The 51,272-nt window shown below is 33.8% G+C and overlaps 2 protein-coding genes across 2 annotated transcripts; both read left to right on the top strand.

Annotated features, from left to right (window-relative positions):
- The first annotated feature begins 13,878 nt into the window (after positions 1–13,878).
- On the top strand, positions 13,879–47,164 carry LOC132753651 (uncharacterized). Its single transcript, XM_060744145.1, has 5 exons — positions 13,879–14,141; positions 27,834–28,583; positions 44,201–44,225; positions 46,701–47,000; positions 47,157–47,164. Exons 2-5 carry the CDS (start codon positions 28,143–28,145, stop codon positions 47,162–47,164), a joined length of 774 nt encoding a protein of 257 aa, XP_060600128.1. The 5' UTR covers positions 13,879–14,141; positions 27,834–28,142.
- LOC132753652 (uncharacterized) lies at positions 14,746–15,993 on the top strand. Its single transcript, XM_060744146.1, has one exon. The coding sequence runs from the start codon at positions 14,746–14,748 to the stop codon at positions 15,991–15,993; it is 1,248 nt and encodes a 415-aa protein (XP_060600129.1).
- Positions 47,165–51,272: the final 4,108 nt, after the last annotated feature.

Below are 51,272 nucleotides of genomic sequence, written 5' to 3'. Positions count from 1 at the left end.
CGTAATAAATGACAGACTTGTCTTTAAAAGTGAAAGCACCATTTTTATCGTTTTTATCGTGAAGGATTAGCGATGTCCCATGGTCGTCGGATGGTTCGATCTGGTGCGCTGGTGCTAGTGTTACCCACTGACTTCCGGTGGAGTTATGACGGACGTTCTTATCTTGGGAACGTGAGACTGACGGAAATCTGGAGGACGCGTGCGCCTGGATTCGTCGTGACACAGAGCTTGATTGACGTGTGGAAGTCGATGTTGCATGACTTGTTGCACCTTCCGTCCCATCGTCAGTAGAATGAGAGCTACAGCTACTTCTACGGGACTGACCATCTAGAGAAATTGGAAGGGTCCGCTTCACGAGAAAAGCTTGTGTTCATATTAGCAGACGACGATATGTTTTGACTAGTGTGTATTTCTCGACTACGTTGCATAATACTATTCCATCGCGGGGATGCATCTTGAATGACCAACCCATTCATAACAATTTAAGCTTCACACGCTTGTTTGGATTTTCTGATTCTAAACGTTTATATTGTGGCCAAAAGATTTTTTGTTGTATTGACAATTTCCTGAGGACTATCCTCGTTAATGCTTAAACGTGTGTGTGTTTTGTTTTTTTTTGGTTTATATGCGTTCCTTGAGATCAATTGCGTGTCCTTATATGCTCTAAAGGCCACTATGAGCGGTCTATTAAGTCCAGGTTTAAATCTTCCTAGTCTATGTGCGCGCTCAATACATACTTGGCTTTCAATTTGTAGATCATTTCACACAAAAGAATTGACTTTTCTAATTCAGTCTTTGTCTCTAGATTCAAGAAAACCGACAAAGATAATGTTGTTTCTCCGACTACGAGATTCAATGTCTATAGATTTATATTCAAGGAGAGCAAATCTATCCTCGTGATTGTCAAGTGAAGATCTCATGCCTGGAATGTTGCCTTGAATTTGTAAACATTTGTCAAGTTTGGCCTCAAATTTGCGCATAGATTCACCTTAACTCCCAAATGAAAGCTTGAATTATCTTGTGGCTTTTGTATATGACTATGGTATTTATTTAACAACAGTTCATTAAAGCTGAAAGAACACGCAATTGGGATATACATTTGATGACCCTTCGTAAGATGTTTTTTTTTTTGCCGCATCCGGTCATAATTTATATTTGAAGAGTGTATATATTTATTTACAATCAATGCTTCGTTTGAGGGATAACAGTCCGGATGAATATAAAACATTTATGTCAAGATTGCATACCATTCGAAGATCCGATCGCTATTGGGCATGGTTTTCGACAGATTTGGTGATCGAACAAGTATTGATTAGGTCACTTAAATCAACAGGTGAACTAACTAGAGGACGGGGAACGACAGAAAATCAAAGGTCAATGTGGTTATTTTCAATGCCGATTGAGTACAAATGAACAATGCCATGCAGGAATTTACTGAAACATCTTTTCAAACATATGACCAGCACAAAGAAACAGGCAATTCAAGATCGTTTTGAGATTCTAAAGATATGAATGCATTGTTGACTTTTCTGAGAGAAAGAATACCTTTCAACAAAGCAGACATAAATTTAAGAAATATTGAAACAGGTGTAGAAGCAGATCCATCCGTAAATGTTGACAATGCTGAAGAACTTGGCGAATCGATAGTGAAAATATGCATGGGCAAACGGCAGCAAGATTAAGTTTCAAGAGATCAGTGCAAGTTGTAACACTGAGTGAGACAAATGACGTAAAGATACAGTGAGAGGCAGTTCATATTGACACACAATTACTATTCTAACGTCTCAGTGCTGTTGCGGACAGATACATTGAAAATGTTTCTGAAGTTTTTCAGTATGAACAAGCAAGTGTACCGTCATCACTCTTTGACAAAACAGGATTGCCAACAAAGCCGCACAAGGCTACATTGTCCGATGCACTTGGTGACTGTTCTTGTTTATCTACAAAAAAAAACAACATGGTAAATGTACACAATTTGTTATTGATGGTGGATCACTTTTAAAACGCAGTACTTGGTATAACGGGAAAACTTATGGTGACATTTGCAATGCTATTCTGATTACTTGTGCAGGAATGTTATTTCTGAAGATGACGCAGCAACATCAAATGTCACTATAGAATTTGATGGCTACTCACAAAGACCAAGCACGATAGACGTGACGCACTACAGAAGATTAAAAGTACAAGAAGAAAAAAAGAAGTACAATGTATTAAGCAGTTACATTTATTTCAATAAATAACATTTACACTTTTTCACAAAAAAAAATAGATATCTGTTTTTCATTATAAATTTGAAGTTGTGAAAATTGGAATTGTAAAATATGGTGTAAAATATTAGAACAATTATGAATTTAATGTTGATAAGTGCATAAATAAACAAAATTAAAAATATATTTAATATGACTCTATTGTTAAATTATCTAGAATACTTAACCCTTTACCAAACATCGCACTTTCGACCCCCCCCCCTCTTTAAGGCCTCAAATAGTGAAAAAATGTCTTCTTTTGGGTCCAAACACATGTTTTCGTTTGAGAAATGTTACTAAAAAAGTGAGAGCACTTTTTCGGCACCGCCCCCATCCAAAAGATACATTAGGGGGTTGCCAGAAGGGGGATGTGCCCCCTTCTGTTTGGGGGGTTTGAAGTGGGGCGGTAGTCCTCCTCATCGCCAAGAAAATTTTGGACTTGTGAGAGACTAAAAATGACCCCACGTCGATCATAAGGTAACGTGTAACCAACGCTGAAAAGCCTTTGACTCTATCTCAATTCCTTGAGAAGTTGCAGAACTTTGAAATAAATTTTGATGGAAAAATTAAAGTAAAAATAGTGATTTTTGACAATGTTGAGATGTCCCCTCGTTGCCATGGTAACAGGAAATTTAAGACTGAGCATGTTGTTACAAAGGCAATGGTCCAGTCAACATTTGTGCCAAGTTTGATTAGTATTGAAGCATTTTTCATAGTTTCATAGCAGTCTGAACTTGTAACAGGAGGCTTTTCAATGAAAACGGCCATTTTTCACAATATGCTCATGAGGGAAAGGGTTAAACTGACAAACATATTAACACAAAAGGTTGCAATTCCATTTCTGAGATGACAATGTTCAGTCTTTTTTGTCATGCATTGTAACATATGCAATATGATTATTGTTATGAGTTTATAATAAATAGTTTTGAATTTATTTTTCCTTTTTGTACTACTTGTAATGAAATTTATTGCAATGTTATTTACCCTTTGGGCTTTCTTATCATCAGGGCACTATATTAAAACACCACTACAAAGCAAGAATTACTTTTGACACTTCAATGTTCTGTAAATAATATCGTATTAAACACTTTGTATAGTTATATCAAAAAAGACTTTTGTTTGGAACCATATTTAAGAAATATTTATTGCAAAGGTATACGTATGAATATTTGTAGAATTAGAATATCTGCTCATAACTTGAGGATTGAAACCGAAAGATACTGATGTAATAGAATACAAAGAAATGAAAGATTATGTCAACTATGTAATTTACCAGAAATTGAAGATGAATATCATTTAATTTTAGTTTGTCCATGTTATCAAGATATTCGAAGAAGATTTTTCAAGCGTTATTACTATATTAAATCTTCTATGTATAAATTAGTAAGTTTACTACAATCAGAAAATAAAGCTATACTTATAAATTTAGGAAAAATATAGATGTAGCCAATAAAGAGAGACAAGAATTGTTATTACTAGTTGTTAATTCATAACACATTTTGTAACTATTTATTTATTCATTAAAGTCTCATTTATATACATGGTACAATATAATACAACAATAAATATATCTTAAGAACATGTATATAACCATTCTATACAGAAGTACAGGAGACTACAAATGTATAAAGCACATAAATATATATAGCATTTTATAATAATGACATGATAAAACTATGCTCTATGTTAGAATAATTAAGAATGAAACAGTACGACTTTTTAGTTAAAAGAGTAGCACTTATGCCATTAAAAAAATATAATAAAAAAGTGAACTGATAAGCATCTACTATTATTTACAAAGATAAGATTTACGTCTATTAAGAAAATCGAAACAGGTTTAGGCACATATTCTAATTAAGGAGGAGGTATTTGTAAAAAGAAACACAAGTTTATCATTATCTGACTTATTTGTTTTTCTCTATTTTCTTTAGGGATTCTATTTTCTCTATTTTATTATAAAATTCTGGATCGACGGCTTCCGCCTTATGAAATAAGTTTCGTCTGTAATCATCATAAAGTGAGCACTGTAAGATAACATGAGATTCTGAATCAACGTTATTAACACAAAATGGACAAGTACGGTTTTATTCACTTAAGTTTTCATATCTTCAGTTTCTAGTCTAATGGGAGCAACCTCACAGCGAAATTTACAGAATGCAGATCGATCAGTGTAAAGGTGGCTTAATCATGGTGCAATAATTCTCAACACTATAATCTTTCTTAAAAGTACAATATGATCTTAGTCTATTTCTTCCTCTACCTGAACTACCTACAGATCTATTGATAAGCTGTTTCCAGTCACATACATATTTATCCATCAAAAAAGATATAGCACTATCAACAATAGCATGTTTTGATACATAGTTAGAAATGTCATAAAAATGGCCGAGTCTACATTCAAACAATTTCGACTTAACACGAAAATACCAAGTTTTACAATTATTGTTTGCTTTACCATGAGCCCAAAGAGCAATTCTCTTATTCAGCCTGGACGAGTTTGTATTACTTAAACGAGCCCAAAACGTAAATATAGATTTCCATTGGCGAACAACGGGTGGTTGCCAGGCCACTCATCTGCAAGTGCCGCGTTAGGTGTATATTTACCAACACCCAAAAAGAACCTCAAGGCTTAATTATTAACACACGAGGAAGACCGGTCACCCCAAACCGCTGCACCGTTGTTTATCACAGGCCACACAATGGAATCATAAAGTTTGGTGTAGACAGCGTATGGAACGCCTCCTATACTTTTGCATTTCGCTATAACAAGACCTAGGGCTCTTCCTGCACTTTGCGCTACATGTTTAGCAGTTATATTAAAGTCCAAGTGTTCAGTTAAAATTAGACCTAAATATTTATATCTATCCACAATTTCAAATATTTTGTTGCCACAAGTAAAAATTGTATTACATCTAGTAATTGCGACATGTCTAAAATGTACAACTTTGCTTTTTTCACAATAAATAGTCATATCATTTACAGAACACCAGTCATTAAGAGCATTTAACAGACACTGTAAATCATTAGAGTTCTCAGCAAGCAACACAATGTCGTCAGCATATAATAAAATACAATTTTTTTCACCTTTAATATGTAATCAAATCATTGATGTATAAGTTAAAAAGCAGAGGCGAAAGAATACAACCTTGACGGAGACCGGCTCGAACCTCGAACCAGTCAGTGTTCAGTGAGTTTACTCGTATACTATACTGATGACAAAACAAATGAATATAGAGAGCTTATAGCTCGGTGCATTTTACCAGAAATGCGGTGCATTTTACCAGAAATGCCCGACTCTTGAAGACGCATCCAGAGCATGTCTCTATTGATAAAATCGTAAGCTTTTTGAAATCTATAATATATTGTTAATTGGTTATATTGTTTTTTGGTGTTTTTCTTTCTTTCTTGAACTTTTTGTTTCTATGAATGATAATGTTGTTTGTGATGTTGTTTTTACCCTTTATTTGCAGCTGGCTGTTCTCCGCTTGAAACAAATTTTCTAGAATGTAATTAGTTAAAACTTTTTATGTTCTTCTTATTATTATTTCTTCTTTGTTTTTGTCATGTGACCACAGAATTATTATATTTGTAATTATTGTAAGTAACGAGATACTGTAAATGTAAAAGTTACCGGAATGAACTGCTTCTTCTTCTTCTAAATGTTTCCTGCTGCTCATGTATGATATTCTATTAAAAACAAACAAACAAACAACAAACAAACAAACAAACAAAAACAAACAAACAAAACAAAAAAACAGATCTGCATAATAGTGAAAAGTTGCCAAAGTTTTTATATTCATGTAATTGAATATTTTCTTTAAAATTTATTATTTTCTGAATGTGTTGAAACTGACGAGGCAAATTTGTAAAATCTACCATAGAAAAATAGACATTTCTCAGTTCAGAAATTAAAAGATGCTACAAATTTTAATACGAAATGACAAGTAATGTAGATAAATATTGATATGAAGTCTTTCTAGATTAGTTAAAACTGATATGGATTTTAAACCAGTTTTAATAATAAGATTAGAAAAATCCGCTTCAGAGACAATATATATAATAACTAATATGCCATTATGTTTTTTTTTTCATATTTGATTATACAAAAAATATGGTCATTTATCTATGTCTAACATGTATTTTGAAAAAAAAAAAAAAAAACACGGTATTTAAAAAAATATTGCATACTTATAATCTGCATTTTTGTTATTTACCCTGAGGCCCTCTTATCAGCAGGAGAAGGTTTAATCTCAGATAAATACCGATCTGTGCCAATACACAGCATGACTTGCGTTCATTGAACGCCGCCTTTCCTTGTTGATCTTGTTTATCATATTTTGAGACTTTCCTCTTCTTTAAAAGTATACTGTTTATGCATTATATTTTTTAAATATTGAAATCGTGAATAAAATTATCAACTTTATTTATATCATGGAAAACTTTAATTATTTATATCTTTAAAAAAATATGCAAGCATTTCACGGTTGAACACTTAGATCTATAGATCTATGTATTGTTTTAGAATCAATATATTAAAATTCTCTTTTAATATTGAAATTGAGGAATTGCCTCTAAGTTATATAGTATAATGCAGTATATAAGGGAAAGAAAAGGGAGGGAAACATCCTGGGTCGATTTGATCTGAGACCGAAACGTTCTGTTTCCCTTTCAATATGGGTTTGCCTAAAATACGAAAGTGAGATTTTTGACGAAAGTAAGCGAAAGTGAGCGAAAGTGACTTTTGAAATATTAATTGTAACGTTTTAATAGACTTAAACAATAAAATTGCAGTTTGTAGACGTATATTAATTAGAAATTACTTATATTTATATATAAAAAATAATCATAATGATGAATTATTCGGTTTTTATTTGCATAATTTATATACACAAATTCTTATATTTTCCCTTCGCTTACATTGAAAAATACGAAAGTGGAACTTATAAAATATAAAATATTACCGTTTAAAATTGAAATTATTTTTATACTATTATTGCACAAAGTGGACGTATAATATCCGACAATGATAATATTTCACTTTTAAAGATAATCATTATGATGATTAAATCGCCATTTATACTATACACAAACAAGTTTATACAGAGATCTTCCTTTCGCTCGCATTGAAAAATACGAAAGTGGCTTACAAAAATATCAAAGTTTAAATTGAATGTATTACTAAATTGCAATTAATTTGTAGACGTAACAATATCAGAAGTCAATTATATTTATTTTTAAACATAATCATTATGATGATTTAACCGCCCTTTATTTGCATTACACAAGTTAAAAAGATTTCCTTTCCCTCACATTGAAAAATACGAAAGTGGACTTCAAAAATGTCAAAATATAGCGCTGAAAGACGCATGTTTTCAGAAATGATTAAAAATATATATAAAAAAAATAAGCATTATGATGATTTTAATATCCAATGTATTTTCATAATTGCTGTATACCTGTTCTGATTATCTTACTTTTGCCCACATGAACAATACGGAAAAGTGACTTAATCGGACAAAAAGTCCCAATGGTCAATATTCACGATATTAAAGGTTTTTACAATAAAAAAAATAAATGAGTCATTTTTCATTATTATTCATGTTTTCATGGTGATTGACCTATAACTGGATGGTGAAAAGACTAGCACAAAATATAAAAAAAAAATCCTAACTATTAAAAAAAGATTTGAACTTTACCGATATATATAGTAACTATATTTTTTTGTTATTTATAGAAAATTCCGTAGATTAACTTATTTCCTTTTTTCATAGTGAAATATTTATTTTAACAAATGATGGGAAATTCTAAATTATTTTTCAAATTAACCATGTACATTGCTCATCTACACCTGGATGAGCATAATAACTGCCAACTTTAATCCGTGCAAGATATCTATGGGGGCAGAAGAAAGGTTTAATTCAATTGTCCACTCAATAAACAACCGGGCAAGTGTCATCAGTTACATACCACTATGATTTGGATTATAATAATACTTTAGTGGGATTAAAGCGTCAATGCGGTCACCGTCGTGTGTACTATCAATTAAAAGTGGATGCGAAAATGATATGACAACACGTGTGTTGCATGTAAACATATTCATACTTTATTTTGTCTCATTCGTATAGATGCATTTTTAAACATATATACAACTATTCACATAAAACCTACATAAGACCATTCCATTTAAGAATTTCAAGAGACATTACAATAATGAGAAACACATTCAAGACCTATTACTGTTAGATTAGAATCAAACAGTATAATTACAATATAATATATCAACAGAATATTAAATGTTAGTAACACTATCGTTAATCAAAAATTAAAAACTGCCCCGAAAAAAGACGATGTAAGAAATAGAGAACTGTAAATCGTGGCCCCTAACGCATAAATTTGTATAATTCATGTTTTTGCCAAATATAGTTTTACATAATAAATTTCATTTTTCATCTTAACATATTAAGTTTTATAAAAATGATAGTTACTATAGCTTATAACATACGTCTACAAACTGCAATATTTATCATGAAATTCTATTTTCAACGCTATATATTTGATATTTCCTGTAAGTCACTTTCGTCAGGCTCACAGTAAGCGAAAGGAAGATCAATGTCTGAGCTTGTGTATTAATATTATGGCTAATAAATGAAGATCAAATCATATTGATTAAAAGATACTAGTGTTTGATAATATTCGTCTACAAACGCATTATTAATATTAAATGCAATTTAAACGCTATATTTGATATTTTTAAAATCACTTTCACTTCCTCTCCCTAACATTGAAAATACGAAAGTGAGCGAAAGTAAGATCTCTGAAATTGCTATATAGAAATAAGAAAATGCATGAATATTAAAACCTCATAATGATTTTTAAGTAATTTTTATTCATTTCTGAAACTATGCGTCTACATAACTGTTATATTAATATAAATTCAAAATAAACGGTATATTTGAATGTTTTTATAAAGTCACTTTCGTATTTTTCAATGTGAGCGAAAGGAGAATTATGTAGTTGTGTATGAGAAATTATGCAAATAAATAGCGATTAAATCATCATATACAATTATTCAATAACCATTTCAATTTATGTTACAATAAAAATCTTAATTCAGGGAGATTGATTTCACAGCTACACTAGCGGTTCCATAAGATTACCTTAAACACTGGTGTGTAAACTATATTCCCTGTGATAAATCTGTCAAAGTCACAATTGTTTCGCTATGGACAGGATTGCTTTAAAATTGCGTTGTTTTTCAAAGTCTAAATAAAATAAACTTAGGCGCCATGGTGTGCTTGTTTCTGGATTAGAAATATTAATCGCTTTATCAAAGTTGAACGTATAAAATTAATAAATTGATACCGAAATCCGTTCACTTCAAAAATTAAAAGTTTAAACAAACAAAGTCCTCCGGCTTACTAATCCTTAACATTCTAACAGAAATTTATTCTGATCTTATATATAACTTTTAACATGTACATGTATATTCATGATGTATAATGATTATTTTTGAAAATAAATATTATCAATTTCTGATAATATACGTCTACTTAGAGCAATTTTAGTAAAAAAACAACTTAACCAGTATATTTAATATTTGATATGTCACTTTAGTATTTTTCAATGTGAGCGAAAGAAAGATATCTGAACTTGTGTATAAAAATAATGCAAATAAATAGCGATTAAATCATCATAATGATTATTTTAAAAAATAGGTATCATCAAGTTCTGATAATATACATCTACAAATTGTAATTTTAGTAAAAATTTCAATTAAAACGGGTATAGATGGATACCGAAAATAAGCTATTTTCGCGAAAATAAGATAGCGGCTACGAAAATAAGATTTATTTTTTTAAATAGTGCATTTATCTGTTTGAATAATTATGTAAGTAATATACTCATGCATTCATTGAATGATTTTACAGCAAATTAAAATTTCAGAACAAAAAAAAATATTTTAATAAGTGAAGTTTGAGCCGAAAATACTCTCACGAAAATAGCTCAAATTGCCGTGTAAAGCGAAAATAAGATCGGGTCTACGAAAATAAGATTTATATTTGATATAATGTATTTAAAACGTTTTTTGTTATTAATAATTGATTTGTATGAATGAAATAATAAATTTCAGAACAAAAAAATTGAAATGTGAAGTTTGAGCCCAAAATACCATCGTATGAAAATAGTTCAATTTGCCGTGTAAAGCGAAAATAAGATCGGGTCTACGAAAATAAGATTTATATCTGATATAATGTATTAAAACGTAATTTTTGGTGTTATCAAATGATTTGTATGAATTAAATAATAAAGATTGAAATGTTTTGTAATGAAATATTATATAGACGTCTGTGCGGCAAATACAGTAATATAAATCCATGGGTAAAAATTCCAAATTTATTATAAAAAGAACGCATGAACATATAACCAAAATTGCGTCTACGAAAATATAGGCTATATAAGATTTACATGGTTCATAACTTATATTAAAAATAGTTTTAACTTTATTTTTTAATGATTTTGCAAATGAATTTTAAGAATTAAATGTTCTCTTATAAGATAATAAATGTTAATTTTGTGGTGGAAAAAGTATCAAAATAAAAGAAAGAACAAGTGCAAAAATAACCTGAAACAACGACAACGAAAATAAGATCTAAATCTATATAAGAACATGTACCGTACGAAAATAAAATCTAAACAGTACTCTACGAAAATAAGATCTGTAAGAAAATAAAAGCTGTATGAAAATAATGTTAATACGAAAATAAGGTTACAAAAATAAGATCTGTTTATACGAAAATAATATTTATATGATAATAATATCTGGATCAGAATGATATGAAAAACGACTCTATATGAAAATGACTGTCTTTATAAAATAAAATCTTTAACGAAAATAAGATCTGTGTAAAAATATATCTGTATGATAACAAAATCTGTAAAAAATAAGATATCTATATTTTTGGTATGATTGGTGACTGTGATTTTTGCATTTTTTGTAGAAATATAATCGGTGATGAGTTTCATTATCTTTTCGAATGTAATAGATTTTCTAATGAAAGAAGACAATTTATAAAACCATATTTTTATAGACGTCCTAATATGTATAAATTAGAACAACTTTTTACAATGAAAGATTCGCCTGCATTTTATAAACTATGCAAATTCTTAATGATTATTATAAGAAATGTAAGAATGTAATCAAATATTTATGTTTTCATTTTAAAGTCAGTTGTTATTTTCTAATGTTCTGAGATATAGTTTTGTTTTAATGATATTCACTTACCACTTTCTTACTATACAGCAAAGGTCCTTTATACCTCACATATACTTTTTTTTTTTTTCATTTCTCATAAGACTAAGTTTTTGCTGTACTTTTATAGTATTAAACGATTAATCACTGGTTTATTTCATAAATCATCTTTCATTTCAAAATTTGCTTTTTAGAAATAAATACAGTAGTATAGTAAATAAGCATTTTGTATGGAAGTTAAAATATTACTTTATTTATTTTACAACTTTTATGACAAAATTATATCACATTTATAGCTACATTGTCCTAGTAATAAATATCTTACATTCTGTTCAAGCAGTATTTGAATGTTGTAAAATTCAGGTTTGCATTTTCTTAATAATTAAAAAAAAAAAAAAAAAAAAAGAAAAAAAAATTGTTTCCTAAGCAAAATATGCATATACAAATGTAATTTAATAATATGTAATAGATATGTTGATATTGTTTTGTAATTTTATTCTGATCTCAATTTGTATAAATGCCTCGTTAAATATTTTGACATTATCCTCATATTCGGATCACGCACCGTTAACATTTAGCATAATGACTAAACAAATTCAGTCGCAGAACAACGACGCGCAGGAATACGAAAATAAATCGACTAAAATTATATGGGATAGCGAAAAATCCGAAATGTTCCGCACACACACTAAAGCATTAAAGTTATATATATGATCTTCTACTAAATGTAGATATTATTTTTATATTACACGTATTTTAAATTATCTTTTATTTTGGTATAGTTCATTTCCATATTGATTTTTTATTTTCATATAGCTAGACATCTTATTGTTTACAGATTTTGATGTTTTTTTTCGTATCATTCTGAGACAGATATTATGTTCATACAAATACATTTGTATTATTTTCGTATTTCATATTCACAGACCTTATAAAAAATATTTGTAAAAATCTTACTTGAAAAAAATATTTTTATACAGATTTTATGTTTGCAGAGATCTTATTTTCGTGCATATATATCAATCAATTCATACAGTATTTTTTTTACAGATCTTTATTTTCGTATAAATCACATTTTCAATAGGATCTAATTTTCGTACATATAGTATTTTCATGCATTTTTTAACATAGCTCATTTTCGTATATAATCTTATTTTGGCAAAAATCTTATTTTCAATTAGATCTTGTTTTCGTACATATATCAATTCATGCAGGTTTTAATTGTTTACAGATCTTATTTTCGTATAGATCATCATGATTTTCAATTGGATCTTATTTTCGTGCAAGTATAAGTATTTTCATTCGTATATTATTTTCATACAGGTATTATTTACGTATAACCTTATTTTCGTATGTACATAATTTTCATACTTACAGATCTTTTTTTCGTAGAGTACACTTTAGATTTTATTTTCGTACATATTCTATATACAGTAGATCTTATTCTTGTAGTATAGTTGTTTCTGTTTTTTTTCGCACTAGTTAATTCTTGCTTTTATTTTGATGCTTTTTCACTCCACTACCTTTTCTTGTTTTATAAGAGAAGATTTACTTTTGCAATTAATACAATTTTATAAGTTATGATCTTATTTTCGTAGTCGCCATCTTGGGTTATTTTCGCATGCCTTCTTTCTATACTATTTGGGATATTTACCATATTTACCGAACAAACGTTTAATATTTCATTACAAAACATTTCATTCTTTATAATTTCATTCATACAAATCATTTAATAACAACAAAAATGCATTTTAATGCAATATATTAAAAAATAAATCTTATTTTCGTAGACCCGATCTTATTTTCGCTCACACGGCGATTTGAGCTATATTCGTAGGTATGTATTTTCGGCTCAAACTGCACTTTTTAAGATATTTTTTTGGTTCTGAAATTTTAATTTGCTGTAAAATCATCCAAAGAATGCATAAATATATAACTTACATAATTTTTAAAACAGATAAATGCACTATTTCAAAAATAAATCTTATTTTCGTAGCGCGATCTTATTTTCGCGAAAATAGCTTATTTTCGGTATCCATCTATACCGGTGTATAGAAATTATGCAAATTAGTAGCGATTAAATCATCATTATGATTATTTCTGTTAATAAATATAATTATTTTCTAATGATATACGTCTACAAACTGCAAGTTTGTTTTAAAAGTCTATCAAAATGTTATAATTACTATTTTAAAAGTCACTTTCGCTCACTTTCGTCAAAAATCTCACTTTCGTATTTTAGGCATACCGTTTCAATATGAATGCTGGCAATAGCTACATGATTGATAACACATTTGGTTTTCTCCTTTTTGTTGGATATATAAAGGTAAGATATATTGTGAATTATTACTGTTAGAATTTTTTGTTGTCATTAATATATTGTCTGCGTCAATGCACTTAACAGCTTAACATCAGCTAAATTGGTTAGTTGGTGACTCGATGGTACATGTACAGTAGAGTCCAGAGGTCACATCTTTCAAATTGAAAAACAGAAAAAGTTTGCTGCAACAAGACTTTGCGTCTGCAGCCATTACCCCATAGATGTATAGATGACTGGAACAAATTGCCAGAGGACATTGTTATTAGTGAAACTGTGGAACCTTGCTTTTAAAACCAAATTAGATAAATACAGGGGTTAACAAAAGGTTCGAGTTAAGCAAAGTTTACTCTACAGTAGGTTATAGGGTAAAGGATCGCAAATACGGACAGATGACAATTTCGGACACCAAACTGTATAAATCTAATATCTTATAACTAAATACGCCATATGATTAAATTAAATAACCTACTTTTACTTTGAATACGAATATCCTTATCTACAATGTGAATTATTATGTATTCTTAAATCCTAATCAAGCAGGCCCGCTGGGTTCTTTCCCTTTTCGTTACCGAGTCGGAAAGTTTAAAACCGCGAAAATTCAAACAAGAATCACGGTGAGTATATTTCTCAACGATTATCCATAAAACAATTATTCACTGTCTTATTTGTGCTTGACATATGTCATACTTTGTCTTTAGATGTAGAAATTGTCGAAGATATGTGCAAATATACTTTAAAATCCCTAAAAATAAGAAAAATAAAGTGTCCGAATTTCCCCGATCACTACTTATAAGCAGCATTTAATTTCGAACCAGAACATTTTTAATTTCGGACATGTTCTGAACATTTGAAATATGTCCTCGTATATTAAGGTTGGTTGCTATTAAACCACATTTGTTAAGCATAACTTTCGGTTTCAGATCTTTGAGATGGCTAGAAAATCTAAAAACATCTATAAAAAATACGACAATTTGATTAAAGCAGCAATAGATGTCATAAAATCTGGTCAAATGTCATTGCGTAAAGCGTCACAACATTATGGGATACCAAAATCAACATTAAGTGACAGATTAACAGGGAAGGTTGCCTCTGATGCTAAATCTGGTCGTCCTCCTACAGTGCCATTAGATGTGGAAGCAGACATAGTTGGACGTGTGACAACGGCAGCTGGGTGTGGTTTTGGCATAACAAGGCGAGATTTCTTGATAAAAACAGGCCGATTATGCCAAAAAATGGGTCTCAAAACTCCATTCAAAAATGGAATACCAGGCAAAGGTTATTTCCAAGGTCTTAAGAGAAGACATCCATCTATTGTAATCCGTAAGCCAGAGAAGTTGGGTACATCTCGAGCCAGGTGCCTTAATCCAACTATTGTTAACCGATATATAGATGATCTTGGTAAACTCCTTATCAGTCTTGGAATTGCGAATAAGCCATCTCAAATATGGAACATGGACGAGACAGGCAAACAATTTGAGCACAACCCAGTCCGTGTAGTTGCAAGAAAGGGAGTGAAAAATTTGCCGGGTCGTACTAGTAATCAAAGGACCAACACCACCATCCTGGCATGCGTAAGTGCAAGTGGTCAAGCTATGCCTCCTCTTATGATCGTGAAAGGTAAGACCCAACGGTCACTATATTCGTGGAACACGGCTGCAGCGCCCCAAGGGACTAAATGGTCCTTCCAAGAGAATGCTTGGATGACAGAAACTATATGTAAGGACTGGTTTGAAGAAATATTTCTTCCCTTCTGCGGCAGTGCTAGACCCCAATTATTGATTTGTGATGGTCATCGTTCACATGAAGCACATGCACTCCTGGAAATTGCCAAAGATAACAATATTGAAATTCTGGCTCTCCCTCCCCATACTACTCACAAACTTCAGCCACTTGACAAGAGTGTGTTTGGCCCTTTTAGTGCATATTACAACGAAGGTTGTACTGAATTTCTCTCAGCTAGTCCTCATCACACTATAAATAAATGGTCATTCCCTGAGATCATTGCACGGGCTTGGGAACGTGCCATGACTGAAAAAAATATAACTAGCGATTTTCATCATGTGGTATATACCCCTTCAATCCACGTGCTTTACGTACAGAGGATTTGTTACCATCGACTATGTTTGACAAGCCATTGCATGCCATCACCTCATCAGTTACACCCACCTCTACAATGACTTCGACTGCGCTTGAAGAGAATTATGTTGGCGTATCAGAAGTTAATACTACACTGAACCTAGCTTCATCAAGTACGTCTATCCCTTATGAACCCTTGCCTGACCAACAGATTGAAATGCCTACCCCCTGTGCAACACAGATTGTACCATCCATATCATCTACGAGCAATATATCTATCCTTACTCCAAAATTTTACTCGGACGACCCTAATGAAGCAGTAGAACTTCATGAAGCCACTGATCAAGAAATTTCGTACATTCTTCCTCTATTTCCCGAGATAATAATTGAAGATATAAAACTCTCTGGTGGGGATTTTTGTAGTGTAAATTATTTGCCCAATGAAAATCAATCCCAGAATGATGAGTTGAATGCACTTGCTCCTTTGCCACAGTGCAATTGGAATGTTGACATTGATTCCATATTTAATGTCCCACAAAATGTTAATGTAAATGAAAGAAAGAGGAAAAGTACCGTTAGTACTTCGCACAGGCTACTCACGTCCAATGAAGTATTGGCTGAAAAGAGGCAGAAGCAGCTTGATAAAGAAAACATCTTGCAATTAAAAGAGCAACGTCGCCATGCGAGAGAGGTAAAAAAGGCCGTGAAATTTATTCAGGATTTAAAAAAAGATCAATGTTAATTTAAAGGTGGGTTTATTTTATTACAGAAACAGTTTTTGCACATTATTCTTCGACATTTTCTAACATTCTAAGATTGAAAATTACATAACAATATACAATAAAAACAACGCTACGATCAGGAAAAAAACGTAAACTAATCTATTCCAAATAATTCTGTTTAATATTCAGTTATATTATTCTTTTTTTAAAAGCTCTTACTTATACATTTTAAATTATATTCTGAATTTTTGTGAGTGTTTATTTAAAGAAAACATGAACACGCCATCTGCTGCTTACCTGATATTCTTCGATCGACATTTTCAAACATTTTAAGATTAGAAAATACATATCAATATACATTACAAACAAAGCAACGATCAGGAGACAAACTGTAAAATAATCTATTCAAAATGATTATATTTAAAGTTCTCACTTACGCATTGAAATTATATTATGTTTTTTGTCTATTTACAGTAAATATGAACACGTCAACCGCTGCTCACCTGAGAGATAGAGAACTTTTTGGAAGTTTGTCATTGTATATGAAAATGAAAGCAATACTTAACACTATGGTCAATTGTGAATACCTTTACGACCATCCGCTGATTGACGATATATTTGTTTATCTTAGAGACTTCGTCTGCTCCAATATTTGTAAATTAAGAATGTTATATGAACGTTACAAGATTTTACGTGACATTTGTGAAGAGGACCAAAGCATTGTTTGGGTGGCACACTCATATGCCCTAGAAGTTAATGATTGTTACTTGTTAAATTTAACAGAAACTGTTAAAAAAGAATCACTTTAATGTTGTGCCTTAAGTGAAATGAACTGATACATATGTCAAAAAAGAAATAAAATATGTTTAAGTCTCTTCTGGCGACGATAATGTTACTTTTTTAAAAAATGAAAATGTGTCCGAAATTCCCCGCTTCTGTCCGTATTTCCCCGATTTTACTCGATTAACAATTTGTGAATTTTCTAAATAAATCAAACATGTAATTTGCAGCTGGGAGCCAGTATATAGTCCTTACATAGCATAGTTCCCGGCTAAATAGGCTACAGACGGTTAAATACATATTCGCAGCTAGACGAATGAAATTGGTCGCAGAATGCAAAAAGTGTCCGAAATATGACGACATTACCCTAATACAAAAGTGAGATTTTTGACGAAAGTGAGCAAAAGTGAGCGAAAGTGACTTAAAATTTGAATTGTACGGTTTTAATAGAATTTTACAGTGAATTTTCTGTTTGTAGAAAGGGATACGTAACGATACCAAAATGAACTTGATTTATTATGAAATGTTGTAACTTGTATGATATGACATGTTGTGTATTACTGTACTGGTTGGGGAGATAACTTCGGCTGGTTGATAAACTCGGCTTTTTATAATGAAATCGAGTTATTGGAATTTTTAATCTAATCAAGCTCACCATCTCATACTATCGCTGGAATTCGACAATATCTGGAATTTTTGTAAGGTATTTAAAAAATAACACAGACTTTTACCTGTTTGTTTACAAAACATGCCTATAAATAGTACGGGAATCCCATTGTTGTGCGCATGTGCAGCAGATGCTCATTTTGAGGCCCGTACATGGATACTTTTATATATTGACCGACTACCGGTAAAGCAGACGTTTACGTATACAATTTGTAGATGAAATCTAGATTCACTTTTGTCTTGCTAACTCAGAAAAAAAGGCTAATTACACAATTGTAATCTTTAAGTGGAATGGATTGAAAGACTGATGTTATATGCTCCTTTTATATGTTAATGTGTAGGTTGAATACCACTAGATTAATTTCTTCTTCACTCTGTTAAGTTAAGCAAAAATAAATTTGAATCACTAATTCTTTAACTTCATATTTCGTTATACGTTCATAAATAATAATGCATGTGTTTTTACGTAAAAATGATGTATATGTTACATAGTACGTTGCATATAAATATCGTGTTTTCATAGATATTCATTATACTAACGTAATGCTCAACAATTTTGGTAACACATATTTTTTATTTGACATAAATGAACAGCAAAGAAATAATAAAATGTCTAAACATGTTATTTTACATTTTAACTTACTCATTTAAGAAGAAAAAAAAGCCGGAATTATCTTCTGGCGCGCGTTAAAAATATCCTTTTTACGTACCTCTTCCAGGGCCTCTCAAAATTACCCGTTATGTTTCTAAATATAACTTTTATGGTGATACCGGAAAATCGACGAGTTGAAGTTTGTTATGGTGCAAGATTCATCAGAAAACGTAAACAAATAAATGAATTTTTCCCCCAAAACACTGATTTTTGGCCGAGTTTATCTCCCAAACCAGTAAGGTGTGAAGTAATTAAGACAGGAGGTACAGTTGACATACAATGTATATTATAATGAACCATAGGTTTATTTCATAATAAACATTTAAATAAATTACTAAAATATAAAAAATTTATGATAAAGAGTCCCCATAACATATGTTAGCGATTTGTTAATATATAGTTTAACTGGACACAAACTTTCCAGTTACCAATTTTACTGCCTGATACATTACACAAGTTTATGGAAATTTTTAGAACAGTCGAATTATTTATCTGTATTTAAATTTAAATCAAATACGATTTGATTAGAAAATTGTTATGCACGAAAATCACGTGCAGATATATAACATACTTTAAAAAGAAAAAAGACAGGCCATGAGGAGAGCGCCTCCCCGTGGTGTGGCCTGGATGCACTGAACAGATATCACACGCGATATCTATTCAGTTGCAACTGAGCGCTCTCATCAATTCAGTCGGGTTTTCTTTAATTTCAAAAACATAAATTATCTTAAATAATCACTATATATGTATTATACATGTATTTTATATACATAATTTAAATGTCACAGCTGATTTCGGTAGTGCTAAACACATAACGGGTTGTTTAGAACAAAGGGAAGTAACTCAATAATTACATCTGTTAATAACATCATTAAAATAAAATATTTTCAATAGATTTTTTAACTGAAAGTCTATTTCACTCATTTTTATCAAATAATGAAGAAATAATAGCAATATTTTGACTAGGTTGGTTTTTACGAGTTGATTTAGGTAATGAAAAGTTGATTTCGGTAACTTTACCGAAATCAAGTTGATTTCGGTATCGTAACGTACCCGTATATAAGTAGCGACTAATACTATTTCTTTTAAAAAATAATCATTATGATGCTTTAATCGCCATTTATTTGCATAAATTCTATACATAAGATCTGAGATCTTCCTTTTGCTCACATGGAAAATACGAAAGTGACTTGTAAAATATTAAATATAGAGTTTAAATTGAAATTTATACTAAAATTGCAGTTTGTAGACATTTATTATCAGAAATATTTTATATTTTATTTCATTTATTTTCAAAAATAATCATTATGATGATTTAATCACCATTATTTTGCATAATTTCTATACACAAGTTCTGTGATCTTCCTGAATTCGCTCACATTGAAAAATAGGCAAGTGACTTTTAAAATATTTAATATAGAGTTGAACCCTTTTCCCCCCATGAGCATATTGTGAAAAATGGCCGTTTTCACTGAAAAGCCTCCTCTTGCAAGTTCAAACTGCTATGAAACTATGAAAAATGCTTCAATACTAATCAAACTTGGCACAAATGTTGACTGGACCATTGCCTTTGTAACGACATGCTCAGTCTTAAATTTCCTGTTACCATGGCAACTAGGGGACATCTCAAAATTGCCAAAAATCACTATTTTGCCTCGATTTTTTCCATCAAAATTTATTTCAAAGTGCTGCAACTTCTCAAGGGATTTAGATAGAGTCAAAGGCTTTTCAGTGTTGGTTACACGTTACCTTATGATCGACCTGGGGTCATTTTAAGCCTCTCACAAATCCAAAATTTTCTTGGCGATGAGGTTGACTACCGCCCCACTTCAAACCCCCCAAACAGAAGGTGGCACATCCCCCTTCTGGCAACCCCCTGATGTATCTTTTGGATGGGGGGCGGCGCCGAAAAAGTGCTCACTTTTTTAGTAACAATTCTCAAACGAAAAACAAAAACATGTGTTTGGGCCCAAAAGAGGACATTTTTTCACTTGGGTCGAAAGTGCGTTGTTTGGTAAAGGGTTAAGTATTCTAGATAATTTAACAATAGAGTCATATTAAATAAAATTTTAATTTTGTTTATTTATGCACTTATCAACATTAAATTTATAATTGTTCTAATATTTTACACTATATTTTACAATTCCAATTTTCACGACTTCAAATTTATAATGAAAAACAGATATCTATTTTTTTGTGAAAAAGTCTAAATGTTATTTATGGAAATAAATGTAACTGCTTAATACTTCTTTTTTCCTTCTTGTACTTTTAATCTTCTGTAGTGCGTCACGTCAATTGTGCTTGGTCTTAATGAGTAGCCATCAAATTCTATAGTGACAGTTGATGTTGCTGCGTCATCTTCCTGCACAAGTAATCAGAATAGCATTGCAAATGTCACCATAAGGTTTCCTGTATATACCAAGTACTGCGTTTTAAAAGTGATCCACCATCAATAACAAATTGTGTACATTTACCATGCCCCCTAGCACCGGCTTAAGCAGAATTCAACATTTAACATGAACTAGTAAAATTTAGAATTTTGAAACATCTGCAGATGTGTTCATATGGCGGTTTAATGTCATGGAAGCTTCAATGTGACATGTTAGTGCCATTCCATGAAAAGCGGCATATGGTACCGTCCCCAAGTTAAAAAAATCTGTCATATTTCGCTCTCAACGCGTTCCACCATCTCTGGACATTCTGTCCACCTTTATCCGATGTGCAATTCCGCCAGGGCCTTTTCACTAGTTTTGGGGAAGGCGCCCTAGCCCTTTTTGTGGGGAAAAAATGCGTGGTTTTCATATTTTTGGGGAAAAAATTATATTTTCCACTGGCAGTTAAACCACTATTACTATAAATAAAGATTTATTTAAATCATACATTTGGGGGAAATATCATTATATACTTGCATATTTTCCTCCAAACACACTTTATTTTGGGAGCTTTCTGTCTAACATAAGTTAAAGGAATTTTTTTTACAGATCAATTTATTACCACTTTTTATTTGCCCAGAATACATTGACTCATATTTCCTAATTATAGAAAATTTACGTAGGACATGTGAGGGTTCTTGATTTGATTCAGAGGAAACATTATTATCAGATTATCAGTTCCCACCATATCACTATAACTGGCACTGTTGTGCTAGACTCGCTATTTCCCACTCTTGGGCATGTTGTGCTACTCGGACACACAAACTTGCGAGTGGATACATGTATTGGATTCTCTTGCACTTACAGGAAGGTCAACAATTTGTCCAATTTTTCATAAATAATTACAAATGTCACTCAATCGTATTTTCTTCTTGTTCTGTGATATTGTTTACATTTGCGACATGGTAAATCTGTCTCCGTATTGTCGTAAAAAAATCACGTGTGCACTAAAAAATAAGGCAGCAGGGTTTTCCCATGTTGCAAACTCAGACCGAGGCAGTGAGTTTACAATCGAGCTATCCCTTTAGCGGGTAATTGAATAATTAGCTTTCATTGGACAAAAACAATTATCTATTTTTAAACAAGAAAGTTTGTTTACAAGTTTTTAGCTCACCTGTCACAAAGTGACAGGGTGAGCTTTTGTGATCGCTTTTCGTCCGGCGTCCGTCTGTCGTCCGTCCGTCGTCCGTCTGTCGTCCGTCCGTCGTCCGTCCATAAACTTTTACTTTAAATGACATCTCCTCATAAACCACTAAGCCAATTTCATCCAAACTTCACAGAAATGTTCCTTTTGTGGTCACCTTTAAAAATTGTTCAAAGAATTTAATTCCATGCAAACTCTGGTTGCCATGGCAACCGAAAGAAAACACTTTAAATATCTTCTTTTAAAAAACCATAAGAGCTAGAGCTTAGATATTTGGCATGAAACATCTTCTAGTGAGTGTCTACCAAGTTTGTTCAAATAAAATCCCTGGGGTCAAAATTGGCCCCGCCCCAGGGGGTCATTGATTTTCCCTATATGCATATAGTAAAAACTTAAAAAATCTTCTTTTAAAGAACCCAAAGAGCTAGAGCTAAGATATTTAGCATGAAACATGTTCTAATGGGTGTCTACCAAGTTTGTTCAAATAAAAGCCCTGGGGTCAAAATTGGCCCCGCCCCGGGGGGTCATTGATTCTCCCTATATGCATATAGTAAAAACTTAAAAAATCTTCTTTTAAAGAACCCAAAGAGCTATGGCTAAGATATTTAGCATGAAACATGTTCTAATGGGTGTCTACCAAGTTTGTTCAAATAAAAGCCCTGGAGTTAAAATTGGCCCCGCCCCGGGGTGTCATTGATTTTCCCTATATACATAGAGTAAAAACTTAAAAATCTTCTTTTAAAGAACTCAAAGAGCTATGGCTAAGATATTGAGCATCAAACATGTTCTAATGGGTGTCTACCAAGTTTGTTCAAATAAAAGCCCTTGGGGTCAAAATTAGCTCCGCCCCAGGGGGCCATTGATTTTCCCTATATGCATATAGTAAAAACTTATAAAATCTTCTTTTAAAGAACCAAAAGAGTTAGAGCTAAGATATTTAGCATGAAACATGTTCTAATAAGTGTCTACCAAGTTTGTTCAAATTAAAGCCCTGGGGTCAAAATTGGCCCCGCCCCGGGGGGTCATTGATTTTCCCTATATGCATATAGTAAAAACTTAAAAAATCTTCTTTTAAAGAACTGAAAGAGTTAGAGCTAAGATATATAGCATGAAACATGTTCTAAAAAGTGTCTACCAAGTTTGTTCAAATAAAAGCCCTGGGGTCAAACTTGGCCCCGCCCCGGGGGGGGGGTCATTGATTTTCCCTATAGGCATATAGTAAAAACTTAAAAAATCTTATTTTAAAGAACTCAAAGAGCTATGGCTAAGATATTTAGCATCAAACATGTTCTAATAGGTGTCTACCAAGTTTGTTCAAATAAAAGCCCTGGGGTCAAAATTGGCCCCACCCCGGGGGTCATTGATTTTCTTTATATGTGTATAGCAAAAACTTAAAATCTTCCTTGAAAAAACCCAAATAGCTAGAGTTTAGATATCAAGCATGAAACATCTTGTAGTAAGTGTCTAGAAAGTTTGTTCAAATAAAAGCCCTGGGGTCAAAACTGGCCCGGCCCCAGGGGTGTCATTGTTTTTAACTATATGTTTATAGTAAAAACTTAAAAAAAATCTTCTTTTTAAAAAGCCCAATGAGCTAAAGCTTAGATGTTTAGCATGAAACATCTTCTTATGGATGTGCAAATAAAAGCCCTTGGGTTAAATTAGCCCTGCAACGTGGGGGGGGGGGGTTTGGGGGGGACCAAATATACAGGTGAGCGACCTCAGGGCCATCATGGCCCTCTTGTTTTCTTCGATTTAACATTTCTCTGAAAGGGAAAATCTTCGCAAGAAGGGAATTTTAGACTGTTTTTTGGGAAAAAAAGGTAGTTAGTTGGCTTGGGGAAGTAGCCGAATACCGGCTACAGCAAAGAAGGGTAAAAAAGGCCCTGAATTCCGCGCATGTGCGTGACGAGATTTTAAGCTAAATGTTAGTGTCCAATCCTTGTAATATAAATCTGTGATGTCAATGACTGTTGTTGCTTATTTATTTTCTAGAACATACTTGCTCGTAACCACCATATTAGCTATGTACCAAATGAATGAATATCACTACACCTTAACATAATTACAGGTGTCACCATGTATATCAATCACTGTCCAATTATCTTAATCTCTCACAATGAAGATGTTGATAGGATTAAAATACCTGAAAAGGGTGTTAAATTTACAAACACTTCAGATAAACATAAAATGAAGTTAAAATATCAAACACATTCCTTTATAATCTTTGTTAAGAAATATTATTAGATTAAGTAAAAGCTAAAATGATAACTTATTAAATAAAAATTGGGGGAGAACTGTCTGCATTTTTCAAATTTTGGAGGGAACCGCCAGGGGAGGAAACTCCCTGTACGTCAATGCTCCAGAGTGGGTTATGTACAGTATTGGAAGAAGAAGAAGTGGTTTGGGAGAGAACCGTCAGGGAGAGGAACTGGTAAGGGAGAGAATAGTCTGTCATTCCAAGCAGGGTATAATGATGAATAATGTATACATTAAACTTCACTTATAGCCAACACTGTTATAGCGAACTTCCGGTTATAAGGAACAATTTATTTTGGCCCGAATTTTGCCCTTCTTTATTTAATATAAGAATATACGGTTATAGCGAACATGGTTATAAGGAATTTTCGCTTATAAGGAACTCATTTCTTAGTCCCAATTTAGTTAAAAGTACAGAAAATTACACTTTTATAACGAACTCCAAAATATCGGCTATCCGTAAATAGATCCGGCATTTTCAACTTTGGTTTTCATTGGCACTTGTTCCAATGTACCGTTTATTGTTGTATGTTCTTCAAGACATCTATTAAAATGAATTTTATAGCAGAAGGTAATAGAATAATCCATTGAAAACAACAAAGTACGCTTGATTTAAATGAAAAGAAATCTATATCTTTTACTAGAAAAAGTCACCCTTAAAATATAATAGAAGATATTCAATATAAAAGGAAAGAAAAATCAAAAATCGTGGTTATTCTTAGTCATGGGAGGAAAACGAAAAGTTTAGAATTAAAAAAGGGAGTAAAAATTAAAAATGAAATAGCAAAGGATTTTCAAATTCCAAAAAGTACGCTCTCGGGTATTGCGTCTAAAATATAGAAATAAAAGACTTTTTTTTCTTAATCAAATGCTCTTCAAAATCGCGGACATTGGTAAACAAACAGTTCGTTATATGTAAATCTGTTTGCTATAAGAACTCCTGATGCAAGGAACTAATTCGCTATATGCTTACAAGGAACTCCGGATATAAGGAACAGATTTTGAATGTCCCAATGTGTTCGTTATAAGCGGAGTTTACTGTAATTATACTCCCTAAAAATTGATGAATAATGAACTTTTGTTTTTTTTATTTAAAATTATGTATCAATAGTTATTTAGTTTAGAAGTTTTCATTAAAATTATGGTAAATTATCAACTGCATAACACATATTTGATTAGGCAATTTCTTTAACCATTTACCTCATATATACGCGAAACAACGCACTTTCAACCCCCCCTTTTTTAGACCTCAAATAGTGAAAATAATGTCCTATTTGGGCCCCAAACACATGTTTTCGTTTGAGAAATGTTACTTTAAAAAATGAGCACTTTTTCGGCGCCGCTCCCCATCCAAAAGATACATCAGGGGGTTGCCAGAAGGGGGATGTGCCCCCTTCTGTTAGGGGGGTTTGAAAATTTTGGACTTGTGAGAGGCTTAAAATGACCCCAGGTCGATCATAAAGTAACGTGTAACCAACGCTGAAAAGCCTTTGACTCTATCTCAATCCCTTGAGAAGTTGCAGCACTTTGAAATAAATTTTGATGGAAAAAATCGAGGCAAAATAGTGATTTTTGGCAATTTTGAGATGTCCCCTCGTTGCCATGGTAACAGGAAATTTAAGACTGAGCATGTCGTTACAAAGGCAATCGTCCAGTCGACATTTGTGCCAAGTTTGATTAGTATTGAAGCATTTTTCATAGTTTCATAGCAGTTTGAACTTGTAACAGGGGCTTTTCAGTGAAAACGGCCATTTTTCACAATATGCTCATGGGGGAATGGGTTAATTGTTTTAAATTGATTAGTATGAAAAACATTTTTATTAGCCAATAATAAGTTGATAATTCTAATTGATATATACTATCCATTGTTAAAATTTCTATTGATGTAAAAGTGATAATTTAATCAAACTAAGATCACTGCACTACTTAATTGATTGTTATGAATGCTTTAACAAAGCAATTTTAAGCAATTTTAATGTGATTGAAATGTGCTAATTGAATGTGCTTTTCTGCTGAAATATTTTCTACTTATTTATACCTTAAGCTCTCATATCCACTTGATAAATCGAAAATTCCTCCGAGAGGGATTTTGTCCTAGGTAGCAATTTTATGAAGGGGATTTTGTCCACCTCAAAATTTCAAGCATGAAGGGGATAGGATAATGTCCACCCATGGAGGGGATTATGTCCAGATATGCAAAAATACATGAAGGGGATTTTGTCCGAAGGGGATTATGTCCGTACACCGGATATTCCTGTTATTTTGCAAATTTCAGAAGGTAAACCACTCTTTTTGTTGTTGATTTTCTTGATCAAACAATGAGAAACACAGGGCTATATGCCAGAAATCTAGAAGGTAGACATGTATTTTTGTGTCGCCTCTACACAAAACTTGTCTGGACTACTCCTCATAAACTACTGGTGCAATTTCATCCAAACTTTACAGGAATGATCAGTACCAAGTCTAGTTGTGCATATTGTCAGCATTTTCCGGTTCAATGATTTTTGTCAGAGTTATGGCCCTTTAATAATTTTTATTTTTAAAGTTTGTCCGGACTACTCCTCTAATACCACTAATGCAATTTCAATGAAACTTTACAGTATTGATCTGTAGCTCAAGTCCTTGCGCATATTGCACGGGTTTTCCGGTTGAATGATTTTTAGCCGTGTTATGGCCCTTTGGTAAAAAAGGTGTTTTCTGTGTGATGCCAGATACACAAAAGCTTGTCCGGATTACTCCTCATAAACTACTGGTGCAATTTCATCCAAACTTTACAGGAATGATCAGTACCAAGTCTAGTTGTGCATATTGTCAGAATTTTCTGGTTCAATGATTTTTTGTCCGAGTTATGGCCCTTTAATAATTTTTATTTTTAAAGTTTGTCCGGACTACTCCTCTAATACCACTAATGCAATTTCAATGAAACTTTACAGGATTGATCTGTAGATCAAGTCCTTGCGCATATTGCACGGGTTTTCCGGTTGAATGATTTTTTGCGGAGTTATGGCCCGTTGATAAAAGGTGTTTTTTTCTGTGTGTTGCCAGATACACAAAAGCTTGTCCGGACTTATACTCCTCATAAACTACTGGTGCAATTTCATCCAAACTTTACAGGAATGATCAGTACCCATTTTAGATGTGCACTGTCAGTCTGTCACAAAACTTATCCCAACATGAAATTGGCCATCATGAGGCGACACATGTGATCACTGATCGCTCTTGTTAATTGTTTGCTGTGAGATACATATGTATACATGTATATGTTAAATATGAAATGCATGTATTTCAGGTGCCTGATTACAGACTTGTTTGTGACGCATTTAGTTTTTGCAGAGAAGCCTTGAAAACTGTGTATTGCCCCCTTTACAGTGAAAAATAGACCAAACTGGATGAAAATGATTAACACCTGGAAAACTGCTAGGGGCCAGAAACTGCTCGGAAACCAGTAGGCCTACTGAAATCAAGTTGATTGATTTCGGTATCATAAAGAACTAATATTTTGTAGTTTGGAACAAATTGCTTGTATGCCTACCACTTTTAATGTAGAGTGATACCATAGGTATAGCAAATTAGGAAGAGCTGTTAATGGAATAAAACTATGGCTTATCATTGTAATATTATTGCTGATGGGGATATATCGAAACAGTCTGAAATTTTACCATTCGTTCAATTTTTAGAAAGGAAAATAAATGGATGGGGTTATAATTGTTACATCCCAGACAGAGACTTTCCACCAGGAATGTCAATTTTTGAACAACATAGTAAAATGCATTCAGAGAATAAAGTAACTTTTGTAGCTTTAACATCAACGAGTATTAGTGGAAACTTTCGATACATGATTGAAATGTTATTAAATTACCAACTCCACTCATCTCATTCAGACATAAAAAGACCTACACTTGTACCGGTGTATTTAAATATTGACCATTTGAATCACCCAGTTTTAGATGTGATTAAACCTGTCCGAATATATGGATCAAAGGAAGATGAGTGGGAAGACTCAGATTCAAATAGCAGAGCTTTTAGTCAACTAAGAGAGGTAAGTTTTATACTTGTCACATATTAGTTTTGAACTACTTTTAACATATTCTACCAGCCAATTTTGCTATTTTGGAAAAAAACAAAACAGGACAACCATCAAACAGGGATGGCCTAGTCAAATATATTGGCATGCCAAAGCTAGATTCTGGGATATGATTGTTCTGAGACAGAATCAAACTTCTAGAAGGAAGATCTATACTGCCCATGGATAGGCAAAATAGCACAATAGTCAGCAGTATTTTAAAAACATTGACATTGAATATTTGGACATTGACATTGAAAATTTGGAGTCAAGAGTGCAAAACCTGACCTCTTATACTCGCTGTAATCCTTTTATTATGCTCCCCAAAATTTTTTTTGTGTCCAATCTGTATCTTTAGAACTGGCAGAAGGAAATTGAAACTACATGGCAGAATTCTTAACTATAATGAGACGTTGAAAGGTTTGACCTTTCTCTGGTCAAGGTCAAGATCTATATCTTTAATGAATTTAGCGACTTTTGTTCAACACATAAAGCGACCACTTTAACGTGTCAATTAATTGTGTTTTTAGAGAATGCCGCCTCATAATGTCACAAGTGTCAACAATCAAAATACTGAATCAAAGCACAGATGGCGCTGAATTTGTTTGGGTCTCAGAATGTAAGAAAGGTGCAGGTTGTGAGATTATATGTTTAGTGCCACCAATGCTTTCCAGCGTTTTAATTGTAGTAAATTGGCTATAAGACTAATTGCAACACTGATATTCAATCCAATGTTTATTTGACTTTAACAATTTAAAAAAATGAGTTACCTTTACTGGGATTTGAACTCCAGACCTCTCGCTTCCTAAGCGAGCCCGAAAACCCTTCAGCCACGGTTAAATTTATATGTGAACGGCCTGAAGAAAACCATATTATTCTAAATTAGGGCTTGTAACGACTTTTAACTGTTGTTTAACACAGATGTAAATAATCCTGAAGTTTACTTTAAGCATGTATATTTATAAAGAATCAAAGGGCTGCAAGTTCTGTGGTATTTTCTGATCTTTGCAATCTAAATCGTACTGTATATCTGTATGCATTTTCCTGTATAAGTTTATTTTTATGTATTATAATTCATTTTGTAAGGCACATACGGAATTTTGCATAACTAGAGTTGCATCAAAAAATCATTTATGTACTTTTTTTACGACAGCCACACTTTATCCTTGTAAATCATGGCTACTTCCTTAACAAAAACACTTAAAAAAAGAATTTAACCAAAAAAAAAATTTCATCGACTGGGATTCGAACTCGAGACCTCTCACTCTCTAAGCGAGCGCGTTACCACTGTACCACGGAGAAGTTATACACAGATTGTCTGAATAATATCAAGTCATTCTAAATTTAGAACTTCCATTGCATTCAGGTTTGTAATCCTTATCAATTTCGAGGTATTTTGTTCAGGGTAAACCTGTTGTTTAAAATTGAAGTAAATATTTTAGCGAAAATTCTCACGCCCAAACAGTCCAACATGTAGAATCTATATATTCCACTACTCGGTTTGTGTAGTATTCGGTAATCTACATGGCTAAAAATAGTATTTTCATTGATAAAATCATATTCATCCGCGTAATTTGTGATTGTGCATTTATTGACAATTCTATAAGCCAACGCTATTGTTTAACTTTAAATGTGTTGTAATTTGTTGGATACTTGTAACAAAATAAAATATTTCTTTTTTTTAAATCGCTAGTTTTAAGCTGTTATGAGAACTACTTGTTGTTAGGTTTGTCGTAAACTTCTGTGTCAGAGATTGAATGTCCGCTTTGTATTTAGTTATTTTCGATCAGAAAATACAATAAAACAATATTAGAAATCTTCGACCATTCGGGAATTACTTTGCTTGAAAATTGATGCGCCTGTCTTTGACCATCTTTACGCAGTGATCTCCCCTGAATTTTTCGGCTTTAGTGTACATACAAAAGGGAAGTAACCGCTTCAAAAAAGTGGACTACTTTCGGCATTTGCAATTAACAACATTAGCCTCTGAAATTTCGCTACCATTATTTGTTTGGTCTGACGACCCAAACAAATAAAAACTGTATTTCCCAAACCGTTTTAGTGTTATAATGCATATCAACTTAAGTATAAGCCTGATGTGTATTATCCAATCATATTGATTAAACAATGCAAGGCTCCGCCCCTACTGAGATGGTGTATATGCTTCGCTTGTTGATATTTAGACTGCATTGAATTGACCTTGAACTTGATCAGCAATTAAATGAATCTTTACAATTAGATGTATACTGTAAAATGATTATTATTCGTGGGGCACAAATTTTTTTGTGGTTTTAGTGGGTAGGTCCATCCATGAATTTAAGATCCAACAAAATTTTATCCCAATAAACACTTCTTGCTATGTCTGTATTCTATATATTACAAACATGCATCAGCGCTTCTTCCGCTGATTTTTGTGTAATGAATTTATTGAAGCGCTATGTGATACGTAAAGATAATGTACACGCAGTAAGTAAAATGCGTGGTGATTAAGTGTAAGATTACTTTGCGTTAGGTTATTTTTTTTTTCAAGATGAATTTAAGAACCAACGAAAATACCCATTTTGATAAAACCACGAAATTTCATGCCCACGAATATAAGTGACTTCGCAGTAGTTTGTTTATTTCAAATGAAAAAATGCACAACAGAAAACATCTTCACTTATCAGGTTTTTCGGAAAACAACAGAGAAGTTAAAAATTTCTGGAAAATGTCAAACATGTACGTAATGGATCAATACTGTTTTGTCAATAGATATCAGAAAGTTATAATGTGGGAGCATATAGCGTTGCACTTGTCCGTCCGTCCGTCAGTCAGTCTGTCATTCCATCAGTCCGTCCGTCAGTCCGTCCGTACGTCCCAAAATCTTGTGAACGCAACTCCTCTTAAACCGGATGGCAGATTTTGCTTAAACTTACAGGGATGAACAACCTTAATGTGTAGATGATAGTAAAGGAAGGAATTTTCGCTGCGATCAAATTTAACAGAATAATGGCCCTTTGTTGATTTTTTCACTAGATACTATGTAGAAATTTTGTGAACGCAACTCCTCTTAAACCGGATGGCAGATTTTACTTAAACTTACAGGGATGAACAACCTTAATGTGTAGATGGTAGTAAAGAAAGGAATTTTCGCTGCGACCAAATTTTACAGAATTATGGCCCTTTGTTGATTTTTTCACTATATACTATGTAGAAATTTTGTGAATGCAACTCCTCTTAAACCGGATGGCAGATTTTGCTTAAACTTCCAGGGAAGAACAACCTTAATGTGTAGATGGTAGTAAAGGAAGGAATTTTTGCTGCGACCAAATTTAACAGAATTATGGCCCTTTGTTGATTTTTTCACTCTATACTATGTAGAAATTTTGTGAACGCAACTCCTCTTAAACCGGATGGCAGATTTTGCTTAAACTTACAGGGATGAACAGCCTAAAGATGTTGATGGTAGTAAAGGAAGGAATTTTTGCTGCGACCAAATTTTACAGAATTATGGCCCTTTGTTGATTTTTTTCACTTTATACTATGTAGAAATTTTGTGAACGCAACTCGTCTTAAACCGGATGGCAGATTTTGCTTAAACTTCCAGGGATGAACAACCTTAATGTGTAGATCGTAGTAAAGGAAGGATTTTTTGCTGCGACCAAATTTAACAGAATTATGGCCCTTTGTTGATTTTTAGTTTTCAACTTGTTGCACATGTAGTCCAAAAAATATTTGACCTAGAGTCATAAGATTGACAGAACAGTGGCGTGTGGGGGCATCAGTGTCCTATGGACACATTTCTAGTTTACATTAGCATCCATTTAGATAATTGGAGCATTCTAATTATTCAATATTTATATAAATGAAGTTAAAACATTCCCACCTCGAAAGAAAGATGTGGTATTATAAATTTTGACTTTTTTTACTGTTTTTTCTTAAGAGACTGTTTCATTAAGCGACCATTTTGGGTGTTTAATACACGCTTGACTGTATATTAATTGAGACGGTGTGCAGAACACAAGTTAAATTGGCCCCACCCTGGAGCTTAATTGAATTATATAGACCTATACAGGAATTTGTGTCTGGTCTGTATCTTTTGAACCGGTGGAAGGAAATTCAAACTTAACTTAGCAGAAATGTTAATCGTAATGAGACGATGTGCAGGTTTTATTTTCCTCAGGTCAAAGTCAAGGTAACACTTAGTCATTTTGTATCAATTTCAAAATAGTGTTTTCCTTCTGTTTCAATAAAACTGATTATATGAAATTATTTGATAGATGTATTCATATTATTAGCATAGCGCAGTTTAAGAATACCTCAGGTCAAGGTCAAAATTGGCCCCGCCCCGGTGGGATCATTGATTATCCTGATATATCTATTGTGAAAACTTATAAAATCTTCTTTAAAAAAACCCCAAAGAGCTAGAGCTTAGATTTTAGATGAAATATCTTCTTGTGAGTGACTACCAAGTTTGTTCAAATAAAAGCCCTGGGGTCAAAATTGGCTCCGCCCCGAGGATCATTGATTTTCCTTATATGTATATTGTGAAAACAAAAAAAATCGTCTTTTAAAAAACCCAAAGAGCTAGAGCTTAAATATTAACCATGAAACATTTTCTAGAGAATGTCTACCAAGTTTGCCCTAGGGTCAAAATTGGCCTCTTCCTAGTGGGTCATTGTCTATTGTAGAAACTTAAAAATATGTCTTTTAAAAAGCCTAAAGAGCTAGAGCTTAGATATTAAGCATGAAACATTTTCTAGTGAGACTCTACCAAGTTTGTTCAAATAAAAGGCATTGGTTCAAAATTGGCTCCGCCCTGGGGGTCATTGATTTTTTTAATATGTATATAGTAAAAACCAAAAAAAATCTAAAAAAAACCCCCAAAGAGCTAGAGCTTAGATATTAAGCATAAAACATCTTTTAATGGATGTCTGCCAAGTTTATTCAAATAAATGTTCTGGGGTCAAAATTGGCCCCACCCCAGGGGTCATTGATTATTCTTATATGTACACATCTTTTGGAACCTTTGTTTTCCCTAAGCAATGGCAATCATTGATGTTTTTAAAAATGCACTATTTCAGATACAAATATGAACTTTCTGATATCTGTTTTAGATTTAGATTTTATATTTGCCTTTGTTTATAGATTACAATAGTACTAATAATATGTTCCTTGTCATGGAGAGCTTTACAAACAGGTTAGTGATTTCATTCAGGGCCATGATGGCCCTATTGCTAGCTCACCTAAGGACCAATTGTTCTCAAGGTGTGCTTTTCTGATGGCCCAGTGTCCGTTGTCCAGTGTCCGTCCGGGTGATTTAAGAGAAGTAGGTGGCCATCTAACTGTAAACAGAACAAAAGAGAACAATAGAGTTCATTCTGTAACAATAGAATAAAGGGTCATGGCCCTCTATTAAACAAAAGAAAATAACAAAAGAAATGGCCCCTTAGTCCATTTTATTGGGATGTCCATGTCAACAATTTCTTTAAACAACTTGTCTTCCTAAACCACAAGGTCAAATTTGTTGAAACTTTGCAGGGATGTTCCTTGCATGAAGCTCTACCAAAGTTGTTCAAAATATTAAATTCTATTTAGAATTCTGGTTGCCATGGCAACCAAAAGATTTTTTTTAAAAAAATCTTAAAAAATCTTCATGTAAAAGACTGATAGAGCTAGAGCTTAAATATTTGGCATGAAACATCTTCTAGTGAATGTCTACTAAGTTTGTTTAAATAAAAGCTCCGGGGATCAAAATTGGCCCCGCCCGGGGGTCATTGATTTTCCTTATATGTATATAGTGTTTTCTTGTAAAGCAAAAAAACAAAACTGGAGCTTAGATATTTGGCATGAATCATCTTCTAATTGATGTCTACCAAGTTTGTTCAAATAAAAGCCCTAGGGTCAAAATGGCCCCGCCCCATGGTCATTGATTTTCCTTATATATATATAAAGTAAAAACTTAAAAATCTTCTTTGAAAATACAAAAGAGGCAGAGCTTAGACATTTGGCATGAAACATCTTCTAGTGTATGTCTAAAAGGTTTGTTCAAATTAATACCCTAGGGTCAAAATTGGCCCAGCCCTTGGGGTCATTGACATTCCATATATGTATATAGTAAAAACATCTTCTGCTGAAAATCAAAAAGAGGTAGAGCTTAGATATTTGGCATTAATTATCTTCTAGTGGATGTCTACCAAGTTTGTCCAAATAAAATCCCTAGGGTCAAAATTGACCCCACCCTAGGGGGTCATTGTTGTGCCCCCACGTTAGTGGCGGGCATTTAGATTTACCCTTGTCCTTCCTTCCGTCTGTCTGTCCGTCTGTTCACTTTTGTGTCGCACGTAACTCAAAAAGTATTTGACCTAGAGTCATGAAACTTTACAGGAATATTGATCAGCATGTGTAGTTGTGCACCTGGGTATTTTCGTCTGGATATTTTTAGTATTTTCAGAGTTTTTGCCCTTGACTTAGTAAAATTTTGCAATTTTCAACTTGTGTCGCACGTAACTCAAAAAGTATTTGACCTAGAGTCATGAAACTTTACAGGAATGTTGATCAGCATGTATAGTTGTGCACCTGGGTTTTTTTCATGTGGATATATTTAGTATTTTCAGAGTTATTGCCCTTGACTAAGTAAAATTTTGCAATTTTCAACTTGTGTCGCACATAACTCAAAAAGTATTTGACCTAGTAGAGTCATGAAACTTTACAGGAATGTTGATCAGCATGTGTAGTTGTGCACCTGGGTATTTTCGTCTGGATATTTTTAGTATTTTTAGAGTTATTGCCCTTGACTTAGTAAAATTTTGCAATTTTCAACATGTGTCGCACGTAACTCAAAAAGTATTTGACCAAGAGTCATGTAACTTTACAGGAATATTGATCAGCATGTGCAGTTGTGCACCAGGTATTTTCGTCTGGATTTATTAAGTATTTTCAGAGTAATTGCCCTTGACTTAGAAAATTTTTGCAATTTTCAACTTGTGTCGCAAGTTACTCAAAAAGGATTTGACATAGTCATTAAAACTTATGGGCAGGTTGCTCAGCATATTTAGATTTGCACCTGGGGTTTCGCTTGTGGATTTATCCAGTATTTGTAGAGTTATTTCCCTTGACTTTGTAAAAAGATTGACAGAACAGTGGCGCGGTGGGGGCACCCGTGTCCTATGGACACATTTCTAGTTTTTAGCTCGACTATTCGATAAGAATAAGTAGAGCTATTGTAGTCACCCGAGCGTCGGCGTCGGCGTAACCACTTATGTTAAAGTTTTTGTAATAGTTCAAATATTTACAAAGTCCATTGACATATGGCTTTGAAAGTTTGCACACTTGTTCACCATCATGACCCCAACCTGTAGACAGGAGGAGGTAACTCTATCAAGCATTTTGACAGAATTATGCCCCTTTTTCGACTTAGAATTTACGTTAAAGTTTTTGTAATAGTTCAAATATTTTTAAAGTCCATTGACATATGGCTTTGAAACTTTGCACACTTGTTCACCATCATGACCCCAACTTGTAGACAGGAGGAGGTAACTCTATCAAGCATTTTGACAGAATTATGCCCCTTTTTCGACTTATAATTTACGTTAAAGTTTTTGTAATATCTCAGATATTTTCATAGTCCATTGACATATGGCCTTAAATCTTAGCATGTACTTGTTGACCATCATAACCCCAACCTGTAAACAGGAGGAGGTAACTCTATCAAGCATTTTGACAGAATTATGCCCCTTTTTCGACTTAGAATTTACGTTAAAGTTTTTGTAACACCTCAAATATTTTCAAAGTTTATTGACATAAGGCTTTGAAACATGTTGAAATTTTATGCTCTTCTTTGAGAGCATAAAAGGACTCTCTCCAAGGCCTATAACTGTAATATGGATTTAAAGAAAAAATTTGCCTTTTTCTCTACTGACAAAATTTTACCTTTTAATCAAGGTTTTTTTATATATCAAGCACTTAGAATAGTCGAGCGTTGCTGTCCTACCGACAGCTCTTGTTTCTTATAATTTTTATGCCCCCACAATGTGGGAGCATATAGCGTTGCACTTGTCCGTCAGTCCTTCCGTCAGTCCGTCTGTCAATCCGTCAGTCCGTCCGTACGTCCCGAAATCTTGTGAACGCAACTCCTCTTAAACCGGATGGCAGATTTTGCTTAAACTTACAGGGATGAACAACCTTAATGTGTAGATGGTAGTAAAGGAAGGAATTTTTGCTGCGACCAAATTTAACAGAATTATGGCCCTTTGTTGATTTTTTCACTAGATATTGTGTAGAAATTTTGTGAACGCAACTCCTCTTAAACCGGATGGCAGATTTTGCTTAAACTTACAGTGTTGAACAACCTTAATGTGTAGATGGAAGTAAAGGAAGGAATTTTTGCTGCAACCAAATTTAACAGAATTATGGCCCTTTGTTGATTTTTTCACTATATACTACGTAGAAATTTTGTGAACGCAACTCCTCTTAAACCGGATGGCAGATCTTGAAGAAACTTACAGGGATGAACAACCTTAATGTGTAGATGGTAGTAAAGGAAGGAATTTTTGCTGCGACCAAATTTTACAGAATTATGGCCCTTTGTTGTTTTTTTTCACTATATACTTTGTAGAAATTTTGTGAATGCAACTCCTCTTAAACCGGATGGCAGATTTTGCTTGAACTTACAGTGATGAACAACCTTAATGTGTAGATGGTAGTAAAGAAAGGAATTTTTGCTGCAACCAAATTTAACAGAATTATGGCCCTTTTCTTATTTTTTCATTATATACTATGTAGAAATTTTGTGAACGCAACTCCTCTTAAACGGGATGGAAGATTTTGCTTAAACTTCCAGGGATTAACAACCTTAATGTGTAGATGGTAGTAAAGGAAGGAATTTTTGCTGCGACCAAATTTAAGAGAATAATGGCCCTTTGTTGATTTTTAGTTTTCAACTTGTGGCACATGTAGTCCAAAAAATATTTGACCTTAGAGTCATAAGATTGACAGAACAGTGGCTTGTGGGGGCATCCGTGTCCTATGGACACATTTCTAGTTATGCCCCCACAATGTGGGAGCATATAGCGTTGCACTTGTCCGTCCGTCCGTCAATCCGTCAGTCAGTCCGTCCGTCCGTACGTCCCGAAATCTTGTGAACGCAACTCCTCTTAAACCAGATGGCAGATTTTGCTTAAACTTACAGGGATGAACAACCTTAATGTGTAGATGGTAGTAAAGGAAGGAATTTTTGCTGCGACCAAATTTAACAGAATTATGGCCCTTTGTTGATTTTTTCACTATATACTATGTAGAAATTTTGTGAACGCAACTCCTCTTAAACCGGATGGCAGATTTTGCTTAAACTTACATTGATGAACAACCTTAAGGTGTAGATGGTAGTAAAGGAAGGAATTTTTTGCTGCGACCAAATTTTACAGAATTATGGCCCTTTGTTGATTTTTTCACTATATACTATGTAGAAATTTTGTGAATGCAACTCCTCTTAAACCAGATGGCAGATTTTGCTTAAACTTCCAGGGATGAACAACCTTAATGTGTAGATGGCAGTAAGGGAAGGAATTTTTGCTCTAACCAAATTTAACAGAATTATGGCCCTTTGTTGATTTTTTCACTAGATACTATGTAGAAATTTTGTGAATGCAACTCCTCTTAAACCGGATGGCAGATTTTGCTTAAATTTACAGGGATGAACAACCTTAAGGTGTAGATGGTAGTAAAGGAAGGAATTTTCGCTGCGACCAAATTTTATAGAATTATGGCCCTTTGTTGATTTTTTCATTATATACTATGTACGCAACTCCTCTTAAACCAGATGGCAGATTTTGCTTAAACTTCCAGGGATTAACAACCTTAATGTGTAGATGGTAGTAAAGGAAGGAATTTTTGCTGCGACCAAATTTAACAGAATTATGGCCCTTTGTTGATTTTTAGTTTTCAACTTGTGGCACATGTAGTCCAAAAAATATTTGACCTAGAGTCATAAGATTGACAGAACAGTGGCGTGTGGGGGCATCAGTGTCCTATGGACACATTTCTAGTTTATGTATATATTTAAAACTTAAAAAAATTTTCTTCTGACAATCCAAAAGCTTCTTCTAACAATTCAAAAGCACTATAGATGAGAAATTTGGCATGAAACATCTTCTAGTGAATGTCTACCAGGATTGATCAAATAAATACCATATGGTCAAAATTGGCCCTGCTTTAGGGGGGGTGGGGGTCATTGATTTTCCCTATATATACATGTATATAGTAAAAACTTCTTGTGAAAATCCAAAAGAGCTAGAGCTTATATATTTGGCATATAATATGTTTAGTGGATGTCTACCAAGTTTGTTGAAATGAAAGCCCTAGGTTCAAAACTGGCTTGACCTCAGGGGTCATTGATTTTCCTTATATATATATATATATATATACAATCCAACCTCGTTTATTCCAAGTGCCTGGGACTGAATATTACTTCGAATAATCGATGGGTTCTAATAATCGAAATCGGAATATTGTGATAGACGAAAACTACTCCACTTTGACCAATCATAGCAACACTACCTTTTACAACACACTTACTTCCTGTAATCAATTGAGAAAAATAAATATTTAAGAAAAGATGTGTAAAAATTATTGTATTGACATTGACGACATAAATACTTGCATTTTATTCTACATTATGTATCATTTCGTTTCGCACAAAGCCTTGATAATGGCCAGTATTTACAGCTAAACTCTGGTATTTTGGATTTGGATAAAGGCTCTCGTGTAGCGTTACAATTAATGAAAAAAATGGTTTGGATGTTTTGACAAATTTACATATACTGTATGCATGAAAATTATTGCTATCATCTTCACGCAATAAGAGTAACAAAATCGGACACGGTGCATTGCTTTTCATTTTCGGTAATCAAAGTTGATTAAAGAACACACAAAGAGTTATTATCATGATTGTCTAATTGCACACATGACTGTTGATTTTTTTCACAAGTCGACCGGTCAGCGAGTGGATCTGCGCCAATTAGTCTGGCTTCGACTAATAATTTGGCTGGTTTCGAATAATAAGTGTGAAATTCTTTCATAATTGTAAAATTGGGACCAAAATTTTACTTCGAAAAATAGGAGGTATTCCGATAATGTATTTCGAATAATACTCTAGTATTTATATTGATTTTTATAGAGATAAAAACAGGACCACCGACCTACTTCCGATAATGCCAGGTATTTGAATAAAGGGTTGTCGAATAACTGGGGTCGGACTGTAGTAAATTTTAAAAAAAATCTTCTTGTGAAAAACCGAAAGCACTATAGATAAGATATGGCATGAAATATCTTCTAATGGATGTCTACCAAGTTTGTTCAAATAAATGCCCTAGGATCAAAATTGGCCCCGCCCAGGGTGTCATTGATTTTCCTTATACATGTACGAGGGGTGATCCAAAAATTTGTGGACAATATGTGTATCTCCATAAAGTGACGTCCTACCGAGGTGAACTTTTTGGATATTATTAATCAATGTTTTTTTAATAAATTGACCAAATTTTAAAACACCAATTGCATTTTTTATCTATATGTGACAACATTTAAACATTAAGTATCAAAATCGCGGCGCAGCGTACTTTTTCTCTGTGATGTAAATGTTTTTTTCTCATTTAAACACATGTAAAACCTGTGCAAACAAAGAAAATTGCGGGAAACGTTATAATAACGTTGATTTGATGTGTATGACGTCATTCTGTCAGTATCAGAAGACATTTTGATGTTGCGGTTATTGTACGCTCGTGCTTTAAAACACAGGTGCTAAAAACAGCTTTATCAAAAATGGACTTCACGGATCCAGCAAAACTTCCGACAGTTATACAGTTCTGTGTAAATCTTGGAAAGACGCCTGGCGAGACAAAAACAATGATCGAAAGTGTGACAAATAAACCGTCAGTGTGTTGTTCTCTAGTTCTCAGCTTGGAGCAGAAGTACTCAGTCATTCACCATATTCACCTGATCTTTCCCCGTGTGACCTCGCCTTGTTTCCCAGGTTAAAGAAAGAGTTGAGAGGGAAACGTTTTGACAATCTGGACGAGTTGAGAGGAGCCACCCAATGCATACTGTCATCATTCAGCCAGGAATGGTATTCGAGTACATTTAGAGACTGGGTCCGCCGCCATGAAAATGTGTGCAGGTTAAAGAGGAATACTTTGGAAAGTTATAAGGCAAAACAGTAACATAGATTACTTCCTATGATACCATAACGTGGTTTGTGACTTCGTGAGCTGCGCCGCGTTTTGTCATGTCTATGTATATAAACTGGTGCAGAATCGTTAATTCTTGTACAATCTTTACAATATTTTGAGAATTTGTCCACAAATGCTCACTTAATAAGATACTAGAATTTCATGTGATTTGCTTTATTATGCCCCCACTTCGAAGAAGAGGGGGTATATTGCTTTGCACTTGTCGGTCTGTCGGTCCGTCGGTCCGTAGACCAAATGGTTTCTGAGTGATAACTAAAGAACCCTTAGGCCTAAGAACTTCAAACTTGGTATGGTGATTGGTCATGACCAGTAGATGACCCCTATTGATTTTGGGGTCAAGGGGTTAAAGGTCAAGGTCACATTGACCATGTATGTTAAAACGATTTCCGATCAATAACTAAAGAACGCTTAGGCCTAGGAACTTCAAACTTGATATGGTGATTGGTCATGACCAGCAAATGACCCCTATTGATTTTGGGGTCAAGGGGTTAAAGGTCAAGGTCACATTGACCTTGTATGTTAAAACGGTTTCCGATCAATAACTAAAGAAGGCTTAGGCCTAGGAACTTCAAACTTGATATAGTGATTGGTCATGACCAGCAGATGACCCCTATTGATTTTGGGGTCAAGGGGTCAAAGGTCAAGGTCACATTGACCTTGTAGGTAAAAACGGTTTCCGATCACTAACTTAAGAACCCTTAGGCCTAGGAACTTCAAACTTGGTATGGTGATTGGTCATGACCAGCAGATGACCACTATTGATTTTGGGGTCAAGGGGTCAAAGGTCAAGGTCACATTGACCTTTTAGGTAAAAACGGTTTCCGATCAATAACTAAAGAACGCTTAGGCCTAGGAACTTCAAACTTGGTATGGTGATTGGTCATGACCAGCAGATGACCCCTATTGATTTTGGGGTCAAGGGGTCAAAGGTCAAGGTCACATTGACCTTGTAAGTAAAAACGGTTTCCGATCAATAACTAAAGAACCCTTAGGCCTAGGAACTTCAAACTTGGTATGATGATTGGTCATGACCAGCAGATGACCCCTATTGAATTTGGGGTCAAGGGGTCAAAGGTCAAGGTCACATTGACCTTGTAGGTAAAAACGGTTCCTGATCAATAACTAAAGAACCCTTAGGCCTAGGAACTTCAAACTTGGTATGCTGATTGGTCATGACCAGTAGATGACCCCTATTGATTTTAGGGTCAAGGGGGTCAATGTCATAGTGACCTTGAACTTAATGACCGTTTCTAACCAATAACTCAACAACTCAAGTTGCCTTGGTTGATATTTTTATGTGCTTTTGGTATACACATTTGAAGGTCTTATGTAATATAACAACTTGGCTGTCATTAATGAGGCCTATGTGATTCATAAAATTTATGTATATATTATTTGGTAAGATTTTTAATAACTTTAATTGCTGCACACAACCTATGGGGTCACAATAATTATTACCTTGTGACTAGTCATGACCAGTAGATACTAGATTACCCTTATTAATTGCTTGTTCACTGGGTCAAAGTCATGCATAATAACCTGATCACATGACAAAATGGCTGCCGATAGGGGGCATACATGTTTTACAAACATATCTTGTTACTTTTTGTTTTATGCAGCGTGTCCACGAATTTTTGGATCACCCCTCCTATAGTCATGTATATAGTAAAATTTGAAAAATCTTCCTATGAAAATCCAAAAGAGTTATAGCTTAGATATTTAGAATGAAACATGTTCTAGTGCATGTCTACCATGTTTGTTGAAATAAAATTCCTAGGTTCAAAATTAACCTGACCCAAGGGAAGTCACAATTCAATGGTTGTTTTCCTTCTCTTTTTCTGTCACCTTTTTATTGTGTCGCCTTGAAAAGGTGACATATAGGGGTTACTTTTGTCGGCGGCGTCTGTGTCGGCGGCGTTGTCGGCGTCGTCGTCGGCGCCACCTAAAGCTTGTCCGGAGCATAACTCAGTCACTATAAGTCTGATTGACTTCAAACTTGGTATGCATGCTTCTTTCAATAACCCGAAGTGCAGTGCACAAGGACCGGTACTCTGCAGTTCTTATTTTTTGAGTTATTGCCCTTTGTTAATTTTCATACTTTAATTTTGTCCGGGCCATTTCTCTAAAACTAAAAAAGCTATGGACTTGAAACTTCATAAGATGATAGATCTCATTAAGAAGAAGTGCAGTGCACAAGAACCGGTACTCTGCACTTCCTAATTTTTGAGTTATTGCCCTTTGTTAATTTTCATACTTTATTTTTGTCCGGGCCATTTCTCCTAATGTATAAAAGCCATGGACTTGAAACTTCATAGGATGATAGGTGTCATTAAGAAGAAGTGCAGTGCACAAGAACAGGTACTCTGCATTTCTTATTTTTTGAGTTATTGCCCTTTGTTTATTTTCATACTTTAATTTTGTCCGGGCCATTTCTCCTTAAGTATAAAAGCTATGGACTTGAAACTTCATAGGATGATAGATCTCATTAAGAAGAAGTGCAGTGCACAAGAATTGGTACTCTGCATTTCTTAATTTTTGAGTTATGGCCCTTTGTTGATTTTCATACTTAATTTTTGTCCAGGCCATTTCTCCGAAAGTATAAAAGTTATGGACTTGAAACTTCATAGGATGATAGATCTCATTAAGAAAAAGTGCAGTGCATAAGAACTGATACTCTGCATTTCTTATTTTTTGAGTTATTGCCCTTTGTTGATTTTCTTACTTTATTTTTGTCCTGGTCATTTCTCCGCATTTCTTATTTTTTGAGTTATTGCCCTTTGTTGATTTTCTTACTTTATTTTTGTCCTGGTCATTTCTCCTCAAGTATGAAAGCTATGGACTTGAAACATCATAGAATGATAGATCTTATTGATAAGAAATGCAGTGCACAGATATGCTGCTCTGCACTTATTATTTTTTTAGTTATTGCCCTTTGTTATTTTTCATATTTCATTTTTGTCCTGGCCATTTCTCCTAAACTACATTGTTCACAAGGCGACACATCCGACTCGCGGAGTTCTAGTTAGCTTACCTCTCACTTAGTGACAGGCTGAACTGTTAAATTAAATGGCTGCCAGAGCTAAAATTAGAAAACAACAACATCTAAACCACTGGTTCAATTTTGAAATAATTTTACACAAAAATTACCTTGGTGAGAGTACACAAAATTGTTCAGATTAAACAGTCCTTTTTTTCAAATTGTGATTCTTGGGGTGAAATGGGGCTCCAGTTTGACCTTTTGACCAATTTTTTGGGTGAGTGATCCAGGGCCCTCTGGGCCCTCTTGTTTTATTATTGTGTTTCCAATTAAATTCATGCATGATTTTCTATATTCTGTAACATTTCATTTTAATTTTTTTTCTATTTAAGGTTTTGATGAAGTACCATCCTCTAGGTATGTTTGTCTTAATTTGTTTCTCAATTTTAATAAGTGTTATTGTGCCCCCACTTTAGGGGGAGCATTTAGATTGTCTGTCTTTCTGTACTATTTAAGAGAAGTTGGGGACCATGTAACTGTAAACAGAACAAAAGAGAACAATAGAGTTCATTCTGCAACAATAGAATAAGGGGACATGGCCCTCTATTAAAAAAAAGAAAATAACAATAGATATGGCCCCTTAGTCCATTGTGGTGGTACGTCCTTCCTCATTTTGTGTTGCATGTTGCTTAAAAAGTATTTGACTTAGAGTCATGAAACTTTACAGGAATGTTGATCAGCATGTGTAGTTGTGTGTAGTTTGACTCAATTGTCATCAGACTTGGTACAGATGCTTGTCTAGGTTATTACTTGGATGAGTTCGAACATGGGTCATTTCAGATGAAAAACTAGGTCACAGCAGCTAAAAAAAAAAAATCTTGTTCACACTTTAGTGGCTACTGTTTTGATACAGATATCCTGGAAATTGGTCTGAAAGTTTGTTTTGATGATTTCTAGGTCAAGTTTTGAAGATGGGTCACCTGAGGTCAAAAATTTGGTCACACTGCTCAAATATGGAAAAACCTTAACACTTTTAAAGAGGTAATATTTTTGACTCGACTGTCATGAAACTTTGTTAGGATGCTTGTATAGGTTACTGCTGGGATGAGTTCGATGGGTAAGGGTGAGGGATTTAGGACCATGTTGGCCCACTTGCTTGTTTTGTGAAGTACAGACATCAAATTTGGACCGTCGATGTGATTTCTGATGCGCAATTTGCATTTTGATATCAGCTGACCTGCTTTTGATATTATTGATATCATTTTACCTACTTTCTCGCTTTTTGATGTACAGACATGAAATTTTGACCAAGGGCCAAGTTGAATTTTGTTACTAGCTCACCAGAACCGAAGGTTCAGGGTGAGCTATTAGTATCAAAGGGGGATGCTCCGGCGTCAGTCGTCCATCAATCTGTCGTCATGCATCAACAATCATCTTATTCTCTGAAACTGCTAGGCAGATTTACTTCAAATTTGATCTGTAGCATCCTGTGACAGTCACACTTAAATTTGCTCATGTCATTTCAATTGGCCCCTTTTAGGGGTCAGCAGAGCTAAAAATAAAAAACCTTTAAACATCTTCTACTATAGAACTAATTGATGGATGATCACCAAACTTTGTGTGTAGCATTCTTGGGTAGTTTTTTTTATCAAGTTTGCTTATATTAATTTGATTGGCCCCTTAAAGGGGTCGCCAAAGCTTAAAATACAACAAAAACCTTTAAACATCTTCTCCTACAGAACTAATTGATGGATGATCACCAAACTTTGTCTGTAGCATTCTTAGATAGTCTTTTATCAAGTTTGCTCATATTAATTTGATTGGCCCCTTTTAGGGGCCGCTAAAGCTAAAAATAGAAAAACCTTTGAACATAATCTCCTATTGAAATAATTGATGGATGATCACCAAACTTTGTCTGTTAGTCTTTTTTTTAAATTTGCTCATATTAATTTGATTGGCCCCGTTTAAGCTAAAGCTTAAATGCCCCAGTTCATGGCATTTCTTCAAATTATAGTTGAAAGATATTCTATGCTCAAATTTTATGTAAGAATATATTGACAATGTATAATTTCCCACACTGAAAAGCAGTAGTTTCTGGTGAGGGACTCAAGGCCATCATGGCCCTCTTGTTTAATACAGATTTAAAATTTGGACCTGGGGGTGTACTTTTTTATGCTAAATTTTGATATCAGCTGACCTACTTCTGATATTTTTGATATCCCTTGACCTACAATAAAATGATGGGTCAAATGAGCGATCTGGGGCCATCTTAGGCCCCTTAAGTTGATAATGCTTGTCTGATATATAACTATCAAACTACCGGTACATAGAGGATATTTGTTTGTTTTGCATGCAAGATTGAAATGTATTTCATATTTCACTGAGGGAACACCAGATGCAATATTTTCACAAGTGGCAAAGCTGATGATCAGGAAATATATTTCAATCTTATATGTAAAACAAATGAATTTTCTTTTTATTTCATGCTTTTTAAGTGATTTTTAGCATTTTTACTGATTTTGCCACGTAACTTCGTGAAATTCTCATCATATCATGATGTCACATCATTAATTTTGAAATATGGTTCTATTAAATCTTTTCTAATTTTCTTATTAAATATACATGTAACATGTATTATAGTAAACACTGGAAAGCATGAAATAAACATATGTATTTCATTGAAGCTTTACACAGTTGATGAGATTTAAGTGAGAGGAAGTGCAGTGTCAAAGAACCATTACTCTGCATTGCTTAGTTGTTTTAGTTATCTCCTTTTATAATTCATTTGTATTTTATTATGCTTGTCAGCAGAATGACTTAAAAAGAATTAAAGGTATTTAATGATTATGCTTGTCCAAGATCTATAATGCTACCTTATTTTTAATACTCTAGCAAAACCTGCATCTAAGGAGGATCTGAGTAACATATCAGAATGCATTGGTTCCAATTGGGAAATGCTAGCACCTTTCCTTATAGAGAGCAACTCAACAGCTACTGTAGAGCACATAAAAGAAGTTTATGAAGTAACTTCACAGCGTGTGTATGCTTTACTTAACAAATGGCGTACAGAGACAGATGACCCGTCATTGGCTCATTTATTTCACTCTATGTACCAAGCTGGTACGTCTGTGACAATTGATTGGTACAAAATTGCTTACAAACTCAAAGTTTCTATACAGGATATACAAGCATGTAAGTTGCAGTTTTTCAATTTTTCTGTTGCAATTCAATATTTAATATCTTTAATAAATACAAAATATTTTAGTTTAGTTTTAAAATCCATATGAGTAAAGCTGTTTCTAATAATAATAATAATGTAATTTTAAGATTTATTAATATTATTTTCAGCTCACTAAAACAAAAGAGACATTGTGATGTCAGGAGTAATGGTTAATGTTCTGAAAAATTGGGCCCCTTTTAAGGGTTGGCAGAACTAAAAATAAAAAGCCATTAACCATTTTATTCTCGGGACCAATAGATTGATAATTGGTGGTCAGCTATCAACTTAGTAAACTTTGGCATGAAACATTAATTTGTGGGTGCCCGTCCCTAGATTTGCCACTAAAATGCCACCCTTTTCAATGGTGGAGTATTTAGACAATTTTCCACCAATAATGCCACCAAAACGCCACCAAAACGCCACCCAAATCATGAAAATGGTGAAAATTTTGAGCAGGACTGATGTTATATAATTTTCCAGTTAATTTCACCTTTTTTACACTAAATGCCACCAATGAGTGGAAAATTGGTGGAGTATTTAGACAAACTTTCACCATAATGCCACCATTATGCCACCTTAGGGTGGCAAACTCATTTTCCACTAGATGCCACTTGTTTCCACTTATTGCCACCATAATGGTGGAAAATTGGTGGAGTATTTAGACAAATTTCCACCATTATGCCACCATTGAGTGGCAAACTTATTTTCCAATGCCACTTATTTCCACCTTTTGCCACCATAAGGGTGGAAAATTTGTGGAGTATTTAAACACTTTTCCACCATTTTGCCACCAGATAGTGACAAATTCAGTTTCCACTAAATGCCACCTATTTTCACCCTTTCAGAAATTTTCCACCTTGTGGGTGGCAATAGCTGGAAACTGCTTGAAAGTCACCCTGTACCCTAAATTGGAAACAAACAAATTTTAAAAATAATCCTTTTTAATGTTTCCATATGAAATTATATATTGTCTCAAAAAATAGCAAAACATTAGTCCATTTATTTTCTTCAGTTTATCTTGCTATTCCTGGACGGCTTGAGTTCAGTCCTTTAGGTTGTCGGCAACTTTTCGAACGCACAATCTAAAACAAAAAAAATTATGAATGATTAATACAATAATTAAAAACATAAGCTTACATTTTTATATGACTATTGGATATTTCTATATTCAATTTGAGTGCATAGATATGATTAAAACACTTTAAAAAAACAGCACTGCAGACGTGGAAGAATCAGACTTTTCTTATTTACTCCAAGGCGGGAAATATATGCAGAATCAAAAATGATATTTTCATTCAGTTCATTAGTTACCTTCCAAGAACTTAAGTTTTGCCTTGTCTGCACAAGAAGGTCTGGCGTCAGACTCTCTGTTCCCTTTCCTCATACCAAACAATGAGCGGCCTTTAATCTCTTCTATATTGAATAGCATTCTGAAGAGCTTTGCTGTACCTTTCTCTTTTGAGGCATATGGCTTCTTTTCTGCCATCACTTGGTCCTAAAATATGATTAACAATATCAAATAAGTAAAGACAGACTTTTCGAGCGCACAATCTAAAACAAAAAAAATTATGAATGATTAATACAATAATTAAAAACATAAGCTTACATTTTTATATGACTATTGGATATTTCTATATTCAATTTGAGTGCATAGATATGATTAAAACACTTTAAAAAACAGCACTGCAGACGTGGAAGAATCAGACTTTTCTTATTTACTCCAAGGCAGGAAATATACGCAGAATCAAAAATGATATTTTCATTCAGTTCATTAGTTACCTTCCAAGAACTTAAGTTTTGCCTTGTCTGCACAAGAAGGTCTGGCGTCAGACTCTCTGTTCCCTTTCCTCATACCAAACAATGAGCGGCCTTTAATCTCTTCTATATTGAATAGCATTCTGAAGAGCTTTGCTGTACCTTTCTCTTTTGAGGCATATGGCTTCTGTTCTGCCATCACTTGGTCCTAAAATATGATTAACAATATCAAATAAGTAAAGACAGAAAATGATTATCAATATCTAATATGTAAAGACAGAAAATGAAACACTTTTATAAGACCTTAGTATATGTATACAACTCTAAAAATTTAAAATAAGAAAGAAATAAAGAAATACAACACATCAACACCAGTGCAGGTTGAGTAATTACTTTAACTCACATGCATTAGTCAACCTATTTCGAATATCTGATACATACTGAAGCAAATTTAAAGATATGTCATCTTCAGACAGGAATTTCTCTTTTAGAAGTTTTAAGGGTCCTGACGGACAGTGTGACCAAATACTAATTCAAAAGGGCTGAAGCCAAGAGATTCCTGAACAGATTCTCTTACAGCAAATAACAATAAATGGATGCCTTCATCCCAATCTTTTTCAGTGTCAAAACAATATGACCTAATCATATTTTTCAGAGTCTGGTGAAATCTTTCTAAAGCACCTTGACTTTCAGGGTGATAGGCTGAAGACCTATATTGAGTAATTCCTAACTCATGCATGACCTGCTGGAAAATACCAGACATAAAATTTGACCCTTGATCAGACTGTACTGATTTAGGTAAACCAACAAATGTGAAAAATTTCACAAGAGCCTTGACAATAGTTTTGGCTTTAATATTTCTTAAAGGAATAGCTTCAGGGAAGCGCGTAGAAGCACACATTATAGTTAATAAGTACTGAGAACCTGATTTAGTTTTTGGTAATGGACCTACACAGTCAATAATAACTCTACTAAAAGGTTCATCAAATGCAGCAATAGGGGGGGGGTGGCATATAGTCGTCGGGTTGTCCGAGCAAACATTTGATATTTATGAGCTTCATTCCGTAGTTAAATAAAGAACAAAAACTCATCAAATTCAAATTAAGTTCTATTTTTTTTGTTTTTATGAGCTAATTTTGCTTATGGACGTTGGTCCAGGTGGTGTTTATGAGCTGATTTGCCTCATAAACATCAAAAGTTGGTACATCCGTCAGTCCGTCCGTACGTACTTCTCGAATTCATGTCCGGCCGATAACTTTGTATTTTGAAGTCGGATTTTACAACTATTTCATAGAAATGATCACCATATTGAGATGATGCGTCGCATGCAATTTGGGTTGCTACCTTGAAGGTCAAGGTCACAGCATGTCCTTGCAGCAAAATCGTGTCCGGCCTATAACTTCTTTATTTGAAGTCAGATTTTACAACTATTTCACAGAAATGATCACCATATTGAGATGACGTGTCGCGCGCAACATTTGGGTCGCTACCTTTAAGGTCAAGGTCACAGCATGATCTTGCAGCAAAATCGTGTCAGGCCCATAACTTTGTTATTTGAAGTCGGATTTTACAACTATTTCATAGAAATGATCACCGTATTGAGACGATGTATCGGGTGCAATATTTGGGTCACTATCTTGAAGGTCAAGGTCACATCATGACCTTGCAGCTGAAAATCGTGTCCAGCCCATAACTTTGTTATTTAAAGTTGGATTTTACAACTATTTCACAGAAATGATCACCATATTGAGACAACGTGTCGCGCGCAACATTTGGGTCCCTTCCTTGAAGGACACAGCATGACCTTACAGCAAAATCGTGTCAGGCCTATAACTTCATTATTTGAAGTTGGATTTTACAACTATTTCACAGAAATGATCACCATATTGAGACAACGTGTTGCACGCAACATTTGGGTCAATACCTTGAAGGTCAAGGTCACAGCATGACCTTGCAGCAAAATCGTGTCCAGCCAGTTATGTGAAGTTGGATTTTACAACTATTTCATAGAAATGATCACCATATTGAGACAACGTGTTGCATGCAACATTTGGGTTGTTTCTTCACTTTGAACTTTGTCTGTGACATAACTCTGACACTACAAGAGGTATGACGTCCTGTGTCCAAAACCTATTCGGGGAGCAACATCCGGTTCAACCGGCTCTTGTTTTACTATAACTTAATACATAATTATACATACATGTAGTTGATTTTTCTTTCATAGATTTGTCTTCCTTACTGCCTCCAGTATTTTATAAGTTGAGCTTCGCTGTCTCCTGTGACAGCTCTTGTTTAGTTATCTCCTTTTATAATTCATTTGTACATTATTCTGCTTGTCAGCAGAATTACTTAAAAAAAGTATTGAAGGTATTTGATGATTAATTTTGACCAAGATCTATAATGCTACTTTATTTTTAATACTCTAGCAAAAGCTGCATCTAAGAAGGATCTGAGTAACATTTCAGAATGTATTGGCTTCAAAAAGGGGG

Source organism: Ruditapes philippinarum, unplaced genomic scaffold (genome assembly GCF_026571515.1).
Source record: "Ruditapes philippinarum isolate M1 unplaced genomic scaffold, ASM2657151v2 ctg6541_1_1_1_1, whole genome shotgun sequence".
Classification (NCBI taxonomy): Eukaryota; Metazoa; Mollusca; class Bivalvia; order Venerida; family Veneridae; genus Ruditapes; species Ruditapes philippinarum.
This window is presented reverse-complemented; position numbering and strand designations above follow the sequence as displayed.

What these genes read in the sequence shown, in the direction of transcription:
- LOC132753652 (XM_060744146.1), top strand. Translation starts at nt 14,746, where the DNA reads ATGGCTAGAAAATCTAAAAACATCTATAAAAAATACGACAATTTGATT.
- LOC132753651 (XM_060744145.1), top strand. Translation starts at nt 28,143, where the DNA reads ATGGCTTATCATTGTAATATTATTGCTGATGGGGATATATCGAAACAG. An exon ending in CTTTTAGTCAACTAAGAGAG is followed by an intron (nt 28,584 to 44,200) that starts GTAAGTTTTATA and finishes TTTCTATTTAAG; the next exon opens with GTTTTGATGAAGTACCATCC. An exon ending in GATGAAGTACCATCCTCTAG is followed by an intron (nt 44,226 to 46,700) that starts GTATGTTTGTCT and finishes TTAATACTCTAG; the next exon opens with CAAAACCTGCATCTAAGGAG.